Source organism: Micromys minutus (assembly GCF_963924665.1).
Source record: "Micromys minutus genome assembly, chromosome: 21".
Classification (NCBI taxonomy): domain Eukaryota; kingdom Metazoa; phylum Chordata; class Mammalia; order Rodentia; family Muridae; genus Micromys; species Micromys minutus.
The window spans coordinates 40,792,395-40,862,027 of NC_137956.1; the positions used below are offsets into that span (position 1 = coordinate 40,792,395).

Here is a 69,633-nt window from a genome sequence, read left to right on the forward strand (position 1 = left end):
CGCCAGGGACAACAACAGGGAAAACTTCTGCTATGTGAGGACTGCTGTCTCTTGCTCGCCCATCCCAAGGGATGAAGGGGTGAAGGAGGCAGAGCTGAGGGCTGTGGAGAGGGAAGGGAGGGAGGATGAGAAACATAAGCAGGGGTGGGGGTAGGAGAGGATGGGGGATAAGACGGAGAGGGAGTTAGGTATGAAGTTACAATGATGGATTGTCCTGTAGGGGAGGAACTGTCAACTTTGTTCATACTGGGGGAGGGCGTATAGAAAGAAACTGGTGGGGAACATCTTAGGTGGGTCCCTGAGTCAGATCATGCCCCCCTCCAGACAAGGCTTCACCTCCCCCTGACCTGTTTAATTTCCTTCCTCCTTACAGGAGAAAACTGGTGAGCCCCTGGTCTGCTCTTCAGACGGCACATGGTACCTCGTGGGAATGATGAGCTGGGGCCCAGGCTGCAAGAAGGGCGAGGCCCCGCCCATCTTTCTGCAGGTCTCCCACTACCAGATGTGGATCTGGGACCACCTAAGTGGGGAGTCTCTGACCCTTACAGTCCCACCCAGGACCTTGCTCCTGGCTTTCCTTCTGCTCCTCATCCTTCTGGGCACTCTGTGACACTGCCTTGTCTCTCCTTCCTTCCCCTCCTCCTGAGTGCTGCTGTGGGTGTGGCACTCAGCCAGCAGGGGCTAGCAGAGATTAAACACTTCTTTACCCCATGTCTCCTCCTTTCTGAGCCTGCTCTAGTGGGAAGCAGGAATGCACAATGGGATGGGCACTTATACTGAAGAGTGTGGAGCCTCTAAAGGTTTGGGGTGGCTCCTGAAGAAAGCAGAGAGGGGTATATGAAGAGGCAGTGGCAAGATTAGGATGGGATACCCACGCTGAAGCTGGGGCTGTTAGACCTCCCTCTCAGACCCCTACATGGAGAGCGACATGTTCCTTCTGTGAGACTTGAGTGGGAATTGAACTCTCCGTGGTCTTGACTGCCTTCTGGCCGGTGCCTGGAACTCTCCAGAATATTGTTCCCAGAGCTGCATGCAGTACTGTGACCCGCTAGTCCTCCTTCCAGCCTGGAGAGATGCAGGCACATGTCCCACAGGCTGCACGCAGGGCCTTCTGCGATCCCTCTGCCCTCTCAGTTGTCCCTTCTCATGCCATCCTGGCGTGCTTCTGCATGTAGAATGGTTCCTGTGACTCCCAGCACCAGGTCTAAAGTGTCAGAGGCCCATTGAGAGCATGGGGTAGATTGGTGGACAGCTTAGCTTAGCTCCTCAGTTTCCCTCCCTGTCCACTTGGTGGGGGTGGGGTGCCTGTAACTGCTCCTCAGCCACTGGGCTTTTTTTCCCCCTTAGTCTGGGACAGGGTTCAGGGAGAGAACGTCAGACTTGTCTGAGGCACCTGTTATGAATTTTGTCACTTTCTACAGGAATCCTCAAGGGTCTGGCAAAGCATGAGACCGGGGTGGAGATTCACCTCAGATGAAGCTTTATATGTCTAGAAATGAGAAGTCACCCAGCTTTATTTACAAATTTTCTCAGGACACCTTTCTAGCAGGCTTTCCACTTGGAAAGTCTTCCCAGGGTCTCAGGTCCCAGGTCTGGGCAGAGCTCCTCATTTTGATGCTGGAAGCGCCTCGTACATCTCTCTGGAGCCAACCCCTCCGTGGCGTATCAATTACCTTCTTGGCAGAGATGTTTTTTTAAAAGTAAGGGGCATGGCAGAAGAGAATCCACACACCACTGTGTTCAGCAGGCAGATGGCTGACTGCTTCCTGGTGATCTGATAGAGTTCTGGCTCTCAGTCTCCTGCCAGCCCCTCAGTGGCCTCAGCTCTGTCTCACTGTTACCTTGTTTTCAGAGCTTGGCATCTGCCAGGTCAGGGGCTTTCCTGATAATGGGGCCACACTAGCAGCCAGGGACAGATTACCGTCAAACTTGGGGCAATCTCCTTGCTATTTGGGACAGCGATCTAGCTGTGTCAGAGAATCTCGCACGTCACAAGTCCCCCTCTATGTTTTTGAACAACCTGTTCAATCCTGCCATCCTGAACGACCAATCCCTGACTCCTTCATAGCCGCTTCTGCCCCTGGCAAGAAGGGTGGGACAGAAGCTTGTCAGGATGGGGAGAAGAGTTTGAGACCACACTATATCTATGGAGGGACAGTGGACCATGAGAAGTGCCCAGACTGCTGATGTGAAATGAACAGAGTCCAGGACGGACACTAGTGAAGTCTTGTCCCTACATCTTTTGGGCCGTAAGATAATGACCGTGGCCTTGGCTTCCCCTTGGACCACAGCCTCGGCAGCCCAATGTATGAACACCGAGTCCTGATACCTGGATCCGGGCCCTAACTTATGTTTCACGGCCTGCCAGCCTCAGCGGCCACCTCCAGGCCCCACCCTCACTTCTCTCCTTTCTTCTTCGCCTCCTTCTTCTCGTCCTCCTCAACCTTGATAGCCACCGTGTCCACGCTGTCCTTCTTCTTTTTCTTCTTCTCCTCTGAGGGGAGGGGGAAAGAGGCCAAGCCACAGTGGTGAGACAGGCAAAGGCTGCAGAACCTCCTCTCCTTTCTCTTTCGGATCTTTTTTAATTTGGGAATGCATGTGTGCGCATGCCTATGAGCGCAAACACGTGTGCGCATGCCTATGAGCGCAAACACGTGCGCGCATGCGTGGAGAGACCAGAGGCTGGACGTTGGATGTCTTCTATAGCTGTCTAATTTCAATGTGGGTGTTGGAGCGCCAAACCCAGGTCCTTGCGTTTGTATGGCAAAGACCTTACCAACTGAATCACCTCCCCAGCCCCCACACACAATTTTCCTGCCAGAAAACAGGCTCCCTATTTTAGTTGCCTGGCTCTGACCAGTTTCTGCACTCTGTTCTCCTGAGATAGTTCCCAGCTCCTCTGAGCCATCCACAATGAGAAAGCACAGCGAGACAGGTTCACTTGGAATAGTGGGCCTGAGGAAGTGGCTGGCTGCAGGGTCCAGAGCAGGCTGCAATTGGACCGGAATCTACTTACCTCCGGGGATTTCTGTGAGTTCGTTAAGGGGAGGCACGGTCTCCAGCTTGTCTGTGTACATCTTGGCTGCCTTTCGCTGTAGATACCGAGCCTCGATCTCCTTCCGTGTCCGTGGTACACGGCAGTTGAAGACACAGCACAGCGTGATGACTGTTTGGATGTCAGAGCAGGTTTGGCTGGGATAAGGTCTCAGCCAACTTGAGTGGTACCCAAATGCTAGTCCTGACTCTGTCTGCTTAAGCATGTCTCACGTCAGACTTCTGCAAAAGCCTAAGGTGACCTTTACACAGATGCACGTGGCCCATGCATCCTGTATAGTGTGTGGCTGTCCAGTTCTTAGCAACTTGGATATGAAGCCTGGGGTTTTCATTGTAGTAGACCACAAATTCTATAGCCAGTCTTGGTCTTAGTCTCAGTCTTAGTCTCTGATCACACTGGGTGCAGAGCAGGGTAAAGTGAGGGTCTTAGGTATAGCTCTAGCTAAGGCTACCTAGAATCACCCTGCGCTTCTGACCTAAGTGCCTCTCCAGCCCCCTTGTCACAGACAGAAGTGCCTTAAACACCCAAGGGTATGCCTACATCCTCTTCAGTCTCCCTGAGGACAATCCTGTCTAGGGAAGAAACTGTCCCAGGCATTTGCTGCTGAGGGAGTTATCCCAGGGATGTTTTTCTGGTTAAAGGCAATGCCACGTCAACTGGGCAGAACATGGAAGCTGGCCTGTCTAGTGATGGGCAGGGCAGGGCTGCCAGGACTTGGCTGGCTGGGCAGAGTTTATTTTTCTAAGGCTCCCACAATCTGACCACTGTGGACCCAGCCCCTAGGGAGGAGGTGGGGCCGGTTCTTATTATAAATAATATGACCAGACAGAACTTCCTGGCGGGCTACTGAGTTGCAGAAGGGCCCAGGCATGACAAGCCAGGTCTATTTTGAGGAAATGGATCAGACCTAGGTAGTCTATGGTCATCTTATTCAACCGAAGCTGTGCACCTTGAGCCAAATATTTTGCTTCCATTTGTCTCACCCAGACTTTAGAATGGGAGAAGCAATGGGATGGAATGAGTGGATGGATGGATCGATAGATGGACAGACAGATGGATGGGAGAGATTGCCCAGAAGCCTCCATTGCTGAGAAATGGATTGGGTTCCTTTGGGAGCCAGTGGCATTTAGGAATATGTTGGGGATGGGGTAGGAAGAGGCCAGCTACCCTAGAGCCCTAGTGCATGGTTCTCTGGGGTTAGGCCTAAGAAGACAATGATCTCTTATTACTCAGAGTGCTCTGCTTTGGTCTTATCCAGACTCCTGTTTTTCTCATGCTCCAGTTCCACTTTCTTGGGTCATCTATGCAGTCACCCAGTGACACCCTGAAGACCCTGCTTGTTAAGGCTCCATGTAGCCGGTGCCAGGTCCTAGGAGCCCAGAGCTCAGAAGAAGCCGATCAGGTAGCTGTTGGCAGCCAAACAAGGATCTCATACTGCCTGCTCATCCAAGCCTGCCCTACCTAGCCTGGCCTGCTTTTTTCTCTTCAAAGAAAATGAATAAAGATTTGGGGTCAAGTTCTGAGTCCCAGGACAGAGCTGGGGATTCTGGAGACCGCCCCCCCCCAGGGGAACTTGATTCAGCCTTAGTCCCGTCCCTGAGGGATTTCGGGGAGGAAATGCTCCACTAATACCTGCCTGAGCTCAAGCAGGCTGGGAAGCAGAGAAGATGGCTTCCCATCAGCATTCCTAGAAGCCGTGCTATGGTAGGTAGCCACCGATAATGTGCTCTGCAAGGACCTTCCACCTTTTTCCAATCTAGGGAATGAAGTTAGGGGTGGGGGACTGCTCTACAGATGACTTCCATGTGCCTTTTCAGTTAGAGTCTGTGCAAATTTCTGGTGTGGCCCCAGGCCTCTCCACCATTCTCTGAGAGCAGGGCCTGGGAGAGACCTCAGGTTCCTAGCTGATACCCTGGGGGTGAGGGGACACCCCAGAGGTGTTCTCTTCACTGCTTTGAGGTTCCTAGGGACACGTACTCCTTAACTCTGCCTCTTGATAACAAGGATGGTCTCCCTCCGGATACAGGGACTCTGGCTGCAGGTACACTGTTTTCTGGAGCCATCACTGAGCTGCCTCCTCTCTAGGTCTTAGCTGGGATTCCATCAGCTAGTTCCCCAGGTCTGGGAGAAGGGTATTCTCGCTCGAGGACACCTTGGGTGCCAGGAGAAGCCTGTACAGACCAGATGTCTTGAGAGCCCTTCACATCTGGATGTTTTTTCTCTGGTCATACAGATCTCCAGGCCATCCCTAGGGAGAGCTGCCGCTAGAAACTCAGTATCACTTTAGCTTCTGTTTTGAGTCCATTTTGGTGGCGCCCCACAGGTTTTATCTGAGACCTGGCATAGAGGCCAGCTCTCTCCAAGCATATTGTCCAGTCTCGAGATCCTTCCCAGCCAGCCTTTCTCTAGTCCACCACCCAGAAGACCCCTCCTCTAGGGGCTGTTATAAGTGGGGTGGGTTTCTTCTCTCTTTGCTCTGCCCTCCTTGCCCTTGTTTTGTGCCCTGGTGTCCCATCTAGCTTGCTCTTCATTCAACTTGTTGTCGCACCCCCCACACTGACCAACTTCGCAGTAGGGGAGGGGCGAGGGGGTCCATGCCAAGCCCATTGCATCAGTAAGGCTGGAGGAAAAGAGTGGACCCCTGCTTTGAAAAGTAGGTATGAATCATTTCTGGAAAATGGCACTTGGAGAGGTAGAGCTCAGGGTCTGGAAGCCGCATCTGCTCGGCGTCTGGGGAGCCTCTGGTGGAGGTTGGCCTTGCTGGGGCCCCTGGGTGTGGGCTCTCTGAATTGGCCAAGCTGCAAGAAAAGCATCAGGAGGCCAGCCATAGGAAAGATGACATGTCCTGGATTCAGTTGGAGTCCCCTATAATTAACATAATTGCCATGTGGCTGCTTCCCCGGGTCCAGCAAAAATCTTTGGGTCACCACTGGCCCGTCAGCCCTCCACAGGGACTTTGTGTGCGTGAGAAGGTGCCAGAGACCACGGTGGGCCTCTTGTGAGCAGAGTTTGAACTGCCCGGAATTGCTGCTCTGAAGCCAAAGAGTACGGAAGGGGCCCGAGTGGGGGGAGGGGATATTAGGAGGGCTGTGCTCCTCCTGTGGTGGGGTGGAGAGGGCAGGATATGGTTACTCACTGATAGACAACACGAACAGCGAAAAGATGCCCACCACGTGCCACAGGCGCATGTCCCAGAACACCACAGTCTCCTTGGTCAGTGGAGGTGGCTTGGGCTTGGGCGGGGCTGTGCTGGGCTGTGGGTCAAAAGAGAAAGGGGTGAGCCAGGCATAGGCCAGCAGGTTGGGATGGGGTCAGCAAGGACTCAGTCCACACGTTTTAGAATCCCTGAAAGGTTTCAGACATTTACAACCAATACCCTAGACCTCAAAAAGTCCAAGATTTAGAATAAAAGCAGCGATGAGAGTCCCAGACCGTGTCACCAGGGAGTTGGACCAGAAGAGTGGTTGGTGCTTGGGGAAACAAGGCTCAAAGAAGCAAATGTGGACAACCTGTCCTAGCTAGCTCTGATGGGGTCTCAGGACCAAGGCCAGAGACAAGGCAAAGCCTGTTTCTTGGGCCAGGTGTGCTGCCTGGTAGACTGATTTTGTTCTTCTCTCCCAGTAGAGCTCTACTGCTGGGCTACGTGGGTAAGACTCTCATACAGGTGGCCACACACTGGCTCCTGCCCCATGCCACCAGAAGGCTAGGCCTAGAAAAATAGTAGTGTAGCGCCACCAGGTGGCTAAGGTATGTAAGTGCGACAAAAGAGACAGGATCTGTGGGCTTCTAGGGGGCACGATGAAAGTTCCGGTCTAAGGGAACCTGGCCACAGGGTATTAAAAGATGGCATCCCGCTTTGTGTTTCTAGAAAGCAAGGGGGACACATCGCTGATCTGGGTGTTTTGGAACTATGGCTTTGTCTCGGGCGTGTGTTTTTATAGATGCTACGCTGGGGATTGAACCCGCGGTTTTGTGTGTGCTAGGCAAACAGTCTACCAACTAGGTTTCATTCTCAGCCTGTCCTGGGTGTTTTGAGGTTACGCGACTTTGTCCTGAGTGTCTACGGGAATATGGCTGTGCTTTGTGGAATAGGAGAGAGGCTAGATTTGATTAGAAAGAGATAGAATCCTGTCTCTGTCAGAAAGTTGGCTACGGAGCAAGGAAAGGGGTGAGACCGGGCATGTGTTCGATATGTCATCTCCTAACTGTTCAGTAAGGACAGTCTTGAAACGTCCTGGGAAAGAAAAGCCACCTGTTTCTCAACCTCTCTGCTGTTGCCACGCCCTCACTGTGGTCCATAAACACAGATAAGCACCTTCCAGGTGCCATGCCAGGTACTTCCTCATCTAACAACTGCCACCATGGGGATGGTGGTTCTCAGAGGGGATCTCGCTGATCTACACCAGGAGACCCAGAGTCACTGAGCCAAAGACTGGTTCGTGACTTCTCAGCTCTATTCTGCTCACTAAGAGGGACTAGGTCGGGGACCTGCCTTCTTCACTCTGGACCTCAGTTTCTCTCCCTGTGGTTGGAGTGGTGCCAATCTGATGGCAAAGCTATTGATAATGTACCACAGAATGGGCATTAGCCCTTGGTCCATTGGGAGGGAGCCAGCCCCTTGCAAGGGCTGGAAAGTGTTGGATTCATGGCGTATGGGGCCAGACAGGCACATATATGGGCAGAGGGCACATGTATGGTTGGAGCAATGTGTGTGTGTGTTCAGTTCCTAACTGCAGATCAGAGTTAAGAGCTGTGTCTGTGGCTGTTCCCCGTTTCTCAGGCCTGGGGTTCTGGCCTGACTGATTGTCTAACTGGAATATCCTGATTAGGCTCTTGGGTGGAGCGTAACGGGCAACAAACAGGCATCCTGTGGTAGGTTCAGAAGTACAGCCCAGTAGAAACGGACGGAGAAGAGAAATGGATCCCAGCCCTGCCTGGATCCCTGACGCTTCCTTAGCACACGGGCCTTGCGGTGAGATCTAGGCAGATGGCCTCCAAATGTGATTTCCTCTGCCGAGCTGGGAGGAGATGAACTCCTCAGAGTGGGGAGACACCTTGCCTCAGAACCGGCTTGCTTGTTGCCACAGCCTTTGCTCTGAGAACAGCTCGGGTCCTGAGCAGAGGCCTCAGGGCAGTGAGTGAGAGGCCCTAGCATGCCCCATGGGGCCCAAGCCAGCCTGGCTTCCCTTACGGGGGACTGATACCTGATTCGAACAGCCTCTTCCACACCACTGGTCAGCTGCAGAAGGGACACACTACACAGGGGTACAGGTATCCGTATCACGGGGTGTTGTCCTCAGACTCGCCAGTTCAAAGCTCTGTCTCCTCGGAACCCTGAGTGTGACTGGCTCTGTCTTCCATCCCACCCTGTCTGTTTCTTAGCAACTGCCTTCTGGGCCTCTACTCTGCCCTTTTGCCCCCAGCTCCTGACTTCTGAGTCTGTTCTGCTACCTCCTGTTGGGAAGGCTGCAGGTGGCCCTAGCCAGCCAGGCTCCTGGCCAGCTTGCTCCATCCACCCATCTTCTTCACCTCCTTTCTGGGCCGAAGTCTCTCAGCCCTCCCATTCTCTGTCCTTCTCTCATTATTCTCTTCCAAAGAGGAAGTTCCGCAACATGTCTGCTCAGAAGCCTTCCACAGTTAGAGGAGTCACTAGGACCTAGTTGGATCTTGCAGTCCCCGGGTCTGGCCTAAGGAAGGGAGAGATCCGGGTGTGCAAATAAAGGCCAGTTCCCCCAGCATACCCTAAATCCAGGGTCCAAATACCCCCCTTCTCCCCATCCTTTAGGAAAACAAAGACTGGGTGGCAAAACTGTTTCCCTCCTCCACACATGGACACAAACTCCCTGTGTCCCTGAAGTCAGAGGCTGTGCTCCACCATCAGACCAGTGACTCTAAGCGTGAAGGGCAAGGGACCATGTCACCCCACCGAGCAAGATGAAGGGATAGAGTCAGTTCCTCGCACCCGCCCGCCCCTGCCTCGATGGTGCCATCATCCCGCGCCCTCCGTGATGAGGTGCCTCACCTCTACCAGCTGCGTGGCGACTCCCGCCAGGCAAGCCCCCAGCGCGGCACCGCCCAGCGCCCAGAGCCGCCCGGAGCCGCACTGCCTCCCGGCCATGTTCTCCTGTTTGCCGCGGGCTCCGATGCAAGTCCTGAGAGCAGAGGGGGCTGATGCACTGAGCTACCAGGTGACTGCCCCTGGCCACCGGCGGGCGATGACGGTGGTGGTGGTGGTGGCAGCAGCCGCGGAGCGTTCTGGCTGCAGGCCGTTTGAGTCCGCATCATTTATTCATCTTGGGTGTCAGGTTCCCGGGATGCCACCTGCGCCATCACTACCGGGGTGAGGGTAGGTGGTGGGTGGCACCCTGCCTAGGCTATCAGACTTTTAGACCTCCCACTTCACTCCAAGGACACTGAGGTAGTGGGAGCAGGGAGGGAGAAAGGGGAAAGGTTTAGGAACAGGTTCTTGACCAACATATACCCTCCCCAACCCGTCCTTTCTCCCTTGGGCCTCAGTTTCTTCACTTGGGACAAGGGGAGGGGCTGAAATCGACTGATCTAGGAGGCCCTTCCCATTCTGACGTCCTGAGTTTGGGGGGAAAATGTTACTGGACTTGGGAGGGGGGGGGCAGAGCGGGCATGTTGCCATGGTGACAGGCACTGAGGGATATCCTGGACTTTCTGGGCTGGCTTCCTGCCCAGAGGCTGCTCTGGTCACCCTGGACACCAAAGCAGGAGGAGGGGAGACTATGGAGAACCAGGGATAGTATAGTTTGAGCTGGCCATATGTTGGTGGTGTGGAAGGAGTCCTGCTCCACACGGCAAGATCAGCCATCACGGGAGGGTTATTTTCTGACGCTGTTGAATATCCTGCAGTATAACCTGGGCCTTGACTCTAGCAGAACATTGAAATCGGTTCCCTACACTGCACCGTGGGCCTAACCCTGTGGGAACATTGACGACCCAGGGATGGAGCTTCTGAGCAGATGCGGAGGGGGAGGGGCTGCTGTCTTACAGGAGAGAGGGAGTTTGGAGATACCTATGCAGTAGTCCACCTCACTCTTCCATTTTCCTTCCTTCTTCCCACCATCACCCACCTGCTGAGTGCTAGGAGAAGCAGGTCCAGCATCTTTCTCTCACTAAGAACAGTTGTGGAGGCCAGGCTAGGCTGTGTGTGAGAGGGGTGCTCTTCAGCAAGACCCTTCCAACTGCATCTCCTAGGGCTTTATCCTGGATGGGAGGGATAAGGACACAGGCCTCAACAGGGAGCAGAAGACCAGTTGCCCTTCAAGAACTGCAGATGACAGGGCAGCCAGGAAAACGGATGCTATCTGAAAAAAAACTATAGGCCCGGTGGGGGTTGGGGGATAAGTCAATCTCAACAGTGGTTGGCAAAAGCTAGGGGTCTCTTCATCCAAAGCAAGCAAGAAACAGAATAAAATCCCAAAACAACACAGGATAAAACCTCTTCCACCGCCCCCCACCAAGGAATGCTTTTCTAACTAGAGCAGGAGCAGCAAGGCCTCTCTCTGCCTCCTACTTCCTCAAGCCTTGGCTACAGGCTACCGAAAGTCACAGGCAGCTGTTGGGGGAGGCAGGAATAATCACCCTCGGGGCATGTGCTTAGAGAGGCAGGACTGAACTTTGTCTGGGTTGTGGCACTGGGAAGACCATTGGTCCTCTCTGCCTCTGAGTTCCAGCCTGGGGAATGAGGAGTCAGAGGCTCTCACAGGGCTAATGGGGAAAGGCAGGGTACTGTGATTGTTGCTTTGAAAGCTGGTTCACCTTATCAGGACACATTGGACTGCTGCTCACAGGACTTCCCTTGCGGCTCAGACGTTCAAAGTTCATTCTGTTGGAAGAGGCTCAGCGTTTAGGAGCATTTGTTGCCCTTGCGAAGGTTCCAAGTTTGGTTCCCAGCATCCATGGGGTAAGTCTCAACCATCAGTGACCCCAGTTCCAGAAGGTGTGACACTTTCTCCTGAACTTGACAGGCATGTGGCGGGCATACAGGCAAATCATTCATAACATAAAACAAAATAAATTAACTTTAAGAATTAAAGTGCATTGTCTTGTTTGTCTGCCAAAAATATCAGGCAAGCCTGTGGCTCTGTGACAATATTCAGTTACCAGCACTGTGAAAATAGATAAAAATAAACAGAAAGAATCTATACACACCAAGAAAACTCTGACTGTTTCCATGTTACATTCTGTTCTACATGTATCTTATGCTTATGGTAACTAGTGGGATTTCAATGCATGCTATCAAACCTCTAAAAGAACTGCCAAAATGCTTTTAAAAAGCTGTACATGTATCTCTCTTCTTTAAATAAAGTTGTAAGAAAAAGAAAAAAGAAAAAAGAAACAGAAAGAGAGGAAAGAGAAGAGAGAGAAAAGCAGGCTAAGTCTCTGCAGGATCTCTCTCTCTCTCTCTCTCTCTCTCTCTCTCTCTCTTAATTTGGGAACTGCTACGTAGTTCAGGCTGACACCAGACAGGGTCTTTTTTTTTTTTTAAGAGAAATTTATTTATTTATTATATTTAAGTACACAACTGTCTTCAGACACACCAGAAGAGGGCATCAGATCCCATTACAGTTGGTTGTGAGCCATCATGTGGTTGCTGGGAATTGAACTCAGGACCACCGGAAGAGCAGTCAATGCTCTTAACCTTTGAGCCATCTCTCCAGCCCCCCAGACAGGGTATTGAACAGAGGTGATCCCTGTTATCCCACTTGCCTTTGAATCCAAATCTTTTTGTCCAATGCAAGTTCCCAAGATCCCCCTCTCATCACACAGGCATGCACACACGCTCCTGATGGATTCACAAATGAAAGACACACACACACGCACACACACACACACACACACTCGAGAGCGCATGTGGGCACATAATACTGTCATACTGTCTTACAGGCTTCAAAATCCAATTGACTGGGCTGGAGAGATGGCTCAGCAGTTGACCTTCCAGAGGTCCTGAGTTCAATTCCCAGCAACCACATGGTGACTCACAACCACCTGTAATGAGATCCGATGCCCTCTTCTGGTGTGTCTGAGGACAGCAACAGTGTGCTCACATACAATCAATCAATCAATCAGTCAATCAATAAAGCTTACTGATGCTGATGGCTGTGAACCCTGTCCCACAGTTGGTCACCTAACCATCAGTCCTTGTTTGTAAAAGAGGTACATGTCAAGCCATTGCTAAATGCTAGTCTTTATTGTCACTGTTGAAGGCCCTATGGAGTAAAAAGCAAAGCCATAGACCTCAGTTAATGAGTGCTCTATTGTTAGTCGTTAGGTTGCTTCTGGTTTTCTAATGAAAATGAAACTTGCATGCATTGTGGTCAGAATGCTGGCCCGTTGCTTTGTCCCCTCCATTTTCTTTCTTTTATCTTTTTCCCATTTGAGACACAGTCTCACTAGGTGACACTGACTAGCTTGGAGCTTGCTTATGTGAACCAGGCTGGTCTTGAACTCGAAAAGGTCTATCTGCCTCTGCCTCCCGAGTACCAGGTTAAAGGGATGTGCCAGCATGCCCTACAGCTCTTAAATTATTTAGTGTGTGTGTGTGTGTTGTGTGTGTGTGTGTGCGCGCGCCAGGAAGAGGTCAGAGACTGTGTAGTAGCTTCTCTCTTTGTAGTTTTATGAGTTCCTGAACTCAGTTTACCAGGCTGTCCAGCACTTGCCTGTTGGCCCTTTCTGGCTGAGCCATCTTACTAGATCTACCCTGTTCTCTAGGGAGGGAGGAATCCCAGGAAGGAGCTCTGGCCTTAGGCCTCAGAAATTGCAACATTTAACTCAGTCTCCTGCCTCTGGTTCAGGGCTCTGACCACTCTCTGGTATTGTGAGACTTCTTACCAGGCCTCCTCAACATGCCCCTGTTCCTCACCCGCTGGGCCCATCAAGGCTGGGGTGGGGGAGTTCTGGCTCCCAGGAGGAGAGCACCCCTTCCTGGTGGTGCCATATGTGCTGGCATGCTGACTGCTACTTGTCTCTCCTGTACTATTTTTATATCTGATGGGTTTCCTGTGGGGGCCAAAGCCAGCCTCCAGGGCCTCTGGGTTGGAAGCTATGGGTGGGGAACTGAGCTCGTGGACACTACTTTCCTGGAAATTGATACAATGGAACTCAAGGCTTCACTTTGGAAGCTGAGGGGTAGTGAATGGGGAACCCTCCACCCACCCAATCACAGAGCCAGGCTGGGATCCAGGCCACGGTAGACTTAGCTTGGGGTGGGGGTGGGAGGTAAATAGCCTGAGCCAATGACACAGCAGCTGGGTGTGCTGGGAGCTGGCTGTCCCTGAACTTGTTGGCCCTTAGCCCGACCCAAAATAGCTCAGGGCTGAGCCCAGCCTGGGTGAGACCTGTATGTGCATGAACTTGAACCAAGACACTGGTGTGTAGGGAGTGCCTTGCATTCAGAATGCAGCCCTGTGTGTCTGTGTGTCCGTCTATGCCCTTGTACGTGGATGCACAAGTGTCCATGAATGGTCTGCTACCCTGGACATGTGTCGCATAGGGGACCCACATTTCCAGTGGTGGAGGACCCAGGTGGCCAGGTTGAGTACATATCCTGCCACATTTCTCACACGGGGAACTGCATGTAAGCACATGCCATGTACAAATATGTGAGGGGCTAAAACAGGGGTCCTGTGATGCCAGGGGGCGAGGGTGGGGGATTCAGTAGATATCATCCTTTGGGTACCACAGGGGGTAGTAGCAGAATCCGGTCGGTCCTCAGTCAAGGACTAACTGGAAGAGATGCTGAGTAGGTCTTGCCTAGTGGCAGATGATAAAACAGGGAGTGGGGGATGCCTGTGAGGAGGCTGAGTGGATGAGGAAGCATCTCATGGAGGTAGCTGGGATGCCCCTTCCTTCCTTTCTGTGGAGAGCCTAGGCAGCACTGCCTCCTTTCAGATACTTGTGCAGATGAGGGAACCGAGGCTCAGAGAAGAAAAGGGCTGGCACAAGACCAAACCTTTCCAGTCCATGGCCTGCCCTGCCTGCCAAAAGGAGGCAGAGGTAGAGAAGTAGGCATCTGGGGGAATGGGGCTCCCTGGGGGGGCCCTGGGGGTGCACAGGAGAGAGTATTGAAAGCAGCAAAGCCGGGGCTGAGGTGTCAGCAAGTTCAGTACTTACATGGAGGCATGAGGAACTGAGTTTGATCCCAAAAACCCCTGTGAAAAACACTTGTAATCCTGTTACTGGGTTAGCGGGGACAGGCTGCTGTCACTGGTCTGTCTAGTGTGTGTAGTTAGGTGAATGAAGGCCAATGAGAGACCACCTCAAAAATAAAAGGGGCAGCACAGGAGGACACAGCCAAACACACGCGCGCACACACACACACGCACCTGCATAAATACATACACATCATACACGAAAAAGAGAGCCTGTAATACGTTTATCTTTCTTTTCTTTTCTTTTTTTAAGTATTTAAAAGAAAGAAAAGGCTGCAAGGAAGGAGAGGTCTTGGCCAAGTGTGGAGGAAAGAAGAGGCTGGGGAGGGTTCTTGAGGCCGGAGACCAAGTTTGGGGTAGGGGACTGAATGAGAGCATCACCCGTGGTGGGGTTACTGGGCAACAAACTCAGAGCCTGCTACTGTATGGCAGATTGGCCGAACTTAAATGCTCACCAGAAAGCAACACAAGAGAGCCAGGGCTGTTGAGGTTGGCAGGCCCCCTTCTCAGGGACTCTTAGAAGTCTCTCTTCTCTCTGGCAGGATGCATGGAGGCTATCCAAAACTTGGGTAAGGGGCAGGTGGACCATTCTTGCTCCCGTTCACAGCTGCCTCTTCCCCGGGGTGTCTCTCTGTGCTAAGGCTTGGAAGGGTTAGAAGCAACTCAGCCAGTTAGTCAGCTCCAAGAGGCCCGGTGCCACTGCAGGCGGAGGGGTGACTTGCTTCTGGCCAAAAGGGAGCCCGGCAGCCGGACAGCAGGCATCTTTGTTACAGGTTTGAACCATCGTCCCTCCTCCTTCCAAGAGTTTGGTTTGGAACTGCGCTGCTCTTTCCAAGGTCGAAGGCTTTGGCACAGGGAACTGGCCGGCTTCAGGCTGTACCCGGAATGAATGCAGGGGGCCTCTTTCAAGGTCACACAAAGCTGTAGCTGCTACCGAAGCGCGCCCAGTTCAGGGGCTGCGGGGTCATCATGGCCGACTGCTCTAAACAAGTTTCCTGAATCTCCCCAGGGCTCCTTCGTGGGTGTGTGGGGGTGAGGGTAGGGGCCCGGTGACCCAGTGGGGGATCCGCAAGATCTCAGAGCTACAGCCTGGGCAGAGTCCGTGAGTAAGGCAATCGGGGTGGCCTCAGACACCGCCTGCGGTCCCCGGATCGGGAGAGGGAAATAAGAGGCGAAAAGACAGCCAGGGAGCGATCCTGCGGTGCTCGCGGACCGGAGGGGAGCTTTCGCAGACTGGCGGGAGAGGCTGAGGAGGGAGTTGTAGGCTTGGGGACATTCCGAGGCCGCGCCCCGCCTCCTCGGAGACGCCCCCGCACTAGCAACACCTCGGGGCGGGGCGCGGAGAGGGAGGGCGGCCCGGCGCGGAGCTGCGCGGCCACTCGGGGCACCGCGGCGCACGGCGCAGGTAAGGGCTCGCGTCGGTGGGCGGGGTCCGCTGTCCCACGAGCTCTGCAGCGGGTGGGGGCTCCCGCCTCCTCCCGCTGCCATGGTCACGAGCCTTCCATCTTCGGGCACAGCTTCCTCCTCCCGGTCCCGTGGCCGCCCAGCTCTGATTTAAACGCAGCGCGGGGTCCAACCCCGCGGAGCAGTGCGGAGTGCGAGCGCAGTGCCCTACAGCCAGGTCAGAACCCGGGTGCGAGTGCACCACTCCGAGGGAGAGGCTGCCAGGAGCAGGTGACCTGGCTGGTTAGGGCGGAAGGACTGACAGGGAAGGTGTTGCCTGCTTGGGACGAGCGTAGCTAAATGTCCGAATGTTGGAGCAGAGTAGTTTGGGCAACCCCCGGGACTGACAAGGCGTCATGGCAGGCCGAGGAAGGGGAAGCGACCGCAGAGACTGGGAGGCGTGTAAAGCAAGAAGCTTGGACCCGTGGAGAGGCAGACACTGGACTGAAGACCCCAGAGGGCGGTGTAATAGTTCTGTGCACTTGCCTGGGGCAGACACTCTCTCCACACTGCCCACCAAGCATGTAGGTTGATTAAATGGGCTTCCAGCATAGTCCAGGAAAAGGCCTCCACAGCAGAAATAAGGACCATGCCAGTCTACACCAGGAAATACCAGAGTGAGTGCCATGCTAGGGTGCGGCTTAGGGGCCCGAGGGGCCAAGACTGGGTGAGGACAGGGAAGGCCCCAGTGACCCTGCTTGGGAGCAGTCTGTTGTGGACAGAGGCCAGGAATGCAGGGGAAAGGTCCAGCTACTGTTTAGATGGCCACAAGGACAATAGCTGAGTCACCTGTACACCCCACTTAACTTTTTTGGCCTCACCTGCCTGTTTGTGAGCATCAAGTCTACCTGGGGATGAGAAGGGAGGCTGGGCCCTGTAGGAATGCGCTGTGTACTTCAGTGAGTCACCGTGCACCTCTGAGCCACTTAGTTCTGGTGAGTCTGTTAGGTCTGAGCACTAGGCCTGAGCTACAGACAGTATCTCTAGACCCTCCTGGACTTTCTGTGCCTCAGATTTATCTCTCGCACAGCCTGCCACTAAGGACCCTAGAGTTGGCAGGAGGGAGAATAGGAGGAGGCCATGTGGTTGACCAGAGGGGTGTGGGATGGGTGCTGGGCCCAGGTCTAGAGAGGAGAATCCTCTTGCTAGTACACACACTCTCAAACACTGGTGTCTGGACTTATACTCAACAGCATGGCTTCTAGATGAACCCAGAGTTCCTAGCTGGGAGACTTCTACATCAGACCCCTAGCCTCAAGTGCCACCTTCCCAGGCTACCTTTACCATCTATGCTTAGTGTCTGCCCTTTCCTCTCGGTGATGGGATTCCCTGGGGGTGGAAATCCTTCTGGGGCCACAGACCCGACAGGTACTATAGAGTTAGCGGCTGCTAACTTGGGTCTGTTGGAACTTTCCAGGTCCAGTCTATGTGGCAGGATGTTCAAGGATGTGGAGCTCAAGGACCAGGTTCTCAGTGTCTCTCTACCATTTATTTTTTTGAGGGGCAACCCTGAGAGTTTGAAATGGCCTGATCTAGTTAGGTCTCTCTCATTTTCAGAGAGGAACGGGGATGGGTAAGCTGTGACGTAACAGGCTGAGATGGATTTCCTGTGGTTAGCAGGCAAGGTGTGGGCTGGGTACCAAGGTAGTTCAAGGTTACAGGGATAGACTTTCTGTTCTGTGACTATCTGGAAACATGGTTGAGCATCAGGGAGGTCCAGGTCACTCGACCCACCTCAGTCCCTCAGCTAGGCTCTCATGGTCAGTGTGAACTGAACCAGAGGCTCCCAAGTCTGTCCTCCCCACCCTCTTGTGTGTGTGTGTGTGTGTGTTTTGGGGGGGAGGAGTACTTTTACTGCCAGCAAAGATGGCTGCTGCTGGTTGTCTAGCAGTTTCCTTTTCCTGCCTCTCCTCTCTGTGCAGAACAGCAGCAGGAAAGGTGTGGCAGGAATGTCTGGGCCAGAGTTCTGAGGTCCCCGCCCTACTCTGTTCTGGAGCCAATTCTCTCGGAGTCCTGGGTTCTGCCGGGGACCTGTGATGTTCCTGTGACATTCAGGGGTTCCTTCAGGAAGATTGAGCCGCCCTTAACATTTGCTGGGTTTCTACGCGATGTCATCTGCCCAGCCTGAGCTACCCTGATGACATCTGACTCGCCCCAGTCTGCTAATTTCAAAAGTTTTCAGAGTGTCAGGACAAAGCTGGGGGAAGACACTTTAACTCCTCCCTGAGGTGTCTCTCACCAGTCAGGCCATTTGGACAGATGAACATCCTTGCCCAGTGAAGACAGCAAGGGCTTCAGGAGGCTTCGGCTAAGCAGGGCCACAGACAGTCCTACTGTGAAATAGGCTCAAACATACATCCTCACTACCCCTGCCTCATATTAGGATGCTACACGGCTGCTTGCTTAGAAGGTCCCTTAGTTAGGGCAGAACATTTCAAGGCTCCAGCTGATCTGCTTGCCTACCCCAATGACCTTGTTCCTGAGTGGGACCCGTCCAGCCGGCTCAATTTGGTTGGGGGAGGTAGACATGTAGGGGCTAGGCTCCTGTCCATGCTGAGTTTTCTTATTGCCTGGCCCCATCTGTCACCTGTCACCAGGTTTGTCTTGCTGAGTCTGCTGTTTGATCTTCTATGGCCTTGTTCTGAAACTCTCCATGATCTCCGGGGTTGTCTGAGGCAAAGTCAAGCTTGTCTGCTGGCCAATGAAGGTGGGCCACCCTCACAGGCCGGGCAGACACTCCAGTGAACTTTTTACTTCTCCACGCTACTAAGCTGCTTTCTCCCTGCTCCTTTCCTTCCCTCCCTCCCTCCCTCTAACTTTCCCTTGCTCCTTCTCCTTCCTCCTTCCTTTCTGACAAGGTCACAGTCTTAGCCCAGGCTGCCCTCAAGTCCGTAGTAAAATCCTGCTGCCTCTGCCTCCCCAGAGCTGGGTGTGCTTCACGATGCTCTGCTCTTCTCTAGTCTCCCTTTTGTGGCTCTGGCAGGAGGCCTCCTGAGTGCTGTTGTATCTGATCCCTCCTGGCTTACTGAGCTCTAGTTAGTGACAAGGACCCCGAGCCTGGACATCAGAGTATTGTTGAATCTTCTGATAGCATGCCTGACCCTTGCCCCAAGGATCACAGAGTCCCTGAAGGGAGGTTTCCAGTAGAAAGAACAAAGAGCCACTTGGTAGGCATCCCCTGGGTGCCTCGATTCGCTGAGCGTCTGAGCAGGCTGGAACTGAGCTGGAAGAACACATACTTTTGGGTGGAAAGAGATGCTTCTCTTGGTCATTCTCAGCGCTTAGTCCCTCCAGGGCCCCGTCAGGGAGCAGGGCAGGGTCAGTAGCCAGAATGGATGTCTCCGTGAGAAGCTAGGCTCCCTGACTGACATGGGTGGTTATGGTGGTTACAGGTCTCACCTCTGGGAACTGGGGAGGGTATTTGTGCCCCGGTCATATTCTCTGGGCTGTGACCTGTGTCCTTCCTACCCAGTAGGCGGAGCATCTCACACCCTGGCTATGTGCAGCTCTGAGGAGGCAGACCTGCTTCGGCTGGAGGAGTTGTTCTCAACCACTCTTGCTCGGACCATCAGTCTTATCCTACAGCCCCTGCTCGTAGCCGGTGAGTTTAGGCCCTCGGTGGAGAAGAGAGGGGGCGCAGGAGTGGCCCCTGGGGATAAGATTTCTCCCTTGTTGGACATTCTGAGGCAGCCACCTCAAACTCAGGTGGCACTTGATACTGCCGTCGTTTGATGGAGCTGAGGCCTTGGCCACCAGGTCCTGGCTGTGGCCTTCCCAAATGGTTTCTGAGGACCACAGGCCTACATATCCACTCGCCTCACTCCCTGTTGCCACACAGGGCTCCTTGTGATGTTTTGAAAAGCCCCGATTAGAAGGCAGGACACATAAGGGGGTCTCCCTTGTAATGTGATCTTGGGCAGGTGCTGTCCTCTCTCACAGACTGTCTATGTATCTCTAAGGTGTCTGGGAGAAACCCTGAAGGCTTCACATTCTGCATCTGGGTCTAAAGAGAAGAAGAGGCAGAGACTCAGGGGAGCTAGGAGTCTTGGTTCCCAAAAATGATTAGGGTTGTCCTGTTAAGTAGGAGGCACACATTTAACCCTAATTACTCAGGGTTTAGTCCTTTACCCCAGCATGCCTGGACCCCAAGGAGCTCTATAGGGTACCGTCCCGAGCGACCCAGAGCTACAGGCCCATCCATCAATGCCAGCTCAGGGAGGCCCTGCTTTCCACAGACCCAGAACCCTCAGACCCCTGCGGCAGAGAGTGTCTTCGGCTTCTGCAGCAGCTGCATGAGAGCACCCAGCGGTTATGGGAGGTGACCGAGAAGAGCCTGCTTTCGCTGCGGCAGAGACTATGCGACCCCCCTTCCATAGGTCTGGAGGCTGTACTGTTACTGAGAAATGCTGACTACATATTACAGGCCTACATGGAGTAAGACACCCCTGCCCCATCCCTGGGCCATTTGTTGCTGGGCCACAGTGCCAAAGTGCCTCCTCTGCCATTTGGTCCTGAGGGTCAACCAGAGTGGGTCTCCTATGGGCTAGGATGTTGGCTTTGGCAACAGGCTCAGATCTGGATCAGGCCCATGAGATACAACTGTCCGGTCAACAGCTTGAGAGTGGTCAAAGAAATTGCCTGGACCATCAGGATTTTGGCTGCTCAATGGACGGGATCTGGGACCCCCCCCCCAAATAGGGCAGGAGTTGAGTGTGAGTTGGGAGCTGGGCTTTCAAAGTGATCCTGGGTTGCTCATAGGTACATCAAATCCTATACTGACTGCGTGGTGGTGCAAGCCTTTCAGAAGGTCTCAAAGAAGAGGAGGTGAGCTTAGGGCTGCTGTAGTAGCCCTTATGTAGGTGTCAGAGGGGAAGTTGGGGAAGCCCACCCCAAAGCAGCAGGTATCTTGTCCACCCACCACTTGAGTGTCTGTAGTTAGTGTCCTATCTCCTCTGAGGTAAGGATGCAAATCCCCCCGGAAGAGAGCTCAAGGGTTTTTGCTGGGGTTCAGGTTGGTGTCCTGGATCTGGGGGCTGGGAGAGTGGTAACAACCGGGGATGACACAGATGGACGTGGGCTTGGAACAGGGGAAGGTAGTATGTGGCCCTTCCTAACTGCAGTGAGTTCTGGAGGAGTCAGCGCAAGGCACTGAGGCAGTTCCTATCCTCTGGGAGCGCCGAGGGCTCCGTGGGCACCACGCTGTGCCAGGCCCTTCGCCAGCCACTTGCCAACCACGTGCAGAAATACGTGCTCCTCCTGCTGAGCCTCAGGGACACCCTTGATGAGGTGGGTACCAAAAGCAATCCAAGGATGGAGGTGTGGAGAAGAGAAGCAGGGCTCAGGCTCGGGGGACCGAGTTAAACTGTAGGGAAGAGCCCTAAGAACATAGTCCCTTCTATAAACAGGGGTTCTGGGGGCACGAATCTGCCCTAAGAGATCTTGGCCACATGGCTCTCCCTTGATGAGACAGTTGACACCCAAAGAACAGATGTAGACTTCTCAGTGTGAGGACATATGGCCCAAGGTCACACTATTGGTGTCAGTGAAAGATCCACCTGGAAGCACCTTCATGCTCCCTTCCTGTCCCCAGAGAGTTGTCAGGGAGAAGAGAGTAAGCTGAGCTGAGGCTCCTGACTGGCTGAGGCTGGGGGGGGTGGGGGTGGGGGAGTGGGGGGGCCTCTATCACCAGGATGGGGGCTGGTTCCTTGTCCACCATTCCTCCTCACCTTTCCTGTTGCCCCACAGCACCACCCAGCCCAGAAGCTGGTGATGCATGCAGTTACGCTGTTTGGAAATCTGCAGTCCTTCATGAGTCAGGCCTTGGACCAAGCTGAGGCCACACAGGCCCTGTGGCACAGCCTCAGCAGCCGGCTGAGAGTGAGTCTGGGTGGGGCTCTGGGACAGTCAAGGAAAGGGGCTGTTCCATCTTGGATGTGAGGCTGTGCTGGGTGGTGGTTTGAGCAGTTCTGTGCCTCAATTTCCCCATCTGGAAAGGAGGACTGATAACCTGGTGGCTTTCAGTCACCCTTAGCCATCTGTTGGATCAGTAGAACTGACCTTTCCGATGGTGTCACCAATGACACATGGCTGTCACTGTCTGGCACAGTATATAATGCCCCTGCAGAAAGGAGAGTCCCAAAAGACATGATATAGATAGAGGGTATAACATACCGGGTGAGGGTGTCAGGAACGTGCTGGCCGTGATGGGGGCAGTATGGAGACCACCCAGGAAAGAACAGAGAAAAAAAACTGAGCTGATCTTCTGGACTGGATCAGGGGGTGACCCCTCCCCCTCTCTGCCCCCTGCATCTCGGAGTATCAGCGTGTGTGTGTGTGTGTGTGTGTGTGTGTGTGTGTGTGTGTGTGTGTGTGTCTGTCTGTGTGTGAGACAGAGATACTCTAGACATGCTGGGATGATCTCTGGGAGGTGTCTGGGGTGCAGGAGGGAGGTGTAGCACCTGAACTTCTTGTCTCCTCTTTATCCCACCAGGATGTGCTCTGTACCCCTACTCACCGACTCTTACAGGATAGCCAGGACATCCCTGTGGTGGTCACCCCACTGCGGGCTGAGCGAGTGCTGCTCTTTGATGATACCCTTGTCCTGCTACAGGTTAGGAGGGGGAGATAGGAGGTGGGGGTTCTGGGGTCAGGTTAGAAACCGGATAGGAAAGGGTCACAGCTGAGGCTGAGGGCAAATGCTGGGATACAGGCCAAGGATTGTGGGTCAAGAGGAAGCCATACTAGGCTTCAGGGTTTGTCCCATAGCTGGTGACATGGCCAAACTCACCAGGCACTTGTGGTGCTTACAGCACTGGCTCCCCTGCCTGGGAGCCTGGCTTGGGGTCTGAAACCACCTTTCCTGCAGTTGCAATTTGTCTACTAGAGATGTTTCTAGCCCTTCCCTGCTTGTCTGAGTTTCTTTTCTTGTTGCTGCTACAAAATGCCTGACAAAACAACAACTCGAGGAAGGGAGGGGGAGAGGGAAAGAGGGAGGGAGATGTGGGAGAGGGAAAGAGGGAGGGAGGGGGAGAGGGAAAGAGGGAGGGAGATGTGGGAGAGGGAAGAAGGGGGGAGGGGAAAAGGGAGGGAGATGTGGGAGAGGGAAGAAGGGGGGAGGGGAAAGAGGAAGGAGGATGTGGGAGAGGGAAGAAGGGGGAGGGAGGGAGGGAGATAGGGTTTGTTTTAGCCTGGGCCTTTGCTCATGCCTTTTCTGTGGGACTCACTTGTCTCTCTGCAATGACCTGTAAACTACTCCATTCTCAGGCTTGGCCTTGAACCCCTTCCACTTCTTCGTTAACTGAGCAGCCTGCTTGGGCCAAATGGGAGATGATAACATTCCAGAGAAAGGGACTTCCCACTAGGCTCAGAGCACGGTAGAGAAAGGGAATTCCCATGAGCAGGGTAATGAGCAATGATGAAGTGAGGATGCCTGGGGCAAGCTCAGGAGGGCGGGATGGCTGAGCAGCAGATGCTCAGAGCACTGGGAATGTGAATGAAGGCAGGTGCATAAACCTACACTGTCTGGCTCTGCAGTAGACCCCAGTCCCCAGGCAAGAGGAACCTTAGAAGTTTTCAGCAGAGGCTGCCAGGGGCCAACTATGTTTCTACAAAACCCTGGCAACTCACTGGGGTGTAGGAGGCATGTCCCAGTCCTAGGGTGAGAATAAAAAGAGGAGTTGCAGCTAAAGGTGAACAGGCCACTGTGGAAGGACCGTGCTCTGGGCCTGGCAGCTGGTGTGTGTGGGGGAGGGGGCGCGTCCAGAGCAAGTGAATCCATAAACGTAGCTCTGGACAGCACCTGTCTCCATCTTGTTCAGGGCCACAGTGTCCACACGTTTGACCTGAAGTTGGTGTGGGTGTGTCCTGGCCAAGACAAGTGAGTGGTTTTCTCTGCAGGTGCCCTGGACTTCCCTCCCAATGCCCTATGAAATCCACTCACATCCCCCATGCTCCCCCACATGAGCCCCACTTCCGACCCTGGACAGAAACGGGGCTCACTGACCACCTCTGTCTGCCTAGGTGTGAGCTTCACATCCTCACTCCTGAAGAAGAGTTCTCCCTTTGCTCCAGAGACCCCCAAGGCCAGGTGAGTGCATGAATGGTGGGGGTCAGAGTCGGATCGGGGGCGTGCCTAGGCTTGGGCATCAGGATGTTAGAGGAACGGGAATTTTTCCATCTCTAGGTTGGAGTGGAGGCTGCTCCCACCCCTTTTGTGCCGCCCTCTGGGTTGTCTAGTCCCTGGACTACTCAACGTCTCTCAGGTCTGCTGCTGTGCCATAGGAGGGCAGTGCCTGAGGACAGAGTTGAGAGGGAAGGGACTAGGTCCCCTATGAGGTCTCGTTAGGGCATACCTGCAGCAGCGATGACATGTTCTCTACCTTTCTGTCCCCAATAGGTTGTCTGGCAGTGGAAAGTGACCCAGGCTGTGTGCCAGGCCCTATGTGACAAGAAGGATTTCCCCATGCTGGGATCAGGCCCGGAGCCATCTGAACCTCCTAAATGTCGCTGTGTGGCCTATACTTTCCGCCGTGAGGGCCGGCTCTACCAGGCTACCTACGAAGGCGAATGGCGTCGAGCCAAGCCCCATGGCAAGTGAGTCACTGTTGTTGAGGGCTGAGTACTTCCAGCAGGTCATCAGAAAGAAGGAGCTTGCTAGAAATCCCATTGACTGGGGGTTTTCTCAAGCTTGAAGCTGCGTTCTGCACCTCCTGTGGATCAAGGGGAAACGAGGATGTAAATGTTTCCAGAGCTCTCCCCACTGGAAGTGTCCTAGGGTGTCCCACAAGGCTGCCCCAGGAGATGGGAGCACTTTCTGTGAGGTATCTTAGCACTCACGTGAGGACTGGGTGAGCAGAAAGTCTAGTTGTAAGAGTAGAGGAAGGGAGAGGCTTTGGAGGTTCTGAGGACGCAGCTGTCTGAGGACGGGTCTGGTGGCCTGATGTTGTACACCTCCTGTGTTCCAGGGGAACCCTGAAGTGGCCAGATGGGCGGAACCACGTGGGGGATTTCTACAGGGGTCTGGAACATGGGTAAGGCTGGCTGGGCAGGTGCTGGCATGTAGGGCAACCAGAGGAGCTGTTACCCACTGGCTGCCCCAAACTCCCAAGCCTCAAACAGGGGTGGTCAGGTGGCCTAGCTCCTCTCACCACATAGACTCAGAAGGGGAACCTGTCGGGAATAGGAAATGTGGGTCTCAGTCCTCATGTGGTGGGGGAGGGGTGTCCCGAGGAACTTTTGTAAGGGAATAGAGACTCTAAGATCTGCTGTGTCCTCTGAGGGTTGGGGGTGGGGGGGCTCCTTGGAGACAAGGACAACCGGGTAGCATGGAGGAGTGTGACAGTGGCATCTGATCAGGCAAGTCACTTGAATACTCACTTCCAACCCCACCCAACCACTTGGTCAGCTTTGGCATCTGCCTGGTGCCCCAGGCCTCTGAGGACAAGTTTGACTGTTACAAGTGTCACTGGCGGGAAGGCAGGATGTGTGAGTACGGCATCTGTGAGTAAGTGACCTTTGGCCTGCAGGGGAAAGGTGTGGGGAGGCGTGTCCTCTGGACTGAGCTCCTTGAGGTGGAACTGTCGGTGACTCTCTCCAGGTACGGCACTGACCAGGTGTACAAGGGTTATTTTCAGGCCGGTCTGAGGCATGGATTTGGCATCCTCGACAGTACCCCCCAGGCCTCCAAGCCCTTCAGGTACACAGGCCACTGGGAGAGAGGCCAGAGGAGTGGCTATGGCATTGAGGAGGACAGGGACAGGTGAGTGCTGGTAGAGAGGAGCCAGAGCCATCTGGCTGAAGCTGCAGTCTCCCTCTCTGTGCCCCGTGTAACCCTCAGCTTTTGTGCCTCGTTCTGTCCTGGACACCTGCCTCCATGGTGGTGCTTCCCTCAGTCTATGCTTCCTGCTACCTCTAGGGGCTCCACCCAGCATGCCTTCCCCTAAGGATGACTCCCTTGTCTGCTGCCTTCTGTGGGGGGGGGTTCATTTTCTAGCGCCATCTGTCTCCCCCAGCACCCCCTGCCAGCGGAGCATCCAGAAGGCACAAGGGAACCATGCTGAGCCTCCTCTCTCACATTCCCTCTTCCCTTAGGGGTGAGCGCTACATTGGCATGTGGCAGGCTGACCAGCGTCATGGCCCTGGAGTCGTAGTCACCCAGGCAGGCGTCTGCTATCAGGGCACATTCCAAGGGGACAAGATGGCTGTGAGTGGTAGCCCCTGCCTTGGGCACTCCGTAGGTGAATTAAAACCAAGCTGGGTAGATGACAAGGGATGTGCAGCTCCTCTGACTTTGGCACCATCCAAGCTTCTTCTAGCCTCGCTTCCCCTCTCGCAACTCAAGTCAGTGATGCTTATCGGACACACATGAGCTAGCTAGAGCCAAGTGTGGCATAGGACAGCCAGTAGCATTCATGAACCCCTCACTGTCCCAGGCTAAACCTTTATCATCTTCTGGAGTCCTAGAGTGACTCTTGTGATTGATGCCATTGTCCTTAGCATATGAATGACACCTGTTTATTGATGGCTGACATCAAAGAAACTGCCCAACATCACAGTCACATCCGGCAGAGACTGAGGTCAAACCCACCCCACCCCCAGCCTGGGCCTCCACCTCTTGCCTCCTGCCTCTCTACTAGTCAGGTGGTGAAGCTCTGGGCAACAGCTGTACCTGGCTTTACAGCTTGTTTGTTTAGACTCCACTTTGCTCTGGAAAGAACCAAAGGAGACCTGAAAGAAAAGGGGGAAGGGCACAGCACAGAGTCAGGGACAAGTGGAACATGAACTTGACAGTGAGCTTCCTGGCTGGTGCAGTAGTAAGGGAACTTGATTGGTCCTGAGGACCCGGGGCAGTGGCAGGGAATCTGGGACAGCTAAAAAGAAAACAGCACTTCCTGAATAATTCTGTGGCTTCGTGAAGAGGCTGCTGAGGATGAACCAAGTCTGACGGCTACTAGGGGAAATGAGGGATGGGGTTCCCAGGGTATAATACTTCTGAGGAGGGCGGAGCCAGGGCTTGGTGTTCTTCTTGTCCACCCACCCTTGTTTTCTGTCCAATCTTTTCCCTCTCCTCTGTTCTCTTCCTTCCTTTCCAGGGTCCAGGCATCCTGCTATGTGAGGATGACTCTCTGTATGAAGGTACTTTCACCCGGGAGCTGACACTCCTGGGGAAGGTGAGTGGGCTTCCTCTTCTCCCCCCACCCCGTAAGTCCAGGGTTCAAAGCCAAGGCTGAAGATAGAGGACAGGCAGTTGGAGGATGCCTTTCCCGCCTCTATGGCACTCCAAGGGGCTCCGTGTCCTTGCCATGCAGCATGCAGTACTGACTTGACAGAGCAAGGTGACAAGGGACTAGAGGATTTGCCTCATGCCCAGAGGGCACAGTCCCGTTGTGTCTCTGCTGTGTTCTTGTAGAGCCAGCCCCACCCGAGTCTTGGACAGCTGTCCTCGGGGTTACCATTCTATGTCCCTGACGGAGTTGGCATAGCAAAAGGTAGTCGTGTGTATGCTGGGCATTTGGAAGTTTGTGGACTTTTGATGCAGAAGGTGCCTTATGAATGCTCAAGAGTGCTGTGAATTTAGCAACTCTGCACGGGAAGGAATTAACCCTCCTAGATCCCTGGACCAAGCCACCTAACCTCGCAGCAGAGGTGGGTGAGAATTCTAGAATATTCTAGCACCTTGAACAGACAGGTGGAACACAAGGTCAGATGTTTCCATCTGACCCAGTCCAGCAGGCCCGACATTGGCATTCTTGCCCAGACAGCTGGCTGCGCGCAGACATTGCTTCTCTCCTTCTCTCTGCCCTCAGGGTAAGGTCACCTTCCCCAATGGCTTCACCTTGGATGGTTCTTTCAGCAGTGGGACAGACAGAGGTCTGTACACGCAGGGAGTGCTGGACACAGCTGCCCTCCCGCCCGACCCAAACAGTACGCGCAAGAGGTGAGAGCCCAGCCTAACTGGTAGTGTGTGTTTGGTCTCTTCCCGCCCAAGGCCTCAGGGCTCAGCGGAAGCCTTGTTACCAGAGTTCCAGTCACAGGCTGTTGAAGTCTAGGGCTAGCTGGATGGTCTGCCACACGTACACTGGAAGAAAGATAGGATCTGTGAGGTGACAGCAGGATGCGGCTTTCTTTGTGAGACTACAGTCGGGTCTCACTCAGCCTGTTGGCAAGGCGGGATCAACCACAGGGAAGCCATGTAAGAGGGCAGGACAGAGGGAAAAGCAAGGGAATCCTGGACATCCGGACAGTGGTCTGTCTTGATCTAAGACCTACCATTTGGATTTGGCCTCCAGTGCTCTGAGCCCTTTACAGAACTCTGTACCTGTCTCTTCTCCATCTCAGAACACAATGCCCTCTGTCTCTCTACCTTGTCTTCTCCTCTGCTTGCCTTGGAGGTCAGCTGTCTGCATTCTCTGTCCTGCCCCATTCCTGGGACCAGGGTGGTTCCACCAACCCTCTTAGTGCTTCACCAAGGGTTCGCTGGTTCTGGCTCCATCTTCTGCATCTCTTGCTGTTCCCAACCACAGACAGCTGGGACTGGGTGCCTTCCCTGTGGAGAGCCGCTGGCGGGGCATCTACAGCCCCTTCCGAGACTTCGTGCGTTTAGGCTGTCCCGGGGAACTGCAGGAAGCCCTCCTGGGCTTCCATGTGCAGAGCTCCAGGGAGCTACGCAAGTCCCAGGAGTACCTGTGTAGTGAGAGGTGAGCCTGACCCTCTAGATGTCCCTGCAGGTCAGAGAGAGGGGTTGGGAAGCCCCTGGGGAATGGCACTGACTCCGGGTGGGTGAGGGACACTGTACATGGTGCTCCAGGAGCCACCCCAAGGACTGTGTGGGCAGCATTGACGACACCCTGAAGGAGCTGCTGCAGCACCGCAAGCCCCAGGCCCTGCAGCAGTACCTCAGGAAGGTGAGGGCCCAGGCTCGGGAGGTCTGGGCTTATTGTGCTCCAGACTCTGGCTCTAAGCATCCCTGTTGTCTCTCATGGGTGCAGGCGCTGAGCAATCCCCGACACCCCCTGGGGAAGTTACTCCAAACCCTGATGCTGACCTTCCAGGCCACATATTCAGGCATAGGGGCCAACAAACACCTGCAGGAGATGGCCCAGGAGGAGGTGAAACAGCATGCTCGGGAGCTTTGGGCTGCCTACAGGTGACTGGCCCAGGATCACCCTTCCCAGGGCTTGGCTCTTTCCGGCACCTCTAACTCAAGTCTTATTTGGCATAGGGTCAGAGGTTGGTCAGTGTGTCAATGGTGTCCAGAGGTGTAACATGACAGCAAGGGTCTCTGATAGCTCCTGGCCAGGATCCAATCCCTGTCTGGTCCCAGGCACACCCCTGACCCTATAGAAACCCTACCTTTACTGTAGGCTGAGTGTGACCCTGATTTCAAACTCCATGTACCCTGTCCCAGGTAGAACATAGATCCCACAAACATTACAGATAGGGGCTTCAGCTGCCACCAGAGTGCCAGGACCACCCAACACTATAATAGCTCCAGCCTTGGACCCCCCAGTGGCAAAAGAGGCTAGACTCTGCAAGCATTCAATCCGGATCTAGCCAGTCAGTTTTAGAAGATGGGACTATCTGCCCTCACTTTAGAGGCTGGGTGGGTGGAGTCCTGTTTCTGTGGGCAGCAGCCACATCATGCCCTTCTCATTGGCTTGCAGGGGTCTGCTGAAGGTTGCCTTACGGCACCAGGGCCAGACCCTGGAGGAGGAGAACATGGAGACAAGGTACCTGGTGAGGCCTTTGTGCCTGGGGCCTCCCTCTGGGTGGCAATGCTTCTTAGGAAAACACTGGGCATGTATGCTATTCACCAGACATGGTGCAATGACCATTTATACAACACAGTGACGTATGACCTTAGTCCTAGGAGTCACCCAGGAGCAGGCCCGCCATGCACCAGATACGTCTTTGTTCTAAATGTGCCCCCACAGCCACATCCTTGAGTTTCGCAGAGGGGGAAGCAGTTGCCAGAGGCCTCCTTCTTCCTGTGCACCTTGAGACTGAGGTGTGGAGGAGATGGGCCTAAGTCACACAGAGCAGGAGTTAGCTGTCCCCAGGAACAGGCTCCAGTTCTGCGGCGGTGGCCCTGACAGCAGCGTCTCCCACCCATTCTGGCCTCTCAGGGACCTGCAGGTGCATGGCTTGCTGTTACCCCTCATCCTGCCCAGCTTCTACTCGGAGCTCTTCACACTGTACCTGCTTCTCCACGAGAGAGAGGATGGGTTGTACAGCCGGGGAATCACCAACCTCAGCCTCTTCCCTGACACCAAGCTGCTGGAGTTCCTGGATGTGCAGAAGTAAGTTTTGTCCCCGCCAGCTCAGCCAAGGGCTCTGGGGGAGGCGACGGTTCTCTGCTACCTCAACCGTGAGGCATGCTCATTGATACAAACACTGCGGGTGTGCCTGGGTCTGGGTGCTTGACCATCGCACCGCCCCCCTTCCTACTGACTTTGCCAGAGCTCTGAACCGGCCACTCCAGCTTCCATGGTTCCCCAGAGAGAGAGCCGGACTTCCCTATCCCTTAGTTCCCACAGTGCTCTTAGAGCCCCTCCTGGCTTGGTGTCCGACCCAGAGTGCTGGCCAGCATTGACTGGGCCTGCCTCCAGATCCACCACTGGACTTGGACCGAGAGTAGGGGAGGAGGAGTCTCGAAGGGGAAACTGAGGGCTGCTTTGGGAGCAGGTCAGACAGGCGTTTGCCATAGTCTGTCTAGTACCCCCGCCGCCGCCCCCTTTAATACATCTTTTTTCCTTAGTGCCCCTCTGACATATCACAAGTGCTTGATTGTCCCAGCTGGGATCACAGCCAGCCCCATTCTCCAGAGCCCAGTGTTCCTTTGTCACACAGCAGTGGAAGATCTTCCTCCAGGACCCAGTGGCTTCCCTGGCCTCAGGCTGGGTGTATACACCAGTGCCACAGTGACCCCATTCTCTTCCCCTTGCTCGTTCTTAGCCCTTCCTGGGGGGGGGGGACACAGAAACAGGTCCTCTGAACTCAGATTAACAAAGCATCCCTCATGTCTCCAATTTCAGGCATCTGTGGCCCCTCAAGGATCTCAAGCTGACAAGCAATCAGGTGAGAAGGCTGCGTTCTGCTTGCCTGGGAGGAGGGGCCTTTGGTTCTGGGAGGAGGGGCCTGTGGTTCTGGGAGGAGGAGGAGGAGCCTGTGGTCCTGGGACTGCCTGGGAAGAAACCAGAGAGGGAGGAGAGGCTCCAGGCCGCCTTCCTGTCTCAAGTGGCTCCCACGTGATCAGACTCCAAGGCAGGCTCTGCTCTTCTCCGGGCTGTGGCAGTGGGCCGGGTACCTGAACTCTGAGTCTCAGTTTTCTCCTGTGTAAAAAGACGCATACACATGAGTCCACCCCCTGGCTCAGGAACATCTGGAGCCTCCTAGGGGGACAGATTCTTGGCCCTCACAGCTTTTGCAACTCCAGACAAAAATTCTACCACTGAGCCCATTAACCCTAATCCTCACCCATCCACAGTCTTACCGTATAACCGTAGAGTCAGAAAGCAAGAAGTCAACACAGGAAACTGGGTTTTCAACAAGCCCTTGCGTCTGGAGACTATTGAGACTAGCTTTTGGAATTGAGTGTCACCAAATGATCTATCCCTCTTGGTCCTCCCAACCTCTTGAGCCTACTTCCTCCATGAAGCTCACCATGGGGCTGTGGGATTGCCTTGGGTCACTTCTCCACCAGGGCAGGGGTCTAATTAAGTCAGTGATGGTGCAGGTGTGAGTGGCAAGGGACCCTGTGGAACAGAGCATGTCACCTGGATCCCTGTTTGCTCCTTACCTTTACAGAGATACTCTCTGGTCCGGGACAAGTGTTTTCTGTCGGCCACTGAGTGTCTGCAGAAGATCATGTGAGTGTCTGCCTTAGTGGGAGCACATGGAAGGGCACGGGGTGGAGTGTGTGTGTGTTTGTGCGCGTGTGTGCACATGCGTGCACATGCGTGCACATGCTGTTTCTCCTCTTTCTTCTCCCAAGACTGAGCCCTGAGGCCTTGACCAGGAGTTTCACCTTGCTTACAGGACCACGGTGGACCCTCGGGAGAAGCTGGAGGTGCTTGAGAAAACCTATGGGGAAATTGAGACCACGGTGTCACGGGTGCTAGGCCGTGAATATAAACTGCCCATGGATGACCTGTTGCCACTGCTTATCTATGTGGTGTCCCGAGCTCGGTGAGTGGGGACTAGGGACCAAACACAGGACAGAGGGGGAGTCGAGGCCCAGAAAGGAGCCGGACTCATGGGTGCCTGGGACACCACTGAGATCATCACAGAGCTGTCTAGGTGGGGGCTGCTCCCCGAGCTGTGGGGAGTCTGTCCGTGACCTCCACCTTCTCTCCGTTGTTGCCATGGTGCTTTCTCTAGAATTCAGCATCTGGGAGCTGAGATCCACCTGATCCGTGACATGATGGACCCCATCCATACTGGTGGCCTCCATGACTTCCTGCTCACAGCTTTAGAGGTGAGGGACTGGAAATTCCTTCCCTGCCCCAGACACCATGGTGGAAAGAGCTCAGATCCCCCGCCTTGTGGGCCTCCATGGAAAGGTTCCTTACTGGGTTGGTGCTTTTCACAGAGCAGGTGAGCCTCACAGCCCTTCCGGCTGAGCTCCAAGCATTGTGCAGAGGGAAAGCTGTCTGCCCGCAGAATGTGGCTGACCGCTCTTCCTTAACTGGGACTGTGTGTACACAGGGGGGTGACACAGTGGCTTTCAGAGCCTAGAACCACACGTGCTTTGGGAGCAGATCTACCAGCCAGCCCCAGCCTTCTCTCTCTCTCTCTCTCTCTTTCTCTCTCTCTCTCTCTCTATCTCTCTCTTCCAGTCCTGCTATGAGCACATCCAGAAGGAAGACATGAGGCTGAACCGCCTGCCCAGTCACTGGGACGCTAGAGAACTCTGGTGACAGGGCCATTCTGGACCAAGTGCGGTGCTAGGGGCCACATGCCTGCCGTGGACTTTCCTGAGGCAAGTGCTGCCTGCCTGCTCCCCGTTGCCTTGATGGAGGCAAGCTGGAGAGACAGTTCTCAAAGGAGATGGTGTTTGCTTCCTGCGGGGACATACCTAGCTGCTGCAGTATGACCCCAGAGCTCATGGCTCTTCTTTGGTCTCTGGCGTGGGCTCTGATTTCCCTTTCCCCAGAATCAGCACCATCTTTGGGGGAGGAATCCTGGCTCCATTTGGCCTCGGCTCTTACTCTGTAGCTGTCAGTTCTCTTTCCCATGAGGGAACCTGTTTCTTCCTCCTCAGCTGGGATTCAGGCTTGAGCTGGCCTCTCAGTAGGACCTGTGGTAGAAAAACCTCAGGTCCAGGCTGAGCTGTGTGGGTGCCTCCGGCAGGCCCTGCCCTTTGTAAACACCAGCAGCCATTCACCCGGCCTAGCTTGGCCAGCAGACATACCTGAGAGCCTTTCTGACCTCTCTGTGAGAGAGACAGCCTGGATAGCGAAGGCTCGCTAGTGCCATGACAGGAGAACATCTCCGGCTCAGAACCAGGTACGCCTCCCACCAACTCAGCCTGTGTGGGAAGGGCTGAAGGAGATGCTGAGAAAGGTACATGCTTAGTAAGGCCATGGCCGAGGCCCATGGGAGCCTCAGAGAGGGGCATCTTACAGAGCCCCTCAGAAAGTGTGAAGCCCTGTGTGAAGAGAGCTGGTGGTTCTTCTGCACGGTCAAACCCCAGAAAAAGCAAAGAGAGGCTTTCTCTGGCTGGGCCCACCAAATATTTCATCACGAACATAGGACCTGGGCACGAGTTCTACCAGAAACTTGGGTCCCTAGGAAGATCCTTGGAAGGGTTAAACTGTCAGAAGCGCCTCTCTCAAAGACAGCCCTGAGTGCCTGTGACACAGCCCAGCTGTGACAAAACCCTGCCACCCACCCCCCTGCCCCAACAGTAACTGAACTTGCACCTTCGGACTTTGTGAGTCTACGGGGTTCCCATAAAGCCCTGGTGGGTTTCAGGAGCAGCCAGGGCTGTAGCAGACCCTCCAGGCAAATGCAACATGTGAGGCGCATGCAGGGAGGAAGCTGGCTGACATGGCTGACAGCGGAAGTGAGTGCCAGTCAGCCATCTGCACCTGGCGCTTCAGGAGGCTGATGAGTGCGTGCAATGGCCTCTCCTGGATGGATTCTTCTGTAGGTGATAGATGTCTAGCCTGGAGCACCTCCTGAGTTTTGACTTACGAGCCATGCAAGAGGAGCTCATGGTTGGTATCATCTATACCCTAACTGCCTAGATCCAACAGGTATAGCCAAGAAATAAGAGAATCAGCAGGCCGGATGTCACTCTGCCTTACTGCCTGGCTTCCCAGAAGGTGGCTCTGGAGTCAGGAGCTGAGACCGGCTAGTCTCCTACATCTTCTCGGGGGCCTTTTCACTCCCCCTCCTGCCTCATTATGTGTGTATTTTTTTCTCCCTACTTTTCTGGGGAAATGGCCACAAGTACAGTCTAGTTATTTATTCAGGATTTTCTTTTTTTTTTTTTAATTAAAGATTTATTTACTTTTATTATATACAAATACACTGAAGCTGTCTTCAGACAACCAGAAGAGGGCATCCAATCCCATTACAAATGTTTATGAGCCACCATGTGGTTGCTGGGATTTGAACTCAGGACCTCTGGAAGAGCAGTCAGTGCTCTTAACCACTGAGCCATCTCTCCAGCCCTATTCAGGATTCTTCAATAAACCAATTTTATCTTACTGTGAGTGCATGTCTGCACATGTATGTGTTGGTATGTGCATGTTTGCTCATACAAAGGCAATAGCGGAGGTCAGGTGTTGTCCTTGACCGTTCTCTACTTACTTTTTTGAAGCAGTCAGCCCTTGAGCCTGATTTGCTCACCAATTTGCCTAGCCTGGCAGTTATAGGGGATTATGGTTAAGAGCTTGAATGAATCTCAGAGACTTTGAACTTTGCATTTTTAAACAAGTTTAAGGCTGTTGTAGACTATGGGGAATTTTGGAGTTGGACTGAATACATTTTTTTCGTTATGTTATAGCTGCAAGCCTATGGGGGGGGGCAGGGAGTGGAATGTGGTGTTTGAATAGGAATCACCTCCATCGACTCATGTTTGAAAGCTTAGCCATAGACAGTGGCACCGTTAGGAGGTGTGGCCTTGTTGGAGTGGGTGTGGCCTTGTTGGAGGAAGTTTGTCACTGTGGAGGTGGGCTTTAAGGTCACATGTATGCTCAAGCTCTGCCCAGTGTGGAACCCAATCTGCTTCTGCTACCCATGGATTAAGATGTAGAACTCTGGACTCTTTCTCCAGCACCATAACCACCTGCGTGCTGGGGCAGATAATGGACTAAAACCTCTAAAACTGTAAATAACCCCAATTAAATGTTTCCTTTTGTCAGTGTTGTCTTGGTCATGGTGCATCTTTACAGCAATGGAAACCCAAACTAGGACAACTTACCACCTATATTCGTAGTTCTAGAGTCCCTGATGCCGTTCCTCCACCCCCTGACCCTTGCTCTTCTCAGAACAGTCTCCTTTGTGTCCTGCAGTCCTGATTCCACAGTGTTTCCTGCAAGAGCCTGCTCCCTCGGGGTCCACTGCCCCTTCCCTCGCCTGTACCCTGTCAAGTGTGTGTTTTGTCTTTATTAATGCATCTCAATTTGCTGCCCTTGACTGTTTGAGCCCCCTCCGGGAGTCACACAGAATCCTTCCCTCTAGTACCAGACAAGTACCACATTATGTGGTCTGAACATTGTTAGGGATCTTCATAAAGAAGGAAGGAGGCAGATGGAGAGACACAGGAAAATCTGGGACAGCCAAGATCCTCCCCACCCACCCCACTTCCCGCTCCTCCCCAGCAAAGGGCAGGTTCTGAGTCTTCAAGAACCCTGCTCCTAGCTTACAGTGGTATACAGTCAACGAGAGAGGGCAGGGAAGGAGAATGACAGGGATTCCAAAACCATCTCCCAGTGGAATGTCATTGGAAATCAGATCTGGTTTCCATGGCACTGAGAGGTGAGAGATGGGCAAAGCAGAGGAGGCTGGAAATAATATTCAGATTCTTTGCTCTGCTGTTCATGGGAGAAGAGGACAGGAGGAGTCTGGCATGCCGTTTCTTTTCTCACACTGATGCCCAGATTTTCTGAGAGAGATCCCTCAACCCAAGGCTGGATGGAGAAGGAGGGCAGAAGCCTGGGGGTTGGGTACCTGGTAGTGAGAAAGCACTGGGTGTGTGTAGCGCTGGCTTCTGGTCTACGTAGGAGCAAGGACCACTGGTGGGTAGACAGTAGTCCTCCTACTCCTGTCCCACATCCTTGGCCTGTTGCTCCCATGCCTGCCCTCTAGGACAAGGTCTTCCTGACTATACAATTGCTGTGATCCAGGCCTCTCATGGTCTTCTAAGGACAGGGTTAGAGGGAAGAAGAAAAGCGTAAAGGAGACGCATTAGAGGTTGGGAGCTGCTGTTGGATGCTATCAAGGATCTTTAATACCCTGCCCAGATGCTCAAGCTATGCCCAGTGTGGCTCGCAGTGGTTTGTGCTGTCTGCAGACCAAGATATAGAAATCTTAGCTCCTTCCCCAGTACCGTGTCTGCCTGGCGGCCGCCATGTTTCTCACCATGACAATAATGGACTAGACATCTGAAACTGTAAGGCAGCCTCAAATTACTGTTTTCTTTTTATAAGAGTTGCAAGGGTTGGGCTGGAGAGATGGCTCAGTGGTTAAGAGTACTAGCTACTCTTCCAGAGATCCTGAGTTCAATTCCCAGCAACTACATGGTGGCTCACAACCCTCTGTAAAAGGATCTGATGCCCTCTTCTGGCACACAGGTGTACATGCAGATAGAGCACTCGTAAATTAAATAAATAAATAAATCTTAAAAAAAAAAATAGAGTTGCAAGGGTCATGGTGTCTCTTCCCAGCAATAGAAACCCAAACTAAGACAGTAAAGAAGAGACGGGTAGGAATTGTAGGGAGACAGTTTTCCATTGGCCTTCAGTTCTTATATCTCTTTTGAATAGAGGTTCTGACCGCCCTTGTTCCAGGTGATTTTTCCAAAGGTGTTTTGTATGATCAGTAATTTCAAAAAATGCAGATTGTTTTAGTCAGAGTTTCTATTCCTGCACAAAACAACATGACCAAGAAGCAAGTTGGGGAGGAAAGGGTTTATTTTGGTTTACATTTTTCACACTGCTGTTCTTTATCAAATGAAGTCAGGACTGGAACTCAAGCAGGTCAGGAAAACAGGAGCTGATGCAGAGGCCATGGAGGGATGTCACTTACTGGCTTGCTTCCCCTGGTTTGCTCAGCCTGCTTTCTTATAGAACCCAGGTCTACCAGCCCAGGGATGGCACCACCCACAATGGGCTGGACCCTCCCGCATTGGTCACTAGTTGAGAAAATGCCTTACAGCTGGATCTCATGTAGGCATTTCCTCAACGGAGGCTCCTTTCTCTGTGATAACTCCAGCTTGTGTCAAGTGGACATAAAACCAGACAGTACACAGATTATCTCGAGAAGTGCATCTCTTCCATCTCAGGTCCCACTAGACACCACTTCCTCACCACGTCTCAACAGAACAGTTCCTTCTCTGTGCTTCTAGTTTCTACCCAGAAACTCACCCCCTCATCCTTCCTGCTAACGCCTACCATGCTGTTGATACTGTGGGTTACCCCATGACACACCTCCCATTTAGCATCTCAGCTACTCCAACCTCTTGGTAAATCAGCCTCAGTTAGAGAGCTGCCTTCAACACAGCCTGTGGGTTCCTAGTGAGTTTGAATGGAGCCTGTTGTCAAGAACTACAGCCAGCCACCGTGGAGTAGAAATCATACTTATCAGGGAAAATTACAAATGTGGCTGGGCACATGTGACTCTGGGTTCAGGTGGACGTACCGTGGGAAGGTTCTAGAAGCCCCACACCCTATGACCTCCCACATTCGGTGGAAATGTTGTGAGAATTAGAGAAGCTTCCTGGTCATGAAGGGATCTTATAAAAGGACCTTCTAAAGCTTACGCACGGCCTGCATCCTGCTTCGTGTTGCTAACTCAGTGCTAAGCTGGCCCTCTGCTAAGAGAGAGGAAACACGTGGTATCATTCAGCCCCCCAGCCTGGTCTGAATGGGGCCATTATGGAGGTGGCTGTCATAAAACAGTGCTGTGCACTAGGCAAACCTTCCACTCGTTTGCCCAACAGATCAGCCTTGTGTCTCATCACGTGAGCACTGTTCCCATCCCAGAGGCTGTTCCAGATGCTGTGTGACCCATATTCAGCCTCAGAGCCCATGTGGTGGGTGGTGGGCTTCTCTTGTCCTTCATCCTCTCAATTCGTCTTTTTGCCACACAAAGACTAGGTAGCTGCAACCATCCCTTCATGTCCCTCCCCCGCCACATCACTCCATGTCTCCAGAAGCTGGCTCTCATGTCCACTAGGCACGTTAATTTAATTACTTTTGAACACAGGAAACAGAAGGAAGCATCTACAGCTCGTCTCCAGGGTATCAAGGTTTCCAGCAGCAGCAGCCAAGACTGTTCAGATCCCTGTGAGGAGGCCATCACACTGATGGGGCAGGATTGACAGGTGGCTAATTTATCCACCAGGGCTCTATTTACAGCTTAAACGAACCAGTTATGTGTTGGGTACACAGAGAGAGACAGACAGACAGAGACATACAGAAGGAGAGATACACAGAGAGAGACAAAGACAGAAAGAGGCAGAGAGACAGAAACATAGAGACAGAAGGAGAGACACAGAGAGACGGAAAGACAGAACAGACAAAGACAGAGGGAGACAGAGAGATACAAAGATGGAAGTTTATGTACCTATATACACATACAGACACCCCCATTGACACCCATGAACACCCTACACAGACGCACATACATATCCCATACAAATACACACGAACACTCCCCCCCACAGATACACACACACCACACACTCCCGCACAGGTACACATGCATACACATAATTTTGAATGACAGTAAATACTTTTAAAGTGTAGTAAGTGATAATAATAATATATGCAGATGTGACCAGGGGATTAAAAGTTCCCCAGACCTTGTTACCATTGCATTCTCACTGGCAGTGACCCTTGTGCTCATGGACCTGAGAGACGGAGTGACAGTACCATTTCCAAGTCCAGCATCTGTGTGCTAAACACCCTTGGCGCGGCCTGACGTCAGCTCGGTTGAACTAACAGATTGGAAGTTAACCGGAGATTCCACTAAACGCACGCAACGAAGAGAGGGCTCATGGACTAGCAAACGACTGAATTCATTCAAGTTGTCGCCACGTTTTATTGACAGACATGGTTTCTGGAGGCCACTTCAATTCACACGGAGGCCGGTTCTTTGCGAGCCTTATTTAACTGACACTGCTCCTTCTGGAGATGGGCTCATTGCCCTTCTCTTCAAAGGGAAATATGAGGAAAGATTTCGCATAGTTAATGTTTCCTGGGCGAGAAATACCATGCAATGTTTAAAGCAAGACCAGGAAGATCGGAATTCCTCCCGGTGTGCACATACTTTAAAACAGGAGTATTTCAAAACTAGAGGGACATGATACGAAAACAAACAAAACACCGTGTCTGAAGCCTTAATGTTAGACAAGCTCTTGTTCAGAGGCGTCAGGAATAATGACCTGGCCTCCGTGCAGAGAGGAAGACTTGGCAAACAGCTGCTGAGGGGTGTTGGGGGAGGATGTGCAAACAGAGGGACTTGGGGTTTAACTGGCTTCTAGGGAAGTGACCTCAGTGCTTTGGTCTGGGATTCAGGAAGCTCTCAGCTGACATTTGTCTGCTTCTCAGCCTCATCTGGGTTGTTCCGCAGCTTCAGCTTTGTCTCCAGCCTCTGCTTCCATTCTTCCCTGAGCCTGGAAATAGAAAGGCGCACAGATGGGGCCCTCAGCACTGCTGCTGCAGCTCTGGGAAGAGAGCTCCCTGAAACCATTCAGTGTTTGGGTTTTAGGAGGGTACTTGCAAATCAAATGTGTATGCATGTTTATTTACCCGAGTGAGAAGGAGTAAACTCGATTTCTGATTGGGGTTTTCCGTGTTTACATATATGTGTGCATGGAGGAGGGGGTTCGGGTGCTCGCGGAGGCCAGAAATCAATGTCTGGTGTCTTACTTTGTTGTTCTTTACCTTTCTACATGTATGAATATTTTGTCTGCACGCATGCCTGGTGTCCCAGAGACGAGAAGAGGGAATTGGATCCCCTGGAACTGGAATTACAAATAATTGTGAATGGGCTGGAGAGATGGCTCAGTGGTTAAGAGCACTGACTGCTCTTCCAGAGGTCCTGAGTTCAAATCCCAATAACCACATGGTGGCTCACAACCATCTGTAATGAGATCTGATGCCCACTTCTGGTGTGTCTAAAGGCAGCTACAGTGTACTTATAATAAATACATACATAAATATATATTTAAAAAACCAAATAATTGTGAGTCACAATTGTGGGTGCTAGGAATTGAACGTGGACTCTCCAGAAGGGGAACCCCTCTCCTTCAGAACCCTCTTTCCAGCCCCTACTTTTTTTTTAATACAGGGAAAATCTAGAGCTGGCCATTTCGGCTAGACTGGCTAACCAGCAGGGCCTAGTGATCCTGCCATCTCTGTCTCCCCAGCACAGGGGTTATGGGTATGCACTGCTATATGTGAATATTTTCTGTTTGGACTGGGGATCAAAGTCGGGATTTTATGCTTGTGTGGCAAATGTTTTACCAAGTAAACTATCTCCTCCTCTGTCCATTTTGAAGCTGTTTTGCTTTCTTTCTTTTTTTAAGGTTTATATGTTTATTATATGTAAGTACACAGTAAGCTGTCTTCAGACACACCAGAAGAGGGCAGCAGATCTCATTACAGATGGTTGTGAACCACCTTGTGGTTGCTGGGATTTGAATTCAGGACCTCTGGAATCAATCAGTGCACTTAACCACTGAGCCATCTCTCCAACCCTGTAGCTGTTTTTCTTCCTTCTTCCTTCTTTCCTTTTCCCTCCCTTCCTTCTTCCCTCCCTTTCTCCTTCTTTCTTTTCTTCCCTATTTTCCTCTTGTTTAAAAGTTTCCTGTTACCCAGACTTGCCTCAGAGCCATCTCCAGTATCCCATCTTACAGTTTAAGACTTATTTTTATTATTTCAAATAATGTGTATACACTCCTACACACAAGGGCGGGGTGTGTGTGTGTGTGTGTAAGTGCAGTTACTCAAAGACACCAGAGGTTTTGGTTCCCCTGGAGCTAGAGTTACAGGTGGTTGTGAACACCCACATGGCAGCTGACAACAGTCTGTTATACCAGTTCCAGAGGACCCAACACCTTCTGGCCTCCAGAGCACAGCATGCGCATGCTCACAGACATACAGGCACGCGCATGCTCACAGACATACAGGCACGCGCATGCTCACAGACATACAGGTAAGATGTCACAGGAACTATAAAAGTACATAAATCGTTTTGAAATGTTTTAAAACAGACATGTGCTGCGTACTTCCTCAGCGCGCTCCTTCCTAGACGATGCTCCTCCGACTCTCTGTAGCACGTCTGCTTGCCGATCTCCCTCTCCCAGAACCGCTGGAGCTCACGGCAGGTGTTCCCACAGAAGACCTCTCGACGGACGTACTGATTGTTCATCCCCTGGAAAAGATAGGAGGCGCTGAAGCCCGTCCGAGCATAAGCCTTAGATTCTGCAGGATACAGGAATCGTTTGAATACAGACTGCAGTTTTCTTATGACCCTGGCCAGCCACAAAACCAGAGGCACCGAGCCTCCTGAGAGTGTCCCTTGTCAACATATAATAAGAACTGAAGAGAGGGTCCAAGCATGGTGAGCAGCGCATACCTGGGCAGGAATGGATTCTGTCACACTTCCTTTCTGGAAGGAGAGGTATGCACAGGCACGTGCGGTGTGGGTTCGGGGCACCCACATGAGCTGTGTGACTCACTGAGCAGTGACAGAAGCCACCTGTGTCATCTCAAATGATAACCTGACAAGCTCCATACCTCTGAAAGGCTTAAGCCTTCTTCCCAAGGGATATGTGACAAGGAATGATCTCAGGGTTTGATACAAACAACGCCAAGCTGTTTTCAGACAGTGTGCACAAACATGGGCACCATTCATGCTAGATGGCCCTAATTTTCACTTGAGAGAGAGGGAGAGGGGAAAGGGAGAGACAGAGAAGAGAGAGAATTATTGGGTGGTTCTGGGTGGCCAGGAATTTGCTTTGTAGATCATGTTATCCTCAAATTCATAAAGATCTATTCAATTATGCCTCTGCAATGCTGGGATCACTTTTCACACAGACACACACATACATACATACACATACATACATATACACACACCACACAGACACACATACACACACACAAACACACACACATACATATACACACACCACACAGACACACATACATATACATTCACCACACAGACACACATACACACACACATACACACACACATACATACACACACACCACACAGACACACATATACACACACACACAAACACACACCACACAGACACACACACACATACACACACATACATACACACACCACACAGACACACATATGCACACACACAAACACACACAGACACACACACACACATGCATACACACACACCACACAGACACACATACACACACACAAACACACACAGACACACACACATGCATACACACACACCACACAGACACACATATACACACACACAAACACACACACACACACACACATACACACACGAAACTGTTTAACTCCAAGAGCCCAGTAAGTCCAGTAGACAAGACACAACTAAGCTAGCTGGTATGTTCAAAGCCAGCCTGAGTAGTTACAGGAAGAGTACCGTCCAGCTAGGGCTGCATGAAAAGATCCCATCTGAACTAAGCAAGGGCAGCAGCTGCTCCTGTTTGCACAGGTGATGCCAATCTGGAGGGAAAGCCCTGGCCCATCCGGAGAGGGTTTGGGTCTTATTTGAAGGGCAGTAAGAAGGTCTGCCCATATGTGTGTGAATAAAATCAGGGGTGCCCAGACTATCTCTGTGCATGTTGGGGCGTAAACTGGAGGGGTGAGAGTGGGTCCAGGGGTGAGGTGAGCAGGCTGCCTCCAGCTGCAGCCAGAGCACTAGAGACAAGGATGCTGCAGTGTGCACGGAGCCTCAAGGAATCCAGAGTGGTCAGCCCCAAGGGGTCAGTGAAGTACAGGAGCATCAGTGAAGACTCTCCTGCTCAGCCTTGGGCCCCTGTACCCCTGGGGAAAGCCAGAGGACAGAACTTGGGGGAGCAAGCCCAACAGTACAGAGAGAGATGAGCGTGTGACAGGGGTGCTGACGAAGGGCCACCAGATCCTAAAGATCTGGCCCGTGATTCTCTCATGGTCACTGACCATGAGAGTTGGGTGGGGTGTGAGGAGAGAGGAGCATGAAAATTGATTTTTTCCCCCAGACCTTTGTCTTCAGTGAGCTAGTGTCCCCAGCTTGCTACAACATTTCTCTGAGGGCTGAAAAAAAATGACTCAGTTGTCAAAAACGGTTACTGTTCTTCCAAAGGATCCCAGCTAAGTCCCTAGTTACAGCTCACAATTGCCTGTAACTCCAGCTCCAGGGGATTGATACCCTTTTCTGGTCCCTAAATACACCTGTACACATGTACACACAAACATTCACACAGACAGGAATTAAAAACTTTTTACAAGGGGGGGGGCTGGAGAGATGGTTCAGTGGTTAGAGCACTGACTGATCTTCCAGAGGTCCTGAGTTCAAATCCCAGCAACCACATGGTGGCTCACAACCATCTGTAATGGGATCTGATGCCCTCTTCTGGTGTGTCTGAAGGCAGCTACTATATATATGATGTTTCAAATAATCTTGCTAGCTGGTGGTTGTTGCACACCTTTAATCCCAGCACTTGGGAGGTAGGTTGAGGCCAGCCTGGTCTACAAAGTGAATTCCAGGGCAGCCAGGGCTACCCAGAGAAACTCTGTCTGGAGAAGCCAAGCAGGCAAACAAACAAATTAAGTAAAATCTTTAAAATATTATTTAATTTAAATTAAAACATTTATAAATTAAATTCAAACTTAAAAATATTCTTGCCAGTCATAATCAGACACGTGTTTCTTTAATCCTAGTGCTCAGGAGGCAAAGACAGACGGGCTTCTCTGAGTTTGAGTCCAGCCTGGTTTACATAGCAAGCTCCAAGCTAGCCAGAGCTACATAAGACTTGGCTTTAAAAAATTTTTTTTTATGGAGCCCACTTTTCTTCAATATTTCTTTTAAGTTCACCTTGGTCACAGATTTAAAGCACATTGCAACTTGTAAAGTTTTGAGTTTTGAATACATTTTACAAGCTGAATATCTTATCCAGAATGCTTGAGACCAGAAATGGTTAAAGATATTTTAATATTTACATATGCATAATGGAATGCTTTCCCAATTCTAAACATACCGTTCATTTGTGTTTCGTGCACGCCTTACGGACATGGCAGGGATGCAGTCTCAGGCATCGTTTTTTAGAGAATTTCATGCATGAAACAGTTTCACGATGTGGAATTTTTCCACTGTGGCAACGTGCCAGCACTCAAAAAGTTCTGAATTTTGAATTTCTTTTTAAAGACAGAGTCTGTGGTCCAGGCTAGCCTGGAACTCCCTACATAGCTGAGGGGAACTTTGAACTGATTCTCTTGTTCTACCTCTTGGGTATTGGATTACAGCCGTACACCGAAATCCCTGAGATGGGATCACACACACACACACACACACACACACACACACACACAAGCATCTCACTGTCTTTCCTTGGCTAAACTCTCTCAGCTTTCCCAGGGTTAGGACTCCAGCCTCAGCGCTCAGACTTTCTGACTGTTCTCTGGTGGGAGATCATCAAAGCTGGAGAGATATAACTGACATCTCCGGACAGAGGATTTCGTCTCTTGTATGCCACGGTCTGTTCTCCTGGGTATGAGACTGAGACTCTTCCTCCTATGTCTGGTCTGCTCACTGTCATGTAATGCTTTGTTGACAGGGCAAACACTGTCTCTAGGTTAAGCCTACACCCATAGGAGCATCAGGGAGAAACCCTTTTGCCCCTCTGTGTTGGAAGTTCGCCACGTACCCAGAGGTACTCCATATACCTATGAAAGAACCAGTTCTGTGTCGGATTCCTTGGCCCAAGTGGTGGAAGGAGAGAAATGACTCCTGCCTCTCTTCTGCTTAGCACATCTGACTTTCATCTCCCTCAACTCCCTTTTTAAAACAATATTTATTTTTTATATGAGTACACTGTCCTCAGACACACCAGAAGAGGTCATCAGATCCCATACAGAGGGTTGTGAGCCACCATGTGGCTGCTGGGATTTGAACTCAGGACCTCTGGAAGAGCAGTTAGTGCTCCTAACCACTGAGCCATTCTTCCAGCCCCTTCCTCAACTCCTTAATTTGTTGGAGTATCACTAGGAGCAGAACCAGGAGCTGTTGGTAACTTTGTAGCTTCTTAAAAAACGGGGAGTGGGGGTGGCTCCACCTCTCAGAGCAGTGGCTGCTCCTGCAGAGGTCCTGAGCTCCACTCCCAGCACCCACGTGGTAGCTCACAACCCTCCGGAACTTCATTTCCAGAGGATGTGATGCTCTTTTCTGACCTCACAGGCACGGGTCACACACACGGTGAACACACAAACAAACATACAAGCAAAGCATTCATGTAAGTAAAATAAAATAGATACATGACAACTTTAAAAGACACACGTTCAGGACAATATGACAGCAAGAGTAAAGACACTTTAAATATCTCTCATCTGCTTCAGCCTAAAGGCTGATGCTGGGATAAGACAGGGTCTCCACCCTACAGTGACCTGGGCTGTAGCGGAGAGGGCAGGAAATTCTTATCACAGACACAGACACCTCTTGTGTCAGCTGTTGGGGTGACAGTTCAGACAAAGTGAGTTTACATCTGGTCCGAGGGGCTTGTGGGTGCTTCCGCGGGTGGGACATGCATACTGATTGACAGGCAGGGATAACCTGGGAGGGACGTAATTTCCTCAGAGTCTCTGCTGAGCCACAGCCATATCTACAAAAGTCAGATGGCGTTTGCTGGTTAGACTGAGGTTGAGACTCAAGGCAGAAAGTCCTAGCTACTTTGTAGTGTTAGGAAAACGTGCTGTGTCCTTGTTTATAGTTTTGGTTGGGTAGCTGAGTGTAACTGTTAGTTTATCAACCAGTCTACTAAAATAGATGGACTTTATTACACTCAAGTTAAGGCTCTATAACAGTAGAGAAATGTTGTCTTTGGTGTAGAGACTCCTGCCCCGCCGCCTTCACCCACGGGGATGGGAGGGGTGCCTCAGGTTAGAGTCTTATCTGGAGGACCAACACCTTCTGTCACAGGTCTGCGTTTCCTGTGTCAGTCACAGGTCTGTGTTTCCTGTGTCAGTCACAGGTCTGTTTCCTGTGTCTGTGTTTTAGTTTCCTTGCTCTTACAAAGAGACCAACTGCTTCTCTTAGCAGAAGGGTGAGGCAGAGGTGTTAATAATCAGAAAGTTCTTCGGGAGCACTGGGGACGGCTCTAGAGAAACGAATGATTGCCCTGTGTCTGTTCAATGAGGACACCACGGGCCAGACTGTGCCCGCGGCTAATTCGGCTTCTCCCTCTGGCTTCCAGTCACCATGGCGCCACTGCCCGGGATTAATCAATGCTTAAACCATAGCATTAATTCGGTTACACAAAACTTGAACCGATCACATCTGTGAGGCATCTATTCTGAATGAGGAACTGACACATGCTCCGGGAGTCAAATGAAAGAAGAGAGCGTTTGTCCCCTGCGAGTCCGATGCCATGCCAACAGCTCAGTCCCCTTAAGTCTCGTGTTACCTAGAGCATTAAGACCAAATGTAGGAATCTGAGAGGGTTTTTTTTTAAAGGAGTTTTGGCTTATCCTGGTCATTCTTATAACTCTTGGCTATAATGCCTCATTGTTTTGCAGGGAACCAAAATCAAGCTTCCTGCATGGCCAGCATTTCCTAAGAGCAACTTTCCAACGAGATTACTTTACGATTTATTTAAAAAAAATGTTTTAGCCACTTTCCAGATTCTTATTGTTGTTACTATTATTTTTTAAGATTGATTTTTATTTTGTGTATGTTGAGTGTTTACATATATATATATATATGCATGTATGTATGTATGTATGTATGTATGTATGTATGTATGTATGTATGTCCTATGCATGGAGTGCCCAAGAAGGCCAGAAGAGGGTGTTAGAGATCCTGGAATTCTGAGTTTCGGGGAGCTGTGAGTCACCCAGTGTGGGTACGGGGAATTAAACCCAGGTTCTGCAGCAAGTTCTTACCTCCCCATCTTCCTTCTTGCAGTGTGTATGTGTATTAGGGTGTGTGTGTGTGTGTGTGTGTGTATTTGTGTGTATTGTGTCTGTGTGTGTGTGGTGTATGTGCAGGTGTGTATGTGGTGTCTCTGTGTGTTGTGTCTTTGGGTGTGCTGTGTGTATGTGTATGTTAGCACTGTGTGTGTATATATATTTGCATTGTGTGGTATCTGTGTCTATGTGTATGGCATCTGTGTATGTGGTGGCTGTGTGTTTGTGTATATGGTTTGTGTGTGTGTGGCATCTGCATGTGTGTCTGTGTGTCTGTGTGATGTGTGTGAGTGTGAGTAAGTATGAGTGTGTGTGTGTGTGTGTGTGTGTGTGTGTGTGTGTGTGTGCGTGAGATGCATCCATACTCACAAAGGCCAGAGAGTATAAAGTATGCTCTTTGTCACTTTCCTTGTTTGTTTGGAGCAGGTTCTCTCCCTGTACCTAGAGCTCCTGTTTTGACAGCACTGACGGCCAGCAAGCCGGTTACAGGAGTGGGTGGAATCACACTGGATTTACAGCGAAGCTGGGATCGGAATTCGAACCCTCACACTTGAGCAGCAAGACGCCTGCACCATCTTTTCATCCGTCGGGTTTTTCTTCATAGTCATGTACTGAATAGAAAGGTTCCAGTTCCTGACAAAATGGAGGACAGGAAACCCCACTATTCTCCAAAGAAACAAGCCAATAAGGAGTGGACACAAACCATGAGCTGCCCTGTGAGTTTTGAACTGCACGAAGCCGGAGGAGGCTTGTGAGGAAAGACTAGAATTGCAAGATTAGTGAGCACGGCTAAACTTTCCTTTTGAACTCAAGACCACCTGAAACCCAGAACAGCGCCAAGGACGAATGCTCCCGATGTGTTGACGTCGAAACACTGATCTCCAGTAGAGGGCGCTGCAGCTTAGCAGGGAGGAGCTGGCCTTTCTGGCCTTTTTTTTTTTTCTTTCCTTTTTTCTTCTCGGTAGTCCCAGCACACTCGGCCACCTCGGGCTCAGATTTTAGCCCAAGGGACTGGAAAAGGGGAATTCTGAGAATTAGAGAATTAAAGCTAAAGAATTAGAGGGGATAAGGAGTGAAGCCCAGGAAAATATCTTTGAACAAATAAAAGCAAAACTCTCCCAATTTGGAAAAACCAAAACAAAACAACAAAACAAAAAACCTCCATAAATCCTCAATCTTTAGCTTCAAGAGATTGAATCCAAAGGAAACCATATCCAGTCACGGCGTGGAAAAGGCCAGAATTCTGAAAGCAGTTGGATTTTCAGGACACACAAACAAACCCTGGCAGAGCTGGACAAGGAAACAGACACATCTGGGTGTGGTAGAGACGATATTTCTCCTCTCTGGATAATCAAAGAAACCCTTAAAGAGGATCCAGAGGCAATCCTGGATATAAACACGTGTGAGTGTCACCTGACTAAATTAAAGCCGAACAGGGACTCTTCAAGTATATATAGAATAAACTATATAAATTTTTATAGTTCAAATTTTTCCTGGAGAGACCAGCAATGTGGCCTAGTGAGGAGAATGTTTGCCTAGCATGCTTGGAACCCCAGGTTCAGTCCTCAGAAAGGACTAAAGCTGGGTACACTGGTCCGTGCTGCAATTCCAGCACTTGGGAGATGGAGGCTGGAAGATCAGACATTCAAGGCCACCTTCAACTACATAATAAACTCAAACTTGGCCTAATCTACAAGAGACTATGCCTTTAACAGAGAGGGTGGGGGTAGAGTCCAGATGGCTCGGTCAAGCCTAATGAGTTGAGCAAACCGGTTCCATGTGATGGAAGAAGTTGTCTTTGGACTTCCACGTGTGCACTATGACTTGACCATCTCTCCCAGTAAATAAATTTAAAAATAAATAAATAAATAAATTTATAAATTCCCAGAGATAATTAATGAATTTATCAAGGATGTAGGACATATAAATGCCCACCAAACCCACCCTTGCTCACAATGAACAACCCGAAACTAAATTTCAAATCTCAATGGCATGTGCAATAATCCTCCCTGCATAAAACACTTAGATATTAATCCAGTAGGACACATACCTGTTTGCTACAGGCTGATGAGAATGCCAGAAACGAGAAATATACAAGGTCTGTGACTCAACATAGTAAATATACCAGTCTCCCCAAACTAATTTATTCATGTATTATGACGCAAATAAAAATCCAGGGTAGCTTTCAAAAAACAGATACAGACAAGCTGATACTGAAATTCATCAGCCAAAGGTAAAGGATCAGGGCAAGCCAAGAGCTTTTGGAAGGGAAGAATGAGGTTGGAGGAACGCCTGACTCACTCTAAAGCTACTCAGTGGAGACAGATGATAAAATGGATGCTCTAAGACAGGGCACAGAGCAGAGCCAGCAGCAGGCTACCACAGAGGGAAAGGACAATGTCTCAATAAGTAGTATTAGAATAATCAAACATCAGGGATGGAGAGATGGCTGAGGTTAGAGCACTGACTGCTCTTCCAGAGGTCCTGAGTTCAATTCCCAGCAACCACATGGTGGCTCACAACCATCTGTAATGGGATGCGATACGCTGCTGTGTCTGAAGGCAGTGACAGTGTACTCAAATAAATAAAATAAATAAACTTTTAAAAAATGGACCTTAATATAAAAAAAATAACTCAAAGCAGGATATATGTCTAAATAGAACTTTTAAAGACAAAATATAGGAAAGAGTTCAGAGTTTTCTCTCTCTCTCTCTCTCTCTCTCTCTCTCTCTCTCTCTCTCTCTCTCTTCCCTCATAGTTTGGGTTTTGACAGGGAGCTGAGACAACACCAAAAATGCAATTCACCAAAGAAAAAAAAACAGAAACTGTTCACCAAAGTGAAAACCTTTCACTGCGTAATAGACACTGAGAGAATGAAGGGGTATGTTAGGAATGGAGAAAATATTTGCAAATCGAATACCTGACAAAAAACTTTCATCTGGAATATATTTAGAATGAGAGTGCCTACGTGTGTGTGTGTGTGTGTGTATGTGTGTGTGTGTGAGAGAGAGAGAGAAAGAGAGAGAGAGAGAGAGAGAGAGAGAGAGAGAGAGAGAGAGAGAGAGAGAGACAGGATTTATGTAACCCTGGTTGTCAGGGTCTAACTATGTAGACCAGATTGGCCTCAAACTCAGAGATCTGCTTGTCTCTGCCTCCTGAGTGCTGAGATTAGAGTTGTGGAGGAACAAAGTTCTCTTGTATTCAGACTGGGAGTGGGGCAGTCGTGATACACCACACGTATGTGGAGTAAAATTTATAGAAATGAGCATACACAACCAGTGTCTTTCTGTGTCCTAGTATAAAATCAAAAAATTAGAGCAATCCCAGTACTGGAGAGGCTGAGGCAGGAGAACTGCATCAAGTTCCGGGGTAGGCAGAGCTATACACAGAGAGACTCTGTCTCTCTAAAATAAAATAAATCAATAAAATAAGCAAAATGAAATAAACAACAGGGAATGCTTTAAGTTAACATTTTCATTTTTGCTCATTGTACCAGATTTGCTCATTGAAGTCCCGAAGACCATTTACTGCGATGGAACCCCCACCGACTGCTGCTGCCCTTTGTCCCTTGGGCCAGCTCTATTCTTGCCACTCGGGAGTTGGGACAACAACATTGATGGTTCAAGATCAAAATCTGAATCAAAATCTACCTTTTAACCTCACCTCCGATGGTTCCCGCACGTTTTGCCTTCTAAGAAGCTTACTTCAGGATGATGTACAAAGCGAGGGCCAGGGTTGGTCACCAGTCTATTGAGAAGCCACTGAGATGTGTCTCTAAGTAAGTGCGAAGAGACAGACATTTGGTCCAGAGCATTGGAATCTCTGTCAGTAGGTGACCAGTTCCACTATGCTGTCATGGCTGGCCTGGAATTCACCATGTAGACCAGAGTAGTCTCATATTCTTTTTTAAAAAAATAATATATTTTTATCTTATATACATTAGTGTTTTGCCTACATGTGTGTCTGTTGGATCCCCTGGAACTAGAGTTACAGGGAGTTGGGAGCTGCCATGTGGTTGCTGGGAATTGAACTCAGGTCCTCTGGAAAAGCAGTCAGTGCTCTTAACCTTGAGTCCTTAATCTCTGTCACTGGTAAGCAAATACAAGAAGGGAGTTTTAGAGAAGAAGGTAAATTCTAGGCCTGAGTTAACTGTTAAACCCACAGGCTACCATGAATCCAGAAGCAATGAAGACCTAAACATACTGACCCTGGAGACCTAAATCTGACTCAGCAGCTAAAAGCAACAGGCTTAGAAGGGGTTCTACCCATTTCCCTTCCTCCTCAAAGTGTCAAACTAACCTCCATCCTAGGCTCTCTCACATTTGACGTCTTTTACCTCTGAGATGAGTCTGCTGCTGTCTGATATGGTGTGGAGCCAGCAAATGTCACAGCCCTTCTCCCTCGGCTCTACGGCTGAGGTCACCACCTGGTTCTGAACCCTCAGGGTCTCTGCCTTTTATACTCCAAGTGGGAGAGTTACAGAGACGCCTGGGCCTGTCAAGGTTACAGGTACCCATTAGCCGCAGAGTGTCGAGATGACAAGGTGGCCTTATTTCTGATGAAAAATAGTCCCCACTCCCTGATCCCACTGCCCACCAGGCAAGCTTCAGCCCTGGCAAGCCTGCAGAGGTCATGACTTGGCTGGATGTGGAGCTGATGTTCAGAGCATGGCGTGGATTATGTGTGAACAGGAATCCTCAGAGTGGCAGGCAAAGCTGCCTCCACTCTAGGGGTACAGGAGCTCTGGCTGTCATGCTGAGCTACAGTTCGGGGTCACCTTACAGGATGACTTACAGAGCCATGGTGTTCTTTGAAAGCCCTTAATCCGTGGACCAAGCAGGGTGATGATACTTTAAGATCGGCGTAGTCATCCCCCAGTGCGAACAGAGCTGACACCAGTGGTCACAGTCACATGGACCAAAGCAAGAAGGACTTCTTGGTTGAAATTGTCCTTTGTGGCTTTTTGGTTTGTTAAGGTTTATTTTTTATTTATGTGTATGCGTCTGTGTGAGTGAATACTGCCAGTGCTCAGGGTCCCTCGGAGGTCAGAAGAGGACCTTGCAACTCCTGGACTACTGAGCTACATTGGACATAGACGCTGGGACCTGAATTCAGGTCCTGCACAGAGGCAGCTAGCACCCTCTGAGCCGTCCCGCCCGGCCCCTCTTCATGCCTTTTCAAGAAGCACGTTGGTCATATTTTTGAGTTGAACATCTTGGGTATTCTTGTCTGAGGATAAACACAGCTTGGGTGATCATCAAACTGTGGTGATTGTGTTTCCGAACACGTTTATGGGGGGCTAAGGGCGGTGGCACCAATTGTTACGAAATGTCAAAACAAAACAAAACACTGGGGATGCCAGCATGTGCTTGATAAATGATACACACTGTGTTTATGCCTCAGTACCTAAATAAATACTAAGTAGATAAATCAACTCGCTCATTCACTCTAGGTGAGTTTTATTGTACTTCTTTTTTTAAAAGCAAGACTTTTAAAAATAATTTATTTAATTTTTTATTTCATGTGCATTGATGTCAGATCCCCTGGAACAGGAGTTAGAGGCAGTTGTGAGTTGCCATGTATGTGCTGGGGATTGAACTCGGGTCCTCTGGAAGAGTAGTCAGTACTCTTAACCACTGGGCCATCTCTCCAGCCATTGATTGTTCTTCTGATGATAAACAATATCACAAACAAACAAAAGGGTAACATGGTAGTGAAATGTTTGTGGTGTGTGATTTTGAGGGTTTTGTTTTGTTTTGAGACACAATCTCAGTGTGTGCCCTTGCTGTCTTAGTTATTGTTCTATTGCTATGAAGAGACACCATGGCCAAGGCAACTCTCATAAAAGAAAGCATTTGGTTTGACTGGGGGCTTGCTTACAGCTTCAGAGGTTTAGTCCATGATCATCACAGCAGGAAGCACACAGGCATGGTACTTCAAGTAGCTGAAAGCTTTCATCCTGATCTACAGACAAAAAGAGAAAGAGTCACAGACAGACAGACAGACAAACTGACTGAGACTAGCATGAGTTTTGAAACCTCAAAGCCAATGATACCCAATGACACACTTTCTTCAATAAGGTCATACCTCCTAATCCTTCCAAAACAGTTTCACAGAACATTCAAATCTATGAGCTTATGGGAGCCATTCTCGTTCAAATCACTACCCTTAGGTCTTGTTTTGAAAGAGGGTCTGCAGGCCAGGCTCACCTGGAATTCACTCCATAGACTGAGCTGGTTTTAAGCTAACCTTTCTGCCTCAGTCTCCCAAGTACTAGGATTACAGGTATAAACTGCTAATCGTGACTTTTCTGTTTGTTTCCTTTCTTTTTTGTTTTTTTGTTTGTTGGTTTGTTTTTGGTTTTTGTTGTTGTTGTTTGAAAGTTTAAAAGGTCAGGTTTATTTGTGGGCAGCTCTTGGGCCAAGGAGTAGACCCAGGGAAATCACCAAGCAGATAGGGAGATGGGGGGGAGCAGGGGAGGCAGCATGCTCATGCAGGGAGAAATTCAGAGAGAGAGAGAGAGAGAGAGAGAGAGAGAGAGAGAGAGAGAGAGAGAGAGAGAGAGAGAGAAGTTACGAGTTGCTTGGACCTGTTTATTCTCCATGCTTTGGGGCTTTCAGTTGCATGGGGAGAAGTTAGAGATGCTTCGGGCGAGGCTCCCTCTGCTCACATAGTTCTGTTCATATTGCTGGCTGGAAACTTAAAAGGATAGTTACAAATCTCACAGCCTAGGAGGGGCCTGGGTAATGACACACTGTTTGCCCAATTTAGCACGCCTCCACCCCTGTTTGTGGCTTTTGTTTTGCAAAAATTTCTATTTGTCACTTTTTTCAGCTTTATTTCAAGTTGCTCCAGTTGGCTCCAGTTCTTCCCTAGTGGAAAAGCTAGTTCTTTCAGAGTGACAAGGAGACCTACAGAGAGAGAGGGGGGGAGCACGCTCTATGCAGCAGCCTAGACAGGGAGCACGCTCTATGCAGCAGCCTACGACTGGCTGTGCCTGTACCCCTCTGTATCATGAGCCCTTTGCTGGCAGTGTCCTGAACAAAGTCAACTTTCCTGGTTATGGGGATTCTTTCTATCAAAGACCTAGACAGGAGGTGATGCAGGAGATTTCCAACCTGGAGCACTAAAAAGCTGGAGTGGATTTTCTTTGCTACGGCCTTGAGCTCAGAGGTGTCTGGTTAATGTGGAAATTTTAGGATGGGGACTCCTTGAAATCTTCCTTTCCAAAAAAAAAATAGAGCCAGGTTTTATGTCTGTAATCCCAGCTCTCCAGTGACTGAGGCAGGAGGATTGCTGAGATTTTGAGGTCAGCCTGGACTACAGAGTGAGGTACATAAACAAACGAACAACAACAAAAAACAATAGCTTTTTATAATAAAAGAGTTTTGTAATAAAAATTTTTTTTGTGTAATAGCTCCGTAGATAAAGTCCTTGCCTGCCACACAGAAAGCCCTGCGTTCCATTCCCAGCACCACATAAGCACTGTAATCTCGGGAACTGGGAAGTGGAGGCAGGAGGATTGCATGTTCAAGGTAATCTTCAGCAGCATAGCATGTTTGGGACCATCCTGGGCTAGAGGCTCTCGAAATTAACATAAATGCCATTTTTTAAAAAATCAAACATTAAAAACAAAAAACTGCAAACACATGTTTGGAGCCGGCTTCTCTCTCCCTGCTATTTTGCAGCGCTGGCGTATGCCGTCTGGAATGGAAGCGCTGTATAGAGGCCACAGTGAGAGCTCGCGAGTTACAAAAACTGGCCAATTTTAAAGGAAGACAGATCCATGTGGTTAAATCCGTTGCTAAGCTTCAGAATGAGAAAACCCCAGAGGCTCCAGTCTTAGGAATTCATGTGTAGTGTGAAAATTAACTTCCTTCATGGTTTAATGCAGTTAGGGTGTTCTTTTACACTGTTTTCTGGGAATATAATCTATTCATTTATTCTTTAGCCCTGTTTTCTGTTTGGACTTCTCCCCAACCCACGCACCCTCTCCTTTTTCTGGTAATGATTTCTGTCCTTAAAACAGACCTCTCTGGAAGGAGCTTATCTGTACCTTTGTATTTTTCTCCTGTCAATAGGTAAACCAGACCAATTAGTTCTACAGTTATAATAATAGTAAGTCACTGCTCTTTGTGCAATGGGGACGATTAAGCCAGCGAGACCGTTCAGTGTGGAAAGGCTCTTGTCTTGAGGACTGACAACCAAAGTTCAGTCCCTGGCACCCACAAGACAGGAGAGAACCGACTCCTGCCAGTTGTCTTTTGGCTTCCACATGTGTGCATCCACACAGGTACACACATATATAAAGAAATAAATGTAGGGGCTGGAGAGATGGCTCAGTGGTTAAGAGCACCGACTGCTCTTCCAGAGGTCCTGAGTTCAAATCCCAGTAACCACATGGTGGTTCACAACCATCTGTAGTGGGATCTGATGCCCTCTTCTGGTGTGTCTGAAGACAGCTACAATGTATTCATAGAAATAAATAAATCTTGAGAGAGAGAGAGAGAGAGAGAGAGAGAGAGAGAGAGAGAGAAAGTTCTCTCCTTCCCTTTCTCTCTCTCCTATCTCTTCTTCTTACTTCCTTTTCATTCCCGACACTGACGTTTTAAAGGCTTCAGGCCATTGTTTTTAGAGTGCTTCTCAAACTGCTTATCATTGTTGCATCCTTCTGGTCAAAACCAGCCTTGGGAGGGACATCAACTATCAGTACCATGGAGGTGACATTATTCTGGCTGCAATATCTTAGCTTGGAGGTTCTGGTGTGTTGTCTGCTGCTGTGATAAACACCACAAGCAAAAACAACTTGTGGAAGAAAAAGGTTTATTTCATCTTGTGCTTTCAGACAACTGCCCTTCACTGGGGGAAGTCAGGGTAGGACCTCAAAGCAGGAACCTAGAGACAGGAACTGAAGCAGAAAGCACAGAAGGGTGCTCCTTACTAGCCTACTGTCCACGGCTCGCTTGGGTTGACTTCTTATATGATCAGGGGTGGGGGGGAGGGGTGCACCTGTGGGAGATGGCACCACCCAGAGTGGGCTGGGCCTTTCCACATCAGTCATTAAGCAAAAGAATGTCCCCCAGACGCTCACAGGCCAGTCTGATGGAGGTAATTCCTCAATTGAGGTTTCCTCTTTTCGGGTTACTCTAGTTTGAATTAAGTTGACAGAAGCTAAGCATCATAGTGGGGTGTAAGACAGCCATTTGTTCTAGTTTGGACGAAGTGACACATTAGCACCTGACAGTTCTACGAAATCTTCTGCCTCTAATTTCTGAGTACTTGGCAGAGCGATCTTGAGAGACCAAGCAAATGTCTTAATTTGGGCCTCATTAAACTTACCACCTCTAGTCTTTTGTTTGTTTCTTTGCTTTGATGGTGTTTTTGGGGTTTTGAGACAGCATTTCTTTGAGTAGCCTCGGCTGTCCTGTACAGGGAGTCTGTAGACCAGGCTGGCCTGAACTCACAGAGATCCATTAGCTGCTGCCTCCCAAGTGCTGGTATTAAAGGCATGTGCCACCATGTTTTGAGACAGGGTCTGTTACTGAACCTGGAGTTTATTGATTTGTCAAGACTAGCTGGTTAGTCAGAAGCATCAGGATCTTCCTGTCTGCTTTTGCACACACTGGGATTACAGGTGTGTGTCAGCAAGACCAGCTTTTGTACATGGGATCCACACTCATGTACTTATTTCCACATGGGACTGAACTATCCTACCAGCTCCTATTAGGTGATATACAGTTTCTCCTAGTGATGCTGTATCTCTCTAAATAGCCAACTAGTTATCGAGAGCACTGTTTAGTGAGTTACTATAGTTACTGTCACCTTTTGTTCTGATGTTCAACTCGTCCCAGATGTGGCCTGTAAGAGCTACTCACACTGGCTTCCTTCCCTTGATCCTTTGATATATTTCCATTGAGCACTTCCTTATTTCAGCAGGAGAGGCTCCAGTTTCTCCTCTCATGCCCTAGACAAACCCTGACATCAGCCATTTCTCCAAGGAGAAAAGGTGTCGTGGAATCCACCCTGGTGCTTGACCTGTTGGCTTCAGTGGAGGTGTCCTCTGCCCCCTGTATTTTCAGGTGATCGCTATGGGAGCAATGTGGAGTTTTGTGATGCCTTGTTAGTTGTTAGTTTCTAGTCCTTTGTACTCACCTTCGTGGATGTGGGGACCTCAGGGTTCCAAGGACTCTCTTCTCGGACTCTGCCCAACTGCAAGAGGCTAAGTGACACGGTCCTTAGACTTAGTGAGAGCAGATGCCACAGTCTTTTGAGATGCCCACCACAAAAGCCATTTAGGAATAAAGCTGCTTTGGCTGCCAGCAGAGCTTCTGTCTCAGAGGGGACCCTGCCAGACAGCGACGTGCCTGTTATTATGGGCATATATCCCTCCAGTTGCTCTTCCTTCTTAGAAATAGGGGGTTTATTCAGCTCCAATTTGTTACCATGGCTTGTCCCAAAATGATGAAGGAAAATTCAAGAGACTGCCAGGGGCCAGTTGGATTTGAAACATTTGTATTCAGCACAGTAGACACTCTTGGCTACCAGAAGAGTTTTTAGATGTGGAGGCAACAGGGAAAAAGAAATAAATAGTAAGGACAGAGGACAGCCCCATGGGAGGTGACAACCAGGCTCAAAAAACTCTCCACCAAATGGGTCAAGCAAAACACAGCCAGCGAGACAGGCCTGCACCCAGAGTGCTGTCCATCAGTGGTGGGTTCCGGGAAAATGGCAACCTGGTTCAGCCAGCGACACACGGACGAGACTGTGAGGCAGCCATTTGTGAGGAAACACTGAATGCAGGCTGAGGTCATGTGGTACTGGGCACAGAGCTCCAGCAAGAAACACAACTGCAGCCCAGTCTGCAGATACAGCAGAAGTCCAGGAAAGGCTGTCTCTGGCTTTTGGAGTAGGACTGGAAAAGGCCACTCAGAGGAAGATGTTTTGCATTGCTGCTGAGATGCAAGAACTGACTGTTGGCCATGCTTAGATTCTTCACAGGCAAAGTCAAAACCCCTTAGGCATAAATCGGGCAGAAAGGGGGAAACGCATCTCCTCAGTGGATCTTAGCTGCTTGGCAATGTCCTTGCTTTCTTGGGCAGGGACTCTTGGAGCCTAAACTGACTTTGAACTTGGTATTGTAGCCAAGAACACCCTTGAACTTCTGATGCTCTTTCCTCTACCTCTCGAGTGCTGGGATTATGAGCATGCATCACTAGGTTTTCTGCATGCCAAGACAGGACTCTACCAACAGGGCTACGTCCCCAGTCGTGGTAAAGTTACTTTTGTGACAACTATAGTATTTACAAGAGCCCACAGGGCATCCCTAGCTTCTGCTTGGCTGCCTTGGTTTGGGGGTGTGGTCGGGGGAGCTGACCATAGGGTTCCCCAGAGCTAGGCACACAGGCCTTCCGAGTGATTGACAACAGTCCTTTCTACTGTTCCAGGGGGTGGGTGCCGTTTCCTCTGGGCCCCCAAAATGTTTTACATAGGACTCATCAGCCATTTGTTTCTTTTTTTGTCAGAGAGGGTGTGAAATACATAGGATGGTATCTGTAAAATATGTGACTAGCCAATGGGAGTTTTCACGTAAGCCTAGGGGACAGCATGTTTGGGCTGTGAAATGTCTCCCTCCCACTTACGTTTTGCACACTAATTGTTCTCCTGCTATTTTGAGATTTTGGGGAGGGTGTGACAACTTCAGGGCCTAGCTAGCAGAAATCAGTGTGAGGCGGGGGCACTGCCACAAACTCCGCTATGCCTTACCTGCTATGGTGGACAAAAAATCCTTTCAGTTCATGAGCCAGGGCCAGTGAGATGGCTCAGTGGCTAAAGACACTCGCAACATAATTTGAGGACCCACTGCCTGGGACACACATAGTAGGGGGAGAGACCCCACTTACAAAAGTTATCCTCAGACCTGAGGCATTTATGCTTCCCCACCCTAAAATAAATGAATAATTGGACATATAGACAAGTGTTAAAAAATTATAGGCCCAAATGTGTGGAGAGCTTTTGGGGTCACTTAGCAAGAATCTGCATTGGACCAGGACAGGAAAGTAAGCTCAGGCAGGAATCTGATTTTAGGCCAGAACAAAGAAGTAGGCTTCAGGCAATAATGTGACTTTGGGCCAGGACAGGGACGTGGGCTCAGATATCGATAAGCCTTTAGAAACAGTGGTCACTGGACTTTGTTTATGGCTTTGCTTGTTCCTTGACTGTTTGTGTTCACTGTCCTGCTTGTTCCTTAACCTAGAACTGATTTTATTACTCGCATGTAATTAAAATGGTATAGATTCAGACTAGGAAAAGTTAAACCCGCCTCTTAGCCTCAGAACTAGCTGGGGTCATGGTACAGTATCGTCTGTCTAGTCTAATCGTCTCTTTCCTTTTAATCCTCGCTCCGCCGCTGGAGACCCCGTTGGCTGACTGAGCAGGCTTGGTCACAAAGGCATCTCTTTAGTGATTTGATCAGAGCATCGTGGAGGTAACTTATGTGCTGCATTGTGGAGAGGGCGATGAGTGAGGAGAACAGGCCTCTCAGGCAGAGACCAGCCAGAGCGCGACAGAGAGCGGAGACATCAGGACAGACCTGTACGCACCATTTCCTGTGTACTCGAGACCCCACAACACAGCCATGGGACCTGGGGATTCTGTAAAAAGGTGGCTTAAAGATGACCTTCCTCTGACCGCTGCCTCCAAGTGGTATGGGATGACAGTCATTACATGGTATATGAAAATGTAGGGAATTGGAAGTCCGGGCTCCTGGTCACTTGTCTTGAAGGACCCCACTGAAGCTGAGGAATGACGGCAGTTGCAGAAGCAATGGGGCAGGACTCGTACGACTCTTGTCCTGACCTTTTTCAAGCCCTCTATAAATCTGATTCATATTCGATTACCTTTGGATAAGCAGCCCCTGCCTGGCTACTGGGGTAGACACAGCTAGTAAGCTGACTGGATTACACCAGCCTGTCTTCTGGAGTTTTCCAGGTCATTCCCCGAAGAAAACTGAGAACAGGGAAGATTCTTTGGCAATAGTTTGGGGAAGATTATTTTGGGCAAGAGACTTTGAGGTCTTTCCAGACATTCCAAATGAGGCCAGTTATGTTAGCTCAAGCGTATCTATGGGATCCGAGGGACACAGCTTGCCCATAGAGCAGCCCTGTGACCAGCCTGATGCTGGTGTTTGAGAAAAGGGGGTGGAGCAGAGGGAGAGTGAGGTTGGAGTCTTTAAGTCCAGTAATGTGTTGACAGAGAGCTCTAAAGAAACAGTCATTTATAAGGGACAAAAGGGACCCTTTGGTGTAAGGAGCAACAGTTTGGGGTTTGAGAAATGCCTAGAGAGAGAACTAATTTGGTGTTGTAAGAACATGTCTGAGCTTCAAGAGAATCCTGTATGGCTGTTGCTGTAGCCTAGGGAAGAAGGCTCCAGCTGGTGGGCCATAGCATCAGAGTGAGGACCCCATTGTCCTAATGGGAGAGGGAGCTGGGGTTAGAGTCTTTATTTATATACTATCGGTATTTCTGTGTCCTCACTAGGTATGGCAAGGGAATGGAGAAGTGACAGATGTACTGCTATACACACACAGAAAGGCTGGGCTCAGGTGGGATGTGCGTGCTCTGAAGGAGACAAACCTAATACTTACTGTAACCTGCAACCTCAGAGCTTTACTGCCTGGGAGAAGCAGCTTCCAGAGGCAGGCGGGGGACACAAAATGTGATGCCAACCTAAGCTGGGTTCTTTCTATGACCACGCTTAAGCCTAAAAGACTTGGGCCCGTAAACTAGGGTTTTGAGTTTTGAGGCTGCTGTTTGGCCAAAAAGAATGGCTATGGGGGTTGGGGGACTCTGGGTAAGAGGTAAATAGCTCCTCCCCCACCCCAGAGGAAGAAGTACCAGAAAACGAAGACAGCAAAGGATGAGAAATACCAACCATCAGCAGAATGAAGACTGGTGAGCTTCTGTTGACTTTGGTAAGTCAGGGCCTTTCAAAATTTACAGCTTTCGAACTGAATGTAAGGGGATGAACATTCTCAGACAGACGTCCAGTTCTTTCGGGCAGGCACGGTAGGGTTCCTGAACACACAGGACCTTACAGCTTTTGAGCTACACTCAGGTATTTTTGCAGCTTTGGGATCCGGTCTCTGTATTCACGGTCAGTAGAGCTGTTGGGAAGCCTCTGGTCGCGGACAGATGTTTTCCTCCTCGGTGGGCTTATGGCAGTATTGAACACAGAGAAACTGGCTCTGCTAGACATTCTCCCATCCGGCTACTTAAAAATGGAAGCCTGGGGGGAGGGGGGCTTAGTGGAGGACCTGAGTTCAATCACCACCATTTCTAATGGCATCTGAAGCCCTCTTCTGGTGTGTCTGAAGACAGCTACAGTGTACTCATATACATAAAATAAATAAATCTTTTAAAAAACTTATTTAAAAAAAAAAAAAAGGAAACCTCAGGGGCTTAGCGGTCAAGAGCACCGACTGCTAAGGTCCTGAGCTTCTCTCCCAGTATCCGTCATAGCTGCCTGGAACTCTAGTCCAGGGAATCTGTTTGCTCTGGCCTCCAAGGGTCCCTGCACGCACATGGACACTCCCCCAACATACATATAATTAAAAATAAATCTTTCGGCTAAAGAGATGGCTCAGCAGATAAGGGCAGTTCTTATCTTTTCCGAGAACACAGGTTCAGTTCCCAGCAACCACATGGCAGCTAACGTTACCTGTGACTCCAGCAGTAGGGGATCTGATGCATTATTCTGGCCTCCTTGGGCATGGTATACATTGCAGATATACACACATACAAAATTAAGAGAATGCTGTTGGCACTTGCATTTAATCCCAGAACCTAGGAGGCAGAGGCAGGCGGATCTCTGAGTTTAAGACCTGGTCTACAGAGCAAGTTCCAGGACAGCCAGGGCACCAAATCCCCAAAATAAAAGAGGAAACTAATGTTACCTCTGTTCTGTCCACCTGAGACTTCTTTGCTCAGGGCTTGCCACTGTTTGGCCGGACATCTGCTCTGACTGTCTCCAGGTTTCCCTTTTCCCATGACTCACCCTCTTCCGCAGTTACCTTGGATTCCAGGGAAGATAGGACTGATTGTGACAGGGGAGATCACTAAACCCCATTCCCCAATCAAACCCCCAAGAAACAGCTGGGCCTCCGGAATGAGATCACTCAATGGCATCTCATGATGGGAACAGACCCTGAAGCAGGAGTGAACGAGGATCATCTCATGGGAACCAGTGTGGTGGTAACTTCTCTAGAAGTGTGACATCAGTTGACAGATCGGATCACAGGCCTGACTAGTTTGCCTGTTGTCATCTAAGCAAACCCAACTCTTCTATAAAAACCAGACATTCCTGTTAGCCTCTTGAAGATTAACTTGTGTGTGTGTGCGCGAGTGATTGAACCCCTTTATCTGTCTTTCCCAACATGATCACAAGTAAAAGTTAAAGGGACATGAGAAAGGTCACAAGCCCGACATTTCCCAGCTCTGGTTTGCATCTCTCACTGGCTGAGAGTCAAGAATTCCAACACCGCTGAGCAAGCTGCCCGCAAAGAAATCTCACAAACAAAAACTATGAACCGTGCCCACAGCACTGCGACCAAAGGTGTGCACCACCATGAAGCTTTGTTTCTAAGTCATTTTCATATCTATCTATTTTGTGTGCATGTGTGTGCACTTGTAAAGTGTCCCAATTGTTCTGTACCTTTTTTTTTTTTTTTTTTTTACAAGATCTGTATGTGCCTGTCTGGTGCATGTGCACACTGCGCATGTTTCGTGATTGGCGCTTACTGACATGCTAAGTGAACTAAGGAAGATGTAAAGAGATAAAAGCCGTATGACTTCATTGCTCAGATCACAGGGATCTGAGATCAAACTGAGACCCAGTCATCAGAGGCTGAGGGTGAAGAGTAATGGGAGCAGGAGGGAAAAATACCCTGATACTAACTACAGGGCACGAGATAAGGCACAGTCCTCGTAAACACACAGCAAAGAGTTGCACCAGTGCAAATGGGAGCATTGTTTCTTCTTCCTTTCTAAAAATATTTATTATATTTAAGTTCACTGTTGCTGTCTTCAGACACACCAGAAGAGGGCATCAGATCTTACTACAGATGGTTGGGAGCCACCATGTAGTTGCTGGGATTTGAACTAGGGACCTCTGGGAGAAGTCAGTGCTCTTCACCACTGAGCCATCTCTCCAGGCCAGGAGCATTGTTTTTAAAGTTCTTATTTACCTATATGCACATAAGCATTTTTTGCATGTAAGTGCACTGCATGTGTGCCTGGTGCCTCTGGGGGTCAGGAGTTGGCACCTGGTCCCCTGGAATGGGAGTTATTGGAGTTGTCATGTGGATGCCAGGATCTGAAACTTAGGTCCCCTGTAAGAACAGCAAGTACTAATCCAGCCCCAAGATTTGTTAGTTTTTGTGATTATGTGTGTATGTGTCTGAGACCACAAGACTGTGAATCCCTTCCAATGGAGTGATAGGTGGCTGTGAGCCAAGTCAGTGAAGGTTTAACCATGGAGGCATCTTTTCAACCTCACCCCAGTCCCCTGCCCCAGCACCCAACACAGTCCCACTAAGTGTATCTCAAGCTGGATCCTGCCACAGAATCTCCCTAGGTGATTCTCCCATCTGCTGAGATCATAGGTCTGAGTGAGAATACCCGGCTTTTGGTGCTTCTTTGGGGCTCTGAGAATATAGCTCGGCAGACAGATGTTTGCACAGTACACACAAAGGCCTGCATTTGGTCTTCTGCACTGCATAAACAGACTGGTGAGCCTTCTGCTCAGGGAAGATCCCAAATTCAAGGCCAGCCTGGGCTGCATTCAAAGTGAGACCATGTTTCAAAACAATAAGAAAAAGGGGGCTGGTGAGATGGCTTAGTGGTTTAGAGCACTGATTGCTCTTCCAAAGGTCCTGAGTTCAAATCCCAGTAACCACATGGTGGCTCACAACCATCTGTAATGGGATCTGATGCCCTCTCCTGGTGTGTCTGAAGACAGCTACAGTGTACTTACATATAATAAATAAATAAAATTATTTAAAAAAATAAGAAAAACCAATTTGAATATCTACCAGATTCTTGGTGTTCATCTGACTTGTGTGATACAGTTACCATGTTCCTTATGAAAACACATTAAATATGTTCTCATCATAACAATTTGAATGTTTTAGACATAGAAGGGGAAGAAAAGGCCACCCACAACATTTAACTTATCACCTAGAAATAGACACTACTCACATTTTGATCAACAGAGTTGCCATTTTTACTGTGCACATTCATGAACAATATATCACAAAAACCGACTTGACAGTATGTGCTTTTATAATCTGGCTAACCGCTGCTACAATAACACTTTCCTTCCCCCACAACAGTTGATACAATTGTACAGCTTGGAGAAAGCCTTCCTAGTTTTGCAGGAGATGTTTGGATTTCCTGCAAGAGGATTTTGCCATCCAGTCTTTGCTCAGTACATAGCTCAGGCTAGCCATGACCTCTTAATAGTCCTCCTGCCTCAGTCTCCCGAGTGCTGCCTTTATTAATGTGCACCACCATGCTTGGCAGAAGGACTTAGCTTTTAAATCCTCTTCTCGGTACCCATGGAAGAATCCGCCAATCAATCAATCAATCAATCAATCAATCCACTGTTTCCCCAGTCTTAGTCGCTTCCTCCCAACTGCTGCTCCCTCTGCAGACCCTCGGTATTCTACAACTCCCTTGTAGGATGCTTTCTCCTTTTTCAGGCGGGGGTTCACTATGTAGACCAGGCTGGCCTTGAGATCCTCCTACCCCACTCAGGAAGCTGAAAGATCCCAAATTCAAGGCCAACCTGAGCTACATTCAAATGAGACCATGTTTCAAAAAAAAAAAAGGGGGGGGGGCTGGAGAGATGGCTCAGGTTAAGAGCACTGACTGCTCTCCCAGAGGTCCTGAGTTCAAATCCTAGCAACCACATGGTGGCTCACAACCATCTGTAATGGGATCTGATGCCCTCTTCTGGTGTGTCTGAGGACAGCGACAGTGTACTCAAATATATAAAATAAATAAATCTTTAAAAAAAATCTCCAGAACTGTTTAAAAGTATTAGGAAGGAAAGTCAGAGAGTGACTTTTATCCAGAAACACAGGATGTGGCAGACAGCACATTTTTAGAGTAGTTTTCAGGCTAGGGATGTAACCCAGAGTTACAGCACTTGGCTGGCAGGTGTGCGTGCGCGCGCGCGCGCGCGCGCACACACACACACACACACACACACACACACACACACACCATGGCTTTTATAGGCAGCACATGGATAAAGGGGCCGTGCAGAGGTAAGGCCTAGCTAGTGTGTTGAGGGGCAACATTAGGCATTCACTAGGAGCACTAAAGATGAAAGACACCTTCGTATGACACTGGCCTGGAATTCACCCATCACCTATGCTTTCATTTCTAGAAAAAGGCAGACGGCAGCTAGCATAAAAGTGGTTGGTACAGATGGTGTTTGCCGCGCAGTCCTGGATGCTTTGAGGTCCTGGTCCATCACATGACCATCTGAAAGGTGGAGATGCTCAGTCATTAAAAGAATTCCCTCCAACTGTTGACCCTGCTGTCTTCACTGCCTAAACTCATGCCTGCCTACAAGATCCAGAAGTCTGCTGGGGGCCTGACTATAAGGACAGTACACTTACCTACAAGATCAGAAGTAGCCACAAGCCTCATCATCCAATGCCCATCTACAGACTCCGTCCCCCGGGTTTCTAGCTAAGGGAGCATTTCCAAACGACCGAGTATCTAAGAGCGCACCCAACACTGATTCTAGGCTGTGTGCCCCTGGAGCTCTTATGAGGTCTGGCTGGTAGGTTCTACCAGGCCATGAAGTGCCTCTGGCAGAACAGGAGGTAGAACGGAGTCCCCTGGGCATCTGAAGGAGCTCACAGGATTAAAGGAAGAGGGACAGTTGCTTACCACAGCCCGGCAGAAAGGTCTGAGACAAACAGTGGAGCTGGCCATACCAGCACCGGCACAGGGAACACTTCCTGGGCAGCCAGGTGCCATGGAAGACGGACCCACAGTGCCTGAGAGAGAAGAGACAACACGGTCAGGAAATTCCCTTCCCCCCTCCCTCCCTCCCCACCACCCAGTCCTGTTCCCTTCCACCGCCGCTTACTCTCTGCGCTTATCGTGTTCACAGTTTCGCCCATGGAAGGAAGGAGGACAGGCACAGAAGGATCCCAGGATGCAGGTCCCTCCATTGAGACAGCAAGTTTTATTAAGTGTCTTACCTGAAATGTAAGAGAGGTCACGGGGCAGGTGGAGGACTGAAAAGCCCATAAGCAAAGGTTTATCTAGCGGTCTGGCATCCACTCCCCAGAGTACTCTGAGGGGCCTGTAGCACTCGACTCTACCTTTCAGGGAGAAAGCTTTTGTGTTTGGACCAGGTTGGTTAGCCAGTCTGATGGTCAAATGGTTACCAGGTCCCAGCATGAAGTGGCATCAGGAGAGAAACTGGATTATCGGGGATGTTTCACACACACACACACACACACACACACACGCACGCACACTCACTCACTCACATACATCTTTTCACCTTTATATGTTAAGCTAGTACAACCCATCCAGCTGCTAGCTCACACATCATGGGGTAATCGCTAAAGGGTCCCTTCAGCGATTAAAGAGGTGTGTCAAGAGCCATGACAGAGGATTAAGGCAAAAGTCTTACTGCTCTGTATCCCCACGGAAGGCACGAACTGCAAAGACCGAGCGCGGACTGCAGGTTCTTTCTGGTCCCAAATGCTGTTATCTCTGAAGGTGAGGTCTCTCGGAGACGGACTAGCCACCTCACGGCGGCTCATTCCTGCATTACAAATGCCACATGAAATATTATTGGTGCTCGTAAAAAAAACACCTCCCCAAACCACCCACCAACAAGTGCGGTGACAGTCACTTATCTATGACCTCAGCCTGGAGGAGGAGGAAGAGGAGGAGGAAGGATCCAGTTAGAGGCAAGACCGAGCGGCCCTGTCCCAAAACACTAAGGGCTGAGGATAGAGCCCAATGCAGTGTCCTAAGTAAACTAAGGTTTAATCCCAATTCCGAGAAGGTGGGGGGTAATCTGGAAGTACATCAATAGGTACCAAGCCTGGGTTAAATCCAGTCCCACAAGAACAACATTGGCAACAAAAGCTGGTGGTCAAAAACAAACAAACAAACAAACAAACAAACAAACCAACCCTCAGATCTGGTAGTGAACTTGGGAGGTAGAGGCAGGAGAATCAGGAGTTCAAGATCAACCCTAGGCAGCCTAGGGTACAAGGTCTTTACCACAATACAAAAGTGCACTCATGCACATGTGTGTGTGTGTGTGTGTATACAAAGCTCACTGGATATTGTAGAACTGGGATGAGAGGAGGCAGGAAGAGCAGAGGTCCCATGACATCCAATTTCAAAAACCTGAACCCCAACCATACAGTGGTGGCACAGGCATTTAATCCTAGAGCTCCGGATTGGGAGTAGAAGGCTAGCCTGGTCTACAGCGTGAGTTCCAAGGCAACCAGCGTTACACAGAGAAACCTTGTCTTGAAGACCCGCCCCAGGAATAAATAAACAAAAGAACCCTGAACTCCAAACAAAACTCACCAGCAACCAGTCCGAATTCAAACGCATTGGAAATGGCCACAAGTAAAACCACACTAGGAGAAGGAAATCAGACATCAGTTAGCAAAACAAAGCAGGAGCGTGGAGGCTTCAGCTCGAAGGCACAGCTATGAAGGTGAGCTTGAAAGGCACCTTCATAAAGTCTTACTGCTCTGTATCTTTAACAGGATCTGATGCTACAGAGTACTCATAAACATTAAATAAATCTTTTTAAAAAGAAGATTATTTTATGTATGAGTACACTGTAACTGTCTTCAGACACACCAGAAAAGGGCATTGAATTCTATTACAGATGGTTGTGCGCCACCATGTGGTTGCTGGGAATTGAATTCAGGACCTTTGGACGTGCAGTCAGTGCTCTTAACCACTGAGCCATCTCTCCAGTCCTAAATAATTATTAAAATAGAAATAATAATAGTAATAATGCGACATGTGGGGCTGGAGAGATGGCTCAGCGGTTAAGAGCACTGATTGCTCTTCCAGAGGTCCTAAGTTCAATTCCCAGCAACATGGTGGTTTATACCCATTTAAAATGAGATCTGTCTCTGGTGCCCTCTTCTGGGGTTCAGACATACATGCAGGCAGAACACTGTATACATAATAAATAAATAAAATTAGATTTATACTTTCTTTTGTTCTGTGGCTACCAAGAAGTTCACATAACCTCCCTCGTCCATGTTCACTTAAGGCAATGAGTCCATGTTCCCAAGCCATGGCCTTCCCTACATGGCTCAGAATAAACATCTACTCTTCAGAACAAGCGCTGTGTTTTGAATTAACTATTTAAAACAAGTCCCCAACATCCAATATTTTGTCATGTATATTCCTTAGACACCACCCTTACACATATACAATTTTAAACAGTTATAAAATTAAATAGCTAAAAAAATTCTGTTTTGCACAAGCTGCACGTTTCCCCTCAGCGCTTTGCATATATAAATTTTTAGATGGCTGTGTTGATGGGGCTGGAGTGGGTTTGCCGACCACGTGCAAGCGCTGGCTCGATGCCCAGGACAGGGAAAAACCTGTTCTGTCATTTGAAATGACTCCAAGTTCAGTTTGTCATTCTTAATGCTTTTTTTAAAAGCATTAAATTTGTCTCTACTATGAACTTTTAGAGACAGTCTTAATTCGGCTGTAATATTAATATTATTTATGCAAGAGAAGGAATGGGGTGGGATGAACCCAGAAGGTGCTTCACAACCAGAGCTGGATGCCTAGGAGTCAAAAAGAGTGCGATTCCACACTGGTCATCGTTTAATCTCCACTCACGAGTGTGCGCACCCAAGCACGTGCGCTCGCACACACACCCACACACACTGACCATTAAAAATTGGTATTTTAAAAAGTCGATGGCAGGGCTGGAGAGATGGCTCAGAGGTTAAGAGCACTGACTGCTCTTCCAGGGGTCCTGAGTTCAGTTCCCCGCAACCAAATGGTGGCTCACAACCATCTGTAATGAGATCCGATGCCCCCTTCTAGTGTGTCTGAAGACAGCGTCAGTGTTCTAATATATAATAAAGACCTTTTAAAAAAGAACAAGTCGATGGAAAAGTTGTATGTGTTATCTGTCCGCACCATTCCAGGTTCTTCAGTTAAAGCAGCGATGTCGCCCGCAACGTTTTAAGGTTCAAGCAAGATAGAATCAGAGAGGTGAACGTTTTTCGGACGGCTATCGCCAGCAATGAAAAAGTTAGTTCTTACCTGGATGAGAAATAGCCCATCTTCCACGGCTTGGAAAAATGTTGGAGGGAAATACAGGAAAGACAGTATTAGCAAATGGCTTTAGTTCACAAAATGAAAATAGCAGATTAAAAAGAAAGATATCCCGGATGAGAAAGGCGCCCGTCCGGGTGAGTCTGGGGGTAGTTAACAGCCAGCCAAGTTCTCCATGCAGGCCAGTGGGGGATGAGGCCTCTTCTTCTTATAAAGGTTTGCGATAGAGAAAGGGCCTCTGAGGGATCG

General features: G+C 50.1%; 5 protein-coding genes across 8 annotated transcripts in view; 2 read left to right on the forward strand and 3 right to left on the reverse strand.

Moving 5' to 3' along the window:
- The window catches only part of PRSS50 (serine protease 50), a gene marked incomplete at both ends in the record, with an annotated part of 6,030 nt that extends 5,420 nt beyond the window's left edge, over positions 1-610 (forward strand). Inside the window, 2 exon segments of the mRNA XM_080934689.1 lie at positions 1-34; positions 374-610. The exon segment at positions 1-34 is cut by the window's left edge and continues 133 nt beyond it. Coding sequence (XP_080790815.1) covers positions 1-34; positions 374-610 — 271 coding nt within the window.
- Positions 611-2,396: 1,786 nt separating this feature from the next.
- On the reverse strand, positions 2,397-9,173 carry TMIE (transmembrane inner ear; the record flags this gene model as incomplete). The annotated part of the gene is made up of 4 exons (XM_080934945.1): positions 2,397-2,494; positions 3,017-3,166; positions 6,192-6,309; positions 9,078-9,173. The coding sequence occupies 4 exons, from the start codon at positions 9,171-9,173 to the stop codon at positions 2,397-2,399; spliced, it is 462 nt and encodes a 153-aa protein (XP_080791071.1).
- Positions 9,174-19,173: 10,000 nt separating this feature from the next.
- On the forward strand, positions 19,174-35,013 carry ALS2CL (ALS2 C-terminal like; the record flags this gene model as incomplete). Of its 2 annotated transcripts, XM_080934407.1 has the most annotated exons (25): positions 19,174-19,276; positions 19,911-20,109; positions 20,434-20,499; positions 20,796-20,961; positions 21,421-21,552; positions 22,166-22,285; positions 23,493-23,551; positions 23,695-23,761; positions 24,071-24,267; positions 24,639-24,704; positions 25,079-25,177; positions 25,271-25,432; positions 25,765-25,876; positions 26,766-26,843; positions 27,480-27,610; positions 28,197-28,370; positions 28,481-28,577; positions 28,662-28,819; positions 29,337-29,402; positions 29,799-29,972; positions 30,708-30,750; positions 31,480-31,541; positions 31,711-31,860; positions 32,053-32,149; positions 32,511-35,013. In XM_080934407.1, the coding sequence occupies 25 exons, from the start codon at positions 19,174-19,176 to the stop codon at positions 32,589-32,591; spliced, it is 2,859 nt and encodes a 952-aa protein (XP_080790533.1). In that variant the 3' UTR covers positions 32,592-35,013. The 2 variants fall into 2 exon arrangements, with proteins under 2 accessions (XP_080790533.1, XP_080790532.1); XM_080934406.1 differs by having other exon boundaries at positions 32,053-35,013.
- Positions 35,014-38,972: 3,959 nt separating this feature from the next.
- Positions 38,973-51,434, reverse strand: FAM240A (family with sequence similarity 240 member A). Of its 3 annotated transcripts, none has more exons than XM_080934206.1 (3): positions 51,316-51,434; positions 41,138-41,283; positions 38,973-39,520 (listed from the first exon to the last, which is right to left on the reverse strand). In XM_080934206.1, exons 1-3 carry the CDS (start codon positions 51,319-51,321, stop codon positions 39,430-39,432), a joined length of 243 nt encoding a protein of 80 aa, XP_080790332.1. In that variant the 5' UTR covers positions 51,322-51,434; the 3' UTR covers positions 38,973-39,429. The 3 variants fall into 3 exon arrangements, with proteins under 3 accessions (XP_080790332.1, XP_080790333.1, XP_080790334.1); XM_080934207.1 differs by having other exon boundaries at positions 51,353-51,428; XM_080934208.1 differs by lacking the exon at positions 51,316-51,434 and adding an exon at positions 50,680-50,784.
- A 14,012-nt stretch (positions 51,435-65,446) lies between these two features.
- On the reverse strand, positions 65,447-69,392 carry CRIPTO (cripto, EGF-CFC family member; the record flags this gene model as incomplete). Its single annotated transcript, XM_080934690.1, has 6 exons — positions 65,447-65,562; positions 65,977-66,086; positions 66,179-66,293; positions 66,734-66,831; positions 67,647-67,703; positions 69,373-69,392. The coding sequence occupies 6 exons, from the start codon at positions 69,390-69,392 to the stop codon at positions 65,447-65,449; spliced, it is 516 nt and encodes a 171-aa protein (XP_080790816.1).
- Between the last annotated feature and the right edge of the window lie 241 nt (positions 69,393-69,633).

Excerpts from the sequence above, each read along its gene's own strand:
- FAM240A (XM_080934206.1), bottom strand. Across the intron at positions 39,521-41,137 it reads GGAAGGAGCGCGCTGAGGAA|GCTCAGGGAAGAATGGAAGC; the intron begins GTACGCAGCACA and ends TTCTATTTCCAG.